The sequence below is a fragment of the Chroicocephalus ridibundus genome, chromosome 4 (assembly GCF_963924245.1).
Source record: "Chroicocephalus ridibundus chromosome 4, bChrRid1.1, whole genome shotgun sequence".
Lineage (NCBI taxonomy): Eukaryota > Metazoa > Chordata > Aves > Charadriiformes > Laridae > Chroicocephalus > Chroicocephalus ridibundus.
The window spans coordinates 4,199,625-4,271,713 of record NC_086287.1 but is presented as its reverse complement, the minus strand read 5'-3'; the positions used below and the strand labels follow the sequence as shown (position 1 = coordinate 4,271,713).

The following is a 72,089-nucleotide window of genomic DNA, read 5'->3' as shown; positions in this document are numbered from 1 at the left end:
AGTCCGAATCCCCCTGCCCCCAAGTCCTGCATCCAGGGTTAGGTTCAGGCTCCCTGATGATATGGCTTGTTCCACCGCTCCCTTGATCTGCCCTTGAGGACTTTTAAAACTCGCCTTTCAAACATAACGAGACAAATTCTGCTTTCAGGTACCTGAATGTTGCTGCCTGCGATCGCCCTCTGTGTATACTCAGTATTTGAAAAGTGAGTCAGTGCAGGTAAAGGCAAGGCTGCGCCAGGCTTGGAGCCTGATGGAGCACTGAAGGTGCAGACTGTTTGCCACGCTCAGCGAAGTCTGTATGTACACTCTGCATTTTTCAATTATACCTCTTAATTTTCCCTATTTAGAAAAGCACCAAAGCACATAATGAGCTCTGTGGGCTTTTGCTCTTGTTTACTGGGGTAGATTTAAGCATATTCTCAAAGTTAAGCACGTGCTTATGTAGTTTGCTGAGCTGGGAATGAAGAGAATTTGCTGTTTTTCTTGGCCCGTCTGAGTGTTTCTTCCATTTTCTCCCCCCTTTCCGTGTGATCTAAAATCCAAATGATTTGTAAACAACAATTAATTTAGCATTGAAACTGTCCTGGGAAATACGGGTATTGTTTTTGATCCTTAATTTACATAAAATGCAATTGATACAGAAGGAATTTTATGAGGCTATTGGGGAATCAAACCCAAATTCTGTCCAGCGCTTTAGCTGTGGTGGCCAGAGCTCAGAGAGCCAGGACCTCAACCAGCTCTGACTGACTGCAGAATTGCTATCATGGGCTGACCCTCGCACCGTTTCTGGGGTTTTATCCTCTAATTTACAATTGCTACTTTGAAAAGTCAAGTAGAGAGCACTGAGTTAATTGAAAGCCTGTGTTCCACTGAAGTGTTGGAAAACAATTAAAGATACAAAAATCATAATAATAGGTAGCTGAAATTTCAACACAAAAACCTCAGACACAAACATTCCCAAATGCCAGGGAAATATATAAGTGAATCCAGACTCACACGTTTTGATTTACCGCTTTCCATGAATTGGCCGAACCAGTTCCCCTGATTCTGGGTGCATCTGAACCTTTCAGTCAACATCTTCAGTTTCACTAAAGTTTTCAATCTGTTGGCAAATCTGAGCTCTCCAGCTTGCACCTATTCTTAATTTTTAATTCAATTATATCAGCATTTCTAGGACTGTCACTTGTAAGAAATCATCCTTTGATTTCTAAAAGGAGAAAAGTCAGCAAAAGACTCTCAGCAAAGCTTTATTTAAGTACTGGTAGCGGGTGGATTTAGAGCTGTTCCGTGTCACTTTTGCACAACACAAGATCCGAGTACAACCGTGGTTTTCAGGCCTGTACGTACCCTCGGGATTGCTGGTGCTCTCTAGAGAACAGAAAAAAAATGGCAGGAAAATGTCTTAGTCAAATGACGCTTTTTAGGATGCTGAGGTGGTTTGCAATCGGCTCGCGTAATAATGTTGATAATGATATTCAGTGTCTTTGCTTAAGCTTTTCTGTATTTATTATGCAAGCCTAAGAGGTCTGTCAAAAACGTAGCTAGAGATTGGACATGGCATCTGCAGCTGTTCAAACTTTTTACTCTCCGGCCACAATAGTTACTAAGGCACATTGAAAACTTTCTGTTGTGAGTGTACTATTAACACTTCAGGGTTGTGAAGCAACACGAAAAACAGTCGCTGTTTCAGGCTTTTTCAGCCATATCGTGGAAAGGGGTGGCTATATTCATCTGGACCACCCATTCCTATCCTGTATTTTCATTTTATGCCGTGTTGTGAAACGAAAGTGCACTGGATGCATGTAATCCAGCTATGAATTTTCAGACTTTCACTCTACTATGGCAAATGCCAGGTAAAGGGGATTTTGTGTGTTTTCCAGTTGAAACTCCCATTGACTTTAAAATTCTCCTTACAGCCCCTTACAGTTTTACTTGACTAAGAAAGAAGCACAAAGCGTAAAGGCAAGGCCATCAAGTTGCTTTGCAGTTCTGGGATAATGATGGAGGGGTCATTCTTGTGCCCTAGAAGGTTGCTGCTGCATGATCTTGAAGGTTTAAATGTGCATCTTTATAATGGTTTATGTCAATATCAAGTTATAACGTGTGTGAAAGTATATTGAAATAGAGACGACTTGTTTGTGTTGGTCCATAATAATCCTTTAGTCCTTCATCAGATTTCATTTGCTGATGTTTTAAGAATGTCTTTCAGTTTGCTTCTGAAAGACCCCTGATTTTTGTTCTATGTTCATACAAATTGTGTATATTTTATGCAACTCTACAACAGTAGAACATACCATACAATTCTCTTTTACCGTAGAATTATAGTTTAGCATCGCAGCTTTTAATACAGTGAAGAGTATAGGTATGCAATAAATGCCCGGGTAGCCACTAGGTATGACCCAAATATCACCCAATAGTGTCAACTCGGAACAGTACAGAATGTGAAACAAAAGGGATTTGACTTCTCCTGTTTATATGAGTGTGTGATGAAGGATGATTTTTTCCTTTTTTTTTTTTTTGTGTCTCCCCCCCCTTTTTTTTTTAAGAAGACAGAGAATGTAAATTTTTTGTCAGAAGTTTTACTCCTGCCTGGCTTCTAGCAGTTCCTTTTGCGCATCTTTCTGTGACACTAGCATCTACCTGAATTTGCCTCTCATTTTCCCCCTTTCCCTGTAGCAGGGGGTGATTAGCTTTGACGTGTCTCCCTGGCTGAGATCGATAGCAAAACTCTGGGTTACTGCATCAGGATCACCTGGCAGGTAGAGAGAAGCAAGAGAGGAGCAGGCTGGCGACCTGACTGCATGTGCCATACCCCATAGCCTGGGGAAGCAGGAAGGAAAACCAGCGAAGCTGCCTTCAAACTGTCTTCTTCCTTGGCACGAAGTGGGGAGAGAAATCTCTGCTGGCGACTCTGGCGAAAGCACAGGAGCAGACATCTGGGAGTGGAGCCACGCCATCTGAAGAGTGCAACAGCAAAGTCCTTGATGATAACCAAGGTATTTTACAACAAGAATGACTTTGAACTGTGAACTATGCTTCAGAATATCTGTGCAGTTGTGAGGGAGTGAGGAATGAAACAGATTTTGTAATTGTAAAAGAAATCTTTTCTGTCATGCTTGTACAGGTTGTTGATGCAGAACTTGGTCCCATTTTATTACTGAGCTTGTGGGACCAAGTATTACAGTTTTTTTCTTCTATCAGTATGTGCCTTTTTCTCTCCAAAACAGCAGCAGAAGAGAAACAACCTTTTTGGCCCAAATCTATCTTATCTTTATCATTATGGAATAGTCTTCTCAATGTCAACGCAATTATTCATGAGTAAGGCAAGTATTCTATGGCCCTTGCAAAAAAAGGAATTGAAAGTACCCATGATTATTCCTTATGACATTGGCGTATCTGCAGCATAACTTCATGTTTCTAATCTAAGCTGAGCAAAGCGCTCTTAGGATGACCACCAGATAATAAGGGAAACAAACCTGGGGAATCTTGTCCTGGCTTTTAAGTTGAATTTCTCTTCATCAGTGTTCATTCCCCTTTTGTTTGTTTTGGATTTTTTTTTGCAAATGGAGCTTGTTCAGGAAGGCAAAGTGTTGATTAGCAGCCAACACTTATTTAATAATGGAACGAAATTAGTTTTGCAGTGAAGGAGAATTCACTTCAGGAAGAAACAGGAGTAACTTGTAAAGATTACATCAACCAAACAGGAAATGGAAAGAGTCCCATATGGTTGAGGTAGTTTTGATTGCAATGCCAAGGGTGTAAATTGCCGAACAGCTTTTGCTGGCTTGAGCTGTTGTTGGCTTTCCCCTTCCTCTGAACTGCTGCTAGGTGTCCACTCCTGCCTGAGCCATTCCCCTTCCGTCTGGATCGAGCCCCTGAGCTGCCACACTGTGCCTTCAGGGCAAACATGGCTGGGGAGAATTGCTAGCAGCTGCTTACGCGGCTTAGTCATTACTGCCACCAAGAACCACTGTCTGAGATAGCTGGAAGAGTATTTGCGATGTGTATTTACAAAAAATTGCTAGACAGACTTCGTCTGCACAAAGCGTTTGTCAAACGATTTTGAGCAGGAAATAAATTCAGGTAAACAGATGCTCTTTTGACCAAGGAAAGTATATGCACAGATTTGTATATTGTCTAATATGGCTAATCATGCTGCCGTAGTATTAAATAAAGGCGGTGCAACTGTGAGATGTAGCAAGATGGGGTTTTTTTGCTTGGACCTATTCTGATGATGGATTATGTCAGTTAAACATTTTAGGAAACAGAAGTCACTTCTCTGTAGGAACTTACCAGCAGTACTCACAGCTAAACCACAGCTAGTCGATGGTTGAACGTATACTGATGCCAGCCTTGAGTGAATGGCCTCTGAACGCAGCATCACGTAAACTGTCTGAATAAAATGAGAGCAGACCGGAAGCAGTTCCTGAGACTTAAGTGAATGACCTTTCTTTGCTGCTGTTGTTTCCAAATGTTTGGCAGGCTCTCCTCTGACCACTATATTTCATTTCCATGCACCCCTGTACTTCCCAGTTCCGGCCAGGAGCAGAAGCAGAAGTAATAAAATACCACAAGAAAAGCTATTCTTGTGATATTTCCGGCGCTACTGGATGCAGCACCAACAGGAAATCTCATGAGAAAGACTGATCCTTCGCAGTTTCCAGGCCCGCTTGGAAACCCAGGTGACTTGGTTGAACTAAACAGCAAATAAGCATCAACCAGCTTTGGTGAATAAAACGCCTTCTCCCAGCATTTCTGGTCCAGTCCTCCCTACTCCCAGGATGCAGAAACCTCGTGGCGGGTGGTGGTCACAGAGAAGACAGTCCCTCATGGTCGGCTCAAAATAGTCGGAACCTGTGTTTCCAGACAGTTATCTAACGTGAAATGAGGAGACCTGCAGATGTAGAGCCCTCTCTCTTCTAAAATGCACCAGTCTTTCTTGAGAGCCCACGGGGCTTCGGGATTGCGGCCTCACCACCTCCACGCGTAAAGCTCTGCCGATGAGCTGCATCTCCGCTTCAGCCTGCGTGAGTGGGCGCCAGTAGGACTCCCAGTCTCCCAAGGGGCTAAGATGGTGGAGAGGAAAAGGAGCTCAGGAAGAAAAGGGGGAAAACTGGCAGTCTTACAGCCAGCTGATGCAGGACCAGCCCACAGAAACCATTGCAACATGCACAATAAAAAAACCACTAGTCTTAGGAGCATTCATATGATTCTCATCTTTCCTTTCCTGCTCTTCCCCCCCGACACCTTGTTGCTTTTGTGTGTTATATACTGTGAGCAGGATGGGGAAGGAGCTGTGCCTATTCGTTCATTTTGCCTAAAATGTTAGGTTCCGGGTGATAATTCAGTCACTTTGGCCACGCGCTGGGAATTTTTAATACTGTTTCGAAGTCCAAGAATTACCATCTAGGGATCAGTTCTCAGCCCACAGAAAGGGGACCTTTCCTTTGGCTTCCCAGGGTAGCGAATCAGGTCCAGAGCGATCTGCAGATCTTAAAACCTCCCTGCAATGTTTTGCAGAAGCTCTGCCGTTCAGCTCGCTGGTGGACACACACGCTGTCAAAGATGATGACTCAGATGTAAACCCTTCCTGAAATGTCGCTCTCAAGAACAAATGCCTTCCCTCTCGGTAACCGATACAATATTTCTGTCTCTCCAGCTGCAATACCAGATTGCATTTGCAGTGTCACTTTGGCAGTTAAAAAACCTTGTCATAGTCATCTGCTTCAACACCAAGCGTCTCGTCCAACTGACTGTGGGCCTCTCTGTTTTCCTCACATGCAGCCAGGATGCAGGTTTCTAGCGATGTTTGATACTCGGGACATTTGGAGATGGAATGTAACCACTTAAAACTGTTTGGTTTGTCACTTTTGGATTTGCTACATAAGGCTCTCTTAATACAAACAGGCCTGTTTATAATATTCATCAGACAGTGGAAGAAATTCCTCTGATGTCTGTATAATGCAGCGAGCAGACTCCTTGATTATTAACATACTGATTGTGTACTCTTATTTCAGATGTGAGCTCAGCACTGGGGGAAGAGAGCTGGGGGAATAAAAAATGCAAGACGCATGACATGCTTGGGATTTGGTCTGTGAAACTGGAAAAAATATTTACACGGTTAGATCGTGTTTTTATGTCATTCTTTCCTTTTATGTAATATTTGGAGAAGCCGCTGAATTTTCAGTTCTTACCCAAATCAAGCCACACCTCTGAGCACTGGAGCAATCCTTGTAGGAGAGGGAATGGGAGCAACATGTCCCCATCCTTTCTTAATCCTTTCATTGATGTACTCATTAGTGTTGGCACAGCGATCATCTGATGCATCTCATCCCTCCCTCGGCACTTCCCTAAGCTCAGCATTTACATACGTGCCTAACTTCCAGCCCAGCAGCCGGGAGGCTCCAATGTTACGCCTGTCTGCTTCCCCGGACCCCGCTCCTGTTTGTGGTTGCTAGATCCAGCAACCTCTCCCACCGCGCGTAGCTAACCAGATCTTCATCGCCAGCCCTCAATAAAAGCTGCAGAGTAAGGAATCCTGCATTGCTTGATTGTGCGTGAAAACAGTCCCCGGAATATAAGTCAGAGCAATCCACGTGCTTAATGTTCTCTGGCCTGCAATAACTTTGGTGGGTCTCAGTTGCTGCATCCTGTCACCGGTTACTTACCCGTTTACAATAATTTAATTATTAATAAGGCCTTCTTGATGCCTTAGTCATAGAAAATACAGCAGATACTTTGTGCGTTACTCAGTGTTTTCATCCCTTGGGTATTATATCTTCTTTTAATTTACTGTTTGTTGTTTTTGTGCAGGAACTTTCACTTTTGGTTAGTTTCAGAGCCCACCCTGGATATCCCTTGGATTGGGCTGAAGTACATTATATATGACATTAACTAGCATTAATGTGGAAATTTAGAATCCAAATAGAACTTGTCCGCTTGCCCAACAATGAGTCATTGTCCTTTTTCTCTTTTTAGCCAACAGCAGATTCAGAAGCTGTGAGACAGTTTCCTGCAGATAAGAGATAAATCGAAGGGAAACCTGGCAAAAAGATGATGGTCAAGCTGCAAGATATCATTTCCTCCAAAGCCTCTACATACTAATTAACCATTCCAAGCATATTTTCAACAGCATTTAGGGATTTCCTCATCAAAATAAACTTCCTCCCATGTTATCTTCATTTTTGACATCCGGCGGTATAGTCTGATATGAGAAGCAGGGTTAAAAATTCCTAATATTGGCGCGCGCGTGTGTGTATATGCACAAGGGCGCGCGCGCGCACACACACTCACACGATTGAAGCTTTGCCAGTATTACTTTGGAATTTTAATGCCTGATCCAAAGTCCTCTGTAGTCAGCAAGAGATTTTCTGTTAACTTCAATAGTAGCAGGATCGAGCCTCTATCCTTCCGCATCCAGATTTTTTCATTTATGCCTTATGACTTGTTTATAACAAACTACAGATGGGCTTGAGTCATAAAGTTCGGAGTATTCGGTTTAGAGGTTTTGCTTTGGGCCCATCCCTTTAATGTACTGCTTATTCCAGACCTGCCTTTTAAAAGGAAAATATTGTCAGAATGAAAGTGTATGTGCAATAAACAAACTTCTCATTTCCTTCCCCTTATTTTTTTTCCTCTTTTGAAGCTGATTTCTTAACTGGACAATTAGTTTTAGGACTGCCATCGAATGCAAACTTGTCATACCTGATTTGCAATCTTTTCTGTTTCAAGTGCTATCAATTATTTTCTAACTAGATGCTCCTGTGGGATCAGCTGTCACTAAGAGCAAATTTGAACACAATGGGTTGCTTCCTATTTCCAAAAGAATCTGAAGATTGTCAAAGCTTGACAGGCAGCTCCAGTTTTAAGATGAAACAGATAAGTTAGGTTTCCCTGTTAGGCGCTTTTGAACACAGGCAGATAAAGGAAGTATTGTTTCTAAAGAGGGGATGCCATTTATAGTGCAAATTCACTCTTATTAAGAACAAACTGCAGTTGCTTTAAACACATGGTCAAATACATTTACGCTTACGAGTCTTTGCAAATATTTCCGCAGAGCCTGCACTTAAAAATGTCTTGCTTTTTTTTTTTTTGTTTTTAAATGAGAGACTAAGTAAACTATTAAAAAAATCAGTAGATGGTATAATGTAGCTGTTGTGTAGATCAAATACGTAAGAAATACGTAAGGTGTTGATTTTATAACCAAATTCACCAACAGTCAGCTGGAAGTTAAATTTATGTAGCCCTGTTTTTGAAGATGCTTCATCTATCGTATGCCTTGGTAATTACTTGTGTATGTTGCAGATGCAGATCAAGTGCACGTTGTTTTAGGTGTATCAAAAGTGAGACGTGTCATGACTTTTAGGTCTAAGGTAGCACTAACTATCTTGTGCCTTGCCACTTATTTTGGGGTGGAAATGTGCCTTTGAAGCATTCCTTTGTGCAAAGAAATGTGGGACTATCATTGAATGTTCACTTAAAAAGACAGAAAAAAAGATTAACCTGAGAGATGACACTAGATCAATGGTCCCAAGGTCTGAAGTGTTCCAGTTGCCTACCAAAGAGACTCGGTGTGTGTACTGGAAACACTCATCACCTACTTCAGGAAAGAGAATAGTCCTTAGTCCTTCCAAACCTTTTCTGTTTGCAGAGTCAGTCTTGGCCAGTTGTTGACTATTGGGTGTGTTAACAAAGATCCCGTCCCCTGTCATTTTTTGGCTGGGTCTGTTGTGTGTCCTCACCCACTATGAAGAGGGCAAAAAAGTTCTTTGCAATGCAAGGCAAAAACCTTAATTATTCAGGTGACTGATCAAACGCCCAGTGACTTCAAGGATTAGTCGCATGCTAATACGTCTGCTTTTGTTATAAGTGTCGTGCTGAATGAAAGACTATACGGTACATAGGAGGTCCTGAGCTTTCAGGTGCATATGTAAAAACCGTCTGAGAGAGATAGTGGTCTTCTTCATCCCTCTAAAGGGATGCAAGGGAAACATGACCACTTGGGTTTGCCAGTTGTAATCAGTGTAATATTTCAAACTTTGATATTTTGAAAATTTTCAATTAACACCAACATCCAAGGAGAGAAAATTTCATTCAGAATCATTACAGTTGGGAAAACACCCAGGAATGGTAAATATCCTTAGACAGAGAAGTATTGTACAACCTGAGTATCGCTGCCACCACATTGATGGATTGTCCCCAGAGCAGATCAAAAGGAGGAATTTTGGCCACGAGGGCAATTCATTCGATCTACCAATGGAGAGAAGCAATGTTATTTCCACTTGCAAAATCATAGGGCTCCATTGCCACACTTTCACAATCGCCAAATTAGAATCAGGTGTTAATTAGCCCTTGTGTTTGGCAAGCTCAGTTTATTGAGAACATTTGCCTTGGTCAGACTTTTGATTATTTTGGCTCTGAAACCTGGTTTACATTGATTTAATCATTAGAATACCCTCTTCTAAGGCTTTCAAATGATGCAATTAAGTGCAAATACCACATCTCCTGCACAGCAACAGGGATCTGAACAGTTATGACAAACCCAGTAGACAGCAGTAAGTGCAATTTTTTACTGTTTAACAGGGACTAATTCTGTAGGACAGCATGTGTCAAATATTAAAATAATACACCTTTTGCTTGCCCATTACCATACTTGTACGTAATAGCCATTGCATGTCTTTGTATCATACTAGGCGTCTTTGCTGAATTTCTAAATGAAGAATACAGTGTTCACTGTATGGGGACGTGGCAGTCCGTATCCAATTTATAACTCCAGCCATTTACAAAAAAATCTGTCTTATGATTGTATCCAGAGAGCAAATAGAGGCGGTGGCACAAATGTAATACAAACGTGTCAGCATCTGTAAGAATTACTCACCTATTCTTAAGACATCTATTCATAAATAAGTTATTTAGGTTATTTCCTTTTAGAAGCTGTTCACCTACCTAACCATGTACATTCTACTTTGCAACAGTTTTGTGGCAGCTCAAGTATTTCAGAGAACTCATTTACACATTTTTGTCATGTGTTGTTGTGCCGTTTGGAATAATTTGCAAACAATTTAAAACTACATATTTTTATTAATTTTTTCTGTTTCTAATGATCGATATGAGGGTAGAAAAGCAAACCAACAATGATGCTGTATCTGCAGTTAACAAAGTTCCCTCCTGCTGGATATGATGGTGGGTAATAACTTAGTGTAGTTGAGTTTTTGCTATGAGTTGGATCGAACAACAAATACTGTAGTAAAATTAATAACATTTTTACTTCTAAAACTAGGCATTCATATAGTGCTCATTTCCACAATTCACTGATGCTTTTGACTTGGACAGGAAGGGCTTTCGTAACCTTCCTCACCTTGAGTCGTACCTTGCTCTAGAAGCACGGCCAGAGCTTCTAAAGACCTTCGGAGAGCACTGTCCCACCGGAGCTGAGGTGTCAGGATCCAATACTCTGTATTTGTTTATAATTTCATTCCCATATGACTAAAGAAAAACACCCTGACAAAAGGAAGTAATCTCTCGGAGGAAGGCTACATCGGGGGTTTTTTCCCCCTATTCCTTGAATAGCTTTACAATGGTGATTTTAATCAGATGAGTCATCTGCCAGGTTTTATGAATCGGTGCTCATGTTGTGGATCCATTAGGGGTTTGTACTTCTCTCCATGACAATGAAGTTGGAGGGAGTAACGAGGAGGCAGCTGCTTAGATCAAGTGGCAGTGTCTGTCCACTCCTAAGCCCGTAGCCAAAATCAACAGTGTGTCTTTACAGTTGATCTAGGGAATGATGTTACAAAAATGGGATGTTTGCGCTAATGACTTAGTCAAATACATCTGGAGCCCTTTTCCCTGAAGAAATGAAACTGATGTAATAACACAACGCAGTCTTCTTATTATGTAAATCATGAGGCAGAAAGCTGAGGACGTTATTTAAAGAGAACTGAGGAAAGCTGAAGATTTGCTCAAGTAATTTCCCGTTTTTACCCCATATGAGATCTTGCAGATGGCAGGAAGGGATAGAAAAAGCAGCAAGGGTCCCAGCTTCCAAATGTGAGACAATTCTCTTCTCACAATAAGATTTTAAGCCACTGAAAACCTGGAGTTTTCTACAACAGAAGCATGTGGACACGTTGTGATAAGAAAATCAAGACGGACTTTGTCTACGCATCCGCTATGTTGAAAATAAAGGAATAATGCAGGTTGCCTCTTGTGATTGGATTTTGGAAGCATGAACTTGATAAAGTGCTTAAGGACACACTCTGGTTTTGATGCCAGGAAATATCACCAGTTTGCAAATAGAAATTTCCTTCTTTTTACACTAACTGAAACTTGGATGCAGTGGAAAAGTGGGAAAGAGTGAACTAGAATGTTTTCAGTAATTTTTGGCTGATCATGCAAAATTCATCTTTACTTCATCTAAAGTTTGTGGTCAAAGGTTTGGCTTATTTTATTCAAGTTATTTGGGGTCATGATATATTTTTGGAAAATTTTTCTCCCACAATTTGATTTTTCTATGCTATTCAAAATGTACCGTCTACATACGAATGTAAAGCTTTATGGGTTGCTGCCTGCAGATGAAGAAAAATGAACCTCCAGCACTCAGCAAAGCCAGGCCAATACCGTGTCACAAAAAACCCACCCTCAATAGCTGTAGACTTCTGGCATAACAGGGTTTTCCTAAATAGATAGAGCAGATCTGTGCAAGAGACAACATTTCGGAGGGCGTCACTCAGACTTGAAGATCTCTGGGGAGTGACGCCTATCACAGAGCTCACCACCCTCTGCTTGACTGTCAGGGCCCATCCTTTTACCTTTCGTGTTCTGCAGAGAGAGAGATGTAGCACGTCTTGGTGCATCACTGCCTGGTGCGCTACTGAAAGAGCTCAAATACTTCAGAGCTGAGTGCACGTAAGGATTTACATAAATGAGAACAGAGAAGAGTTACTTTAAGACTTCGAGGTTAACTATGTGTTCAGATGGTGCAGGCAACCCCTTATACTGCTCTGCAACACTCATTGCCCCACCAAATTTGCGGAGGATGTTCTCTGGCTCATTGTTCGTGGCTTAGGTATTGGCCAAGGCATTGACAACTTTCGCCAGTTTCAAACCAGTGTGACCTTTCGCATGGAAGAACATAATTTTGCACCTTAAAAATATGCGCTTTTTTCCTATTTCTGATTTATTTTCATTCTTTCTTTAATTTTCTTTCTCCTGATTAGCACTGTGAATCTCTTCTTTGGGGACCAGGAACTTCCAATGCATATAAGAAAAGTGTTAACACAAAAGAAAGCTAGGGGTAGAGATCAAGACCATGACTACAACTAATTAAACGTTCCTGTATAGCAGAGAAGCAGGAATTTTCATTCTGCATTTAAAAATCCAAAGACTTCACTTACCTTATCAAAGACAGCAAATCATCACGTGTTCTGACTTTCACTGCCCTCGCCCTAGCGTCGGGCTTAGGGCTCACGGTGACAACCTCTGCCGAATCTCACTGGGGTGGCAGAGGAGGTTATTCATGCTTCTAGAAAAGCACAAGGATCAAATCTGTCTCAAATCCTCTGGTTCTGTGGTTTATAGCAGAGTGTTTCCAAACAAAATTGATGAAAGCGGAAGAGGCATGACAAGGAGATCATGGTGATACCCTCTAGCACAGGGACAGAGCTGGTAGCTGGCGGCAATAATGCCATAAACCCCAGTTAGCTCCAGCAGGATTCATCCTCCGGAGCCTTCAGTTTATATAATTTTGCACCTTTTTCAGTATTTTCCAGCCCTTATTTCTGGTTAAGTGGCATCTGCATCCCCAGTAGCCGTAGGCTGCTGTGTGCATAATGTTCCACTGGCTTAAACACAGTTCAGTGTAAAACACACAACAGTATTTTCACAGGTTTACAGAGATCCATATAAATACACAGTATAGAGGCTCAAGTATCACTGTAGTTGAAGGCTAGGAGATACATATATTTTGCACCTTCTAATCCTGCATACATATGTACATACATACCTACATACATATGTTTTACACCTTCTAATCCTACAACCTTCGTTTAATAGCAAGACATCAATTCTAAGACTATATGAAAATTTTCTTCCTGGCTACGTGAAAATTCACGTGCATAAACAGAATGTTTGTGTACTGAGAGGCACCGTTGCCTGCAGATATATGGTATTTCTTTCATAAACCTTATTGCTACACCATGCTGGTAGGGTATTTTAATCTTTTCATTTCTGATGAGCCTGATCAACAGGGTCAGTGTTTCCACTTACATAGATCTTTACTCCTTAATGTTTGTGTGGACTGGAATTAAAGTGTAGGTCAAGGAGGGCATTGGGGCTTTTTGGTGTAGAGCAGGGGCTCTTCAGATGTTACTTGGTTGGCTATAACGTAGACCAGGTTAGCAACCTTCACGAAATAATCTTCTGCTAGAGACAGCAACGTCCAGCTTCCCAAGGATGCAAAAATCCTTTCTCTGCATTGATGAGATCTGGGTTCAAGCAAGAACTTATTATTTCTGAAATATGGAATGCATTTGCTCTTGGAACACATGTCCTTTTTATGCCCCCTCGTTCATGAGCTGGTTGCAAAGCTACAAATTTGCTATAAAATTCCTTTTAAGGTGCAGTGCTGCTAGAAATTTGTAGAATAATAGAGCTCCTTTCATCCTTTGTATTTAAACATGCAATTTGCTTTAACAGGATCTGATCAAGCATTAAAACCCACTCTGTGTTTTATGTGTTTAACAAAAAACATACTCGCACGAGTAAAATAGACTGCATGCGAGGCTACAATATACCTATTTATGTCTAACATGTAACAAGGTCTCGCAGAACTCCTTTTGTCCTGAGGGGTTTAACAGCTCTGTCCCAACACCACTAGCAGAAGGTCAAGCCCTTTGGAAGGAAAGCTGCAACACAGTGCCCTGATAGTGTAGCGCGTCTGTTCGTTAGGGCGTTGGGTTGGCCGTCCTGAAGTTGGGGTTCAGCTCCTGCAAGAGGGATGCTCCATCACAGTCCTTAACTCAAAATATATCTACGATCCGTTCCAGTCATCACCAACGCAAGAATGCCTGCATTCTGCAACAGGAACTGGTTTGTCAGATAGTTGCTAGCCAAGTGGTCCGTTCGAGGAGTATCACCCTTAGCTGAAAGGCTTAGGTACCACTGGAGTATGAATCGTAACCACGAGGGAAGTTTTAAAGTCCAGAAAGTTTTAAATTCCAGGAGAGGATGCTACCTTGTCAGAAACAGCTGCGGGGAGTCTGTAATGTTGAATGGCTTTAATATTGCTAATGGTGACACTCAGAAGAAAGAAGTTCTCGGTGTTCAAGGTTTTATCTGAAAGGCATGCAATAAAATTGAAGATTGACTCTTTCCTTTTTAAAATTGATTAGCCATAGAATTACTGGTTTTGCCATTTTTTCCAATGAAGAGGAAAACGTAATTTTTCATATAGTCTTGTTTGTTTACTTAGATACACAAAGTTTTGTTTTCTCGAAGGCGTCAAGCAGGCATCAAGCAACAAGAGAATATTTGGGCTTGTAGTTCAAAGGCCTTTTCACAGGTAGCACTTCGCTCGAAAGCTCATTCATTTAGCTTTCCTCAAGATCATTTTTTCCACTGTTTCTTCTGGCTTTGTGTTTGGCTTTTTTTGTCCTTAATTCCTAATTGTTTTCTCTTGCCTTTTTTTTTTTTCCCCTTTTTTTTTCCAAAACCACAAAAACCCAGTAACAACTAAATCTACTCGAGTAACCAGTCTGTACGTATGGACTGGAGGCCCCATGGTTTCAACTGCCAGATCCTGTGAAGTTATTTACAGAGGCCCAGGGGGACATCATATACGTAAGTATTAGTGGAAAACCAAGAAATGAATTGCAAGAGATACTTCAATGACCTTTTCAGACTTTGAACTAAGAACTGATAACTTATTTGATATCTTGTCCTCTGTATTTCTTTAAGAATTTTGTTTTCCTTGCTGTCATTAACGTTCTAGAATGAAAGCAATAAAATAGATCTTTAGTTTGGAAATACAAAGATCCGAAAAACAATTTTTATTTTGAAGATTCTTCTATGCGATGCATTTGTGGTGTCAGAGCTGAAGGTGAAAATTAAAAAATATTTATCAAAACGAAGAACTACATTTTGATAACATTTCAATCCTTTTAAGTATTTGATGTTGTTAACTAAAGGTTTCATGCATTCTTTCAAGGAAAAGCAGAGTTTAGTTATTTTTTGTCTTTGAAATATTTTGTGAGCATGAAGACCCCAACCTTTCCTATCAGTTCAATGGATATAGCCAGGATTGAAACTCATTCAGTCACTGCAATTTTTAAGATAATAGTAAAAAAAAATTCCTCTTGTTTTTTATAGATATATATACTTAATGCTAAGGATTACATCTGTGTAACTAGTTCAAGAGAATATTTTACCAGGCTTGTTATGAAAAATAGCACATACCATATTTGTCATCTTGTTCTTTTTCAAAGCCCAAATCTTTTGGCTGACCAAATGATCCCAAGACCTCTAAAATATTCTGTGATCTTTCTAATTGGATACACTGATGTCTGCTGGGAAACAGATGTGATCGACTGCAGTCATCTGTGAGGCTGAAACAAAATGCAGCATGTTTTTCAGGAAAACTTTATCAGTAACTCTACCTCCTTCCAAGGCATAGATGTAATCCATAAATAAAAGAGTTGCCATTTGATGAGAAGGAGGAAATTCTATCTCAGTCAATGACAGGGAAAGTGAAATGTGGTCACCCGGAGTTCCTGCAATTCAAAGCCAACTCATGCCCACTTTAATTATTATGATGTATGTTCCCGTTCAACTTTAATGGGACTGCTTGCACGGGTAAGGGAGCTCAATTGCAAGGGTCACATTTGCTTCAGTTTTTTCATCTCTGGTTTAGGGTTAGGAAACCTGCAGCAAGGACAAGGATCCTTTGAGAGAGCCATCTGTTCATCTGACTCTGCCTCCCCCAGGAAAGATTAGCGCAAACCCAGGGTGGTCAGTTTGGGTATACCCCTGGGCAGGGACTGAATGGAAGGGGGATAGACTGGCCTCATACTGTCTGAAGAAGCGGTGGGACTCAAAGCCGAAGCACAAGATGGTTTTGGATCCGTGTAAGACTGGATGGCAGAAACCACCCCACACCCCCAGGAAGCCAGTGACGCCAGATAGATCAGTCGAGGAAGTGACTGCAACAATTGTTACGCTTTCATGTATTTTATTACTTGTAATTTTAGCTTTAATTTCACCACAGGTTTTTCAGTCTCGGTGGAATATTAGAAAGCAAAAACGTCACGTAGCAGGGGAAGGTGGACTCAGGAGCACAGATCTACAGAGGCCTGGGAAGTAGATTCATGGTTGAGTAACTCGTTTGTGGGAACTGCAGGATTGGTGAGGATGGAGATTGCAGGTGCTAATTATTTTGATTAGGTACTTTCACGGATTAGGATTTGGTACTTTCAAGGAGTTTAAAGAGTTTTGGTTTTGTTACAAGCTCTTGAGATAGTCTGGGGCTTTGGCAATCCCCGATGGAGCTGCACTTGGGCCTCACCTCTGCTTTATATGTAAATGGTGAAGTTATCCACACGAAAGCTATTGTCTGTGTTGACTTCTCTTTGGAAAACATTGTGTTTCAATCAACTGTTCTTTATCTTTGGGCAGAGTGAGGTCTGCTCGGAGAACTCAAGCCCCACAGCAGCAAAAGGGAGGCCATGCTGGTGACTCCTGCGGGGACTCCTCCTGGGGACGCTGACGTTGGGAACCACCACGCTGCCTCTGTTCCCAGGCAGGATTTCAGCCCATTAGGAGGACTGGCCCAGCTTGAAAACTCAGATGTCCATAAAACCGTTAAGGTAGGCAGCATCTTCAGGCATTATTTACCTGTGAGGATTAAGACATGTCTTGCTTTTATGTGAAAATCAGACTCCTGATGCCAGCACGTGGCTTTGGGAGCTGTGATTATAGCAAAAGTGTGCTTTTGTCGTGGTACTTTTTTAGTACAAAGGTCTTGCAGATATCTAGCATACATAGATACAATGTTATAGTACAAATTTATAATCGATTTTATTCACAGTAGCAGTGTCAATAATCGAACTGAAATCAAAGACCGGTAAGAATTTGAGTTTAGGCTGTCATTCTTAGCCGTCTCAAAGCTCACTCAGAATAAATTAAAAATTATAACAAGAAATTAATGAAATAATATCATATCTTTTCAGAGGACACAGGCTCCCAGTTTCTATGAAAACTGCTCTGCAGCCAGCTGCTTCTGCAGCTGACATTTGCTTATTGAGCCAAATCCATATCTCAGGGCAGACCAGAGGGAATGTGTCTATTCTGGTTCCTGAGAAACAAAGCAGACGAGGGCTATTTCTAGTGGCCTTTCAGGTCCAGTGCGGGTGGCTGAGAACTTTGAATCAAAGTCCTCCCTTTCAAAATTGAACCCAGTGATATGAGTTTTGAACAGGGCTCACAGACTTAAACCCAGCAAAGGAGGAGACTGAGACAGTTTGTGATGAAACAGGCAACTTCTCCGTCTCTTGGAATGAGAATATTATCTTCAAGAAATTGGAAAAGCAATAAATAAGAAACAAACTCAGAAGAATGAATTTAAATATTAGAAGGCACTAAAATCTAGGAAAAATGTCCTGGCTCCTTTTCTTCAAAACATTTTGATAGACTTCTGATAAACTAGGAAACACAAAAAAAGCTGTTAGCTTGGGCCAACAAACAAAAAAATGCTGGCAGATGTGTGGAGCGCTCACTCTTTTTTTTTTTCTTTACAAAGTTATACAATAAAATCCAGCCAGGGTATGTGACTATGTTATGCGGGAGGAGGGAAAGACGGAAGGAGAGGAAGGAGGTTAAAGACTTTCAAACCTGTACGTTTAATTCTAGGTCTTTAAATTTGTATTTCTTACGCAAATTATTTTGAAAAGTGCTTATAAATCTCAGAACTTCCCCCCAAATCATTTAAGGTTGAATTTGTCTTCTTAAAATGATGTGATCCAATGTTCTTTATGCAGTGAAGGGAAGCATCTATAAACCATTTCTTTTTTGAATGGCTTTATTTCTGAATCCTTGCTTACCCTAAATAAGATCTGAAATGGTTCCTCCTGAACTTTAGAGGGTGAAGGAGTAGAGAGTACATTGTGTTTCTAAAAGGCAGTCTAATGATAAACAGTGATATACATTTTTAATGCTTTCCAGTTTTAAAGCATTTTAAAAATATCTGCAGTCTGCAAAGGAAGAGGGGGAAACTGGTAGGTATTTCATTTTTTTATCAAAGACTAGCCATTCATAAATTGCTGAACAATGGAAACTGCATGCAGGGGTAGCGCCTGGACTTAGAGTGAACCATGGCATTTCATAAACTTGTAGGGCTAGGCATAGAGTGCTCCTATTGGGAGTCTGCATCACCGAGTATTTGCTCACTTAAACCCCAGGGTAGAGGAGAAATTTTCATGGAGCTTATAGTGATTTATAATGGGAAGCATAGGCTTTTTCATAGACATTGTTCTCAGTGACAGTGTAAAGAAAGAGAGCACTAAATCTCTTCTCATCATAACTAATGATTAAGTCAGCAGCTTTTTTGGCGAATACAGAATGCCCTTCTACAAAAACAAAGTATTCTATTGTGATGTATTACATTTAAAAAACCCATAAGTATCCCATAAGGCTATTGCAATATTTTTAACTAGATCTTCCCTCTTTGTCACCATATTGAAATAAATGGAATGTGTCAGACTGAGTAATGCTCTTTCAATAAGTTTTTAGGAGCTCACTTAGAAGTTTGGCAAAATATAAAGAAACGAGGAAAACTTTCTCAGGATCCTCTATGGCCTGAATGAAAGATCGGTCCATTAAGGAGAAAAGCTTATGCTGATGCTGACACTAATAAATGGGACAGAGAAGGATATTTCTGCTTAGTTTGGGCTACCTTGCTCCAAGTTTGCTGCCTCAAGTTGCCCTGAGAAATAAATCAGCCAGCTGAAGATGATTCATTGCATTACAAAGTTCCCATCAATATAATGGGGAAATCAGTTTTGTGTGAGCGCTCAAATGGGAACCCACCCTCAACTATTGGGAGTCAAAGGGCCAGCAGTCGCTGAAAAATTAACTCCCCTGCATCCGCCGTTCAGACCTGGGTTTGAACTGTGGCACTGGGAATGCCTCTTCCTACAGAGGGTATTTCTGTTATTCAGCCTGGATGCTGAACTAGCTTTAGCATCACGCATTATTTGCCAGAAAATGCTATGATTTTGTTCGGCTGTTCCTTCTCCAGTGCTTTCATTTCAGATGTGATCTCAGCCCTGTTGAAGTCAGTGATAACACTCCTACAGCCGTCGCCAGGGCCAGGCTTTTACTCTCTATTTTGACCCATGGGGCAAAGTTTTAGAAGGTGGACCTTCAGACTTAGATCTAGCTTGGAGGTTGAAGTGAATACAAATACATTCTCTTTTGTAAATATGTTCCCTAAAATATTTTATACACCGAAACACTTAAAAAAATACCTCCTCAGTGCTGCTCAGATGGAAAAATTTGCAGTAGAATGACAAAGGGAAAAATTGTGTTTAATTGTTATCCCTCAGTAAAGGTCAGGCTTCAGGACTCCATTGTTCTCCATGTGGCAAGTGTTGGTTTTTTATACCTTCCGTCTTTCATTCTTTAGAAAAAAAGTATATTACTGAGAACCCATTTTCAGGAGAGTCTTTTGTGACATGGATCCTAGAGTGTGTTCTTATATTAGATAGTTTAAATATTTCTGAAATGTTTGCAAATCTTGCCTAGTACGTCCTTTCGTACATCTCTGTAATACGGCCTTTCCTGAGTATCACGTCTGGAATCTGAGCCACAATTCACAGAAGTTACAGTTGGGTAAAGTGGGCCCTCCTCAGACTTAAGAATCCTTCAGTTTTCCTTCCCCCTCCCTTTTGCCTCACAAAGGTCCTAGTCAAGAGTGGGATAGAAGGAAATCCCATTAGAGCCTCATAATGCTGCTACTTTCCAGAGGGAGTCACTAGAAAGTAATTTATTTCTCCAGCGTGCAACTGGAGGTACTAATTTGTCAAAGGCACACTCGTGCTATGGCCTTCGTTATCCCAGGAACAAGGGACCGAGGTTGTGGCCTGAGAAGCCTATTCCTCCTGCCAGGCTAGCCCTGTTTCTTCCTTACTTACTCAAACATCACGTGTAAGTCCACAGGACGTACAAGGCTATGCTTATAGCTGGAATTTGTATATACGTGTATGTATGAAAAGCCACAATTCTGCTGCCTTCCCATATTAGCACCAATCAGAAGCTACAGGCGAGAGTAGCGCTATCAGCTGCATTCCTTCATCTCCTGAGCCATGGGCAGCTCTAATTTTCAGACATGCTTTCCTTTTTTTCCCCTCCCTGCTTTTCTCTATTGTTATGTCTTTCCCATCAAGGGAATTCGCCCTCGAGTTCAGATCACACACACTTTGGAGACGCGGTGGAGAATCGGCCCTTTGTGAGCGTGTGAAGGATGCTTTCCTTGACCTGTCAGAGAACATATTTTACTTGATGAGAAAGAACGCTGGGCCAAATTCCTCCCTACTGTAAGCAGGCTGCTAGAAGTGGACTTACGCTAGGGATGAGCATGGCCTACTTTGGCTGGCGGAAGGTCTCCCAAGCAGATGACACTTACTGTTTATAATGTATTGGCTGCTTTTACTGCTCTTTTAAGTGATGGTGGGTGTTTGTACCAAACAATGCAAATAGGAAGTCATTTGTTTGTGAGGGCCTAATCCTGAAGCCCTTATTTGGTGTTTACTGAAGTTAAATTCAGCCTTTACTCAGATAAACTCCAGTTGAATTCACAAGGAGCTTGCCACAGGGAGGACAAGAAGAGGACTGTGGGAGTGGGCTCCTTGTTTTTGGCTGAAGCACAAAGATACTTTACATTAAAAACACATACTGAAGAAAATAGAGGCACACACAATTACTGCCTATATGCATGCGGCACTATACGTGTGCACACGAACACAATTGCACACTAATCTAATCAATACATTCATTTCTTATTAGAACATAATTACACATCCCAGGAGGCTGGAACAGAAAAGTCCCATTAACCCCTCATGCCCTTTTCAGCTTTCCTCTGCCTTTCCATCTAACAGACCTCTGTGTCACTCCACTCATTAGCAGTTACTGTCTATGACATTGTTACATAAATAAGGATGTCGACCTGTCAGAATGGGTCACCCAATTCAAGGGTGATGATAAATATCTGTCCCTCTGAATTAGGCCAAAGACACTAGAGTACAGGACAGCTACTGTTGATTATTGGATAGTTAATGTATAGAGGACAAAAGGTGCTGAGGCCTGGTCACTTTTTGGATCATTAATATGGATTTAGGCCTATTGTTAACCCCCCCCCCCCACACACACACACACACAAAACTAGGTTAGCAAGAACATGCATAACTTTCAATTTGGGATAGAATGTATAGATGGCGGGTAGATTCACGGTGCTGAAGGTGTGGCTTTTCCATGAAATTGATGGTGCTTTTAGATAAGCAAACAAAATATTTTGGGGTCAGGCTGAAAACAGTTTGTGGTCCCCCCAGCTTACAAATGCAATGTAAGTAGAAGGCACAGTGGATGCCTTTAAATAAGCAGAAATGACTGCAGGAAGGGGAATGTGCAGTAAAGCAGTATTCCGTTCAGAAGGAGCTAGAGAGCTGCTGCTGAGGTTTATCACATGGTTTGCACTGAAAACCATCGGTTATTGCCAGGACTCTATTCTGAAACTCTGCTTTATTTTCAAAACACCGTTTTCTACTTAAATAATGAAAGGACTGGAGAGTGTCTGTAACCCCAATTCATTCATTTAGTGATTACGATCTTCTTGCGTTAGTGACAGACTATTCCTTGCAGGTAGCACTTAAGTGTGATGCAAGACACTGCTTTGATTTTAATAGCAGATAATGTAAAAATATCAAGGCAGTTTTGTAGACAGAGGCTCTTGCCATTCCAAATAAGAATGAATTAAGACCCTTTTCCAAAAGACTCAACACTGTAACTCACTGAAAATGCCAAGCGCTGGGCAGGAACATCCCTTAGGATTTGTTTATCTAAAAGTCTAATCGCAGCACCCACAACTTTCCCTGAATTCACTCTCCCACAGGATCAGACTGTCGTATCACTGTCTAGAGTTCATTACAGCAGTTTGCTCTGCATGGAAGATCCAGTCTGGTAGGGAGCTAAATGCCCTGTAAAGAGTTCAGTGTTAATTACAGCGTGTCTTTGCAGAGTCAGGCCCCTCAGTTGGTTTTACTCCGGTTGTCGCTACCTCTGTGCACTGGTATCTCCTGTAGAGCCCTGCCACTGAGCTGCGAGAGACGTGGCTACAGCGCAGTCTTCTAGAGCAAGGCTCTACCAGATGGTGATGCCAACCCATGTGCCAATTCAGTGGTGCAAGGTAGCTGTAATTCGCCCCGGGTTTCCCTCTTCCTAATTTCCTCCACGCTCAGGGAAGCAACTGTTGCAAGGAGTATCCCTGTTTTCCTGGCACACGGGCATACGGGAAAGTTCTGCTCCTTATTGTAGTCAGAAATCTCAGTCTCCCTGGTGGTGCCAGACAGCAATCTTTTGAGCACAGGAGGATCAACAGGTCAACTCTAGTTTGCTGAGACACCACACCAGTCCCGAAAGGCCGATTTGAGTCGAGACTGTGAGTGCTGGCTTACTGGAGTGCATTCACGTCTTTATCCAGGTGCAGCTGTGCAGATCTGGAAAAAGAAAATGCCGGGGATCAGAACTAGGGATACCTACAGCTCCTGAGTTTCCCTTGCTGGGGTAAGACTCAAGGGACTTAAGGAACAAATTCTGGGCCGTGTCTACTGTGGTGGATTTCTGTCCTTAGTGGAGGAGACCCACAAGGGAACGTCTAATGTATCCTGTACATGAATTATGTATCAGCAAAAGATGTCAAAAAGATTTAGAAAAACACCGTTCCCAAGTCTATTTTTTCCCATTCAAACTGCAGTCAGTCACGCGTAGCATTTTATTTAACTGCGCTAGATTCTACTATTTTGTGATTATTATTGGTAAGATTCATGCTCCTCCATGAAATCGATTTTTAGAATTAATTTTCCAGAACAGATTTGTCTGTGCATGAATCTGCAGATGTGTTTCTGCTGGAGCATACAACGCTTTCTCTGCGGACTGAAACCTTTGGGGTCTGAAAGTTGTTAAAAAAAGAAAAAAAAAAAAGTCAACCTTTTTGTATCATCTGAACAACTAAAATTTGAAGATATTTTGATCTGGGTTTTCCTCAATGTATTTTCTCTAATGTACGTTGAAGATGGTGTTATAGGAAAGACGAGGCTTGGAAGTGCGGAGCGTAGTAAGGTCGCTTGCCAATGCCTCTGTTTCTGAAAGGGGTAGACCTGTCGGTGTTCCGACTGGTATCACCAGACATCCTGATATCTTCGCCTATTCCATTATAATGGCAGATTTGACAGTCTGTGGGAAATCCATAAAAAAAAACGTAATTCAAAAAAATACACTAAATGACGTTATTTCTTTGTATTTGGTTATTTCCTAAATATTTCACAGGACCAGCATGGCTGTATTAGCTTGATGCCTGTCAGAAACCAGGGGGAACCACATCAAAATATGGTAAAAAATGAAAATGTATTTCTTTCCTTTTTAAGGCCGATTGTAAAAAACCTTGTGCATGCACACATGCTACATTTATAAAAATAATTCCTAACACCCTCTAAAAAAGTCTAATCATAATATCTCAAATACGTGTCCAATATATACGGGATTATATATGCAGCAGTGGGTTAAGCATATTGCTGGCAAAGAACTCCGGGACACGATGATATAAATTCACAGAAACAGTGCTTGCTAATGCAGTAAATGACGACAGCTGCTGTAACTGCTCACTAAAAGGGAGCTCTATCCAAGAATAATGAATATTTCCCGTTGCATTTCACAAGTGCATGCTTTGCACATGTGAGTTTGGGTCATAACTCTGTCAGCCCTGTGTACCTCTCCGTTTACTGCACGGTAACATTTAGATGAATTAATTAAAGGTCCAAAGTTAATCGTGAACATACTCGGCGTGAGGATTCCAGCCAGGCAGCCCCTGGTAGCCCAGTCCTCGGTGCAGCCATGGGCCAGGTACCGCCCAGTACTGGCCCGGGTATTGGCCAGTGCAGAGCCCCTGCAACGCCTGGCTCGCCCCAGCCTGCGGAAGGCAATGGCACTCCTGCTGTAAACGGCCAGGGCGAGAAAGCCATTCGGCTTCTTATTGCAGCCCGGTAACAATCTGCCCGTTTGTGCTGGTGGTTTTTGTGCTGTGACTACCTTTCCAACAGGAACTGGACTGAGATCACTGGCTTATTCCAGTCTAGCCACTGAAAGGCTGCCTGTTTATTAAAACCATACTCTCTGTGAAATGCATCTTTGTCTATGAAATGGCATGGCCATTACATAAGTTTGTGATTTATGGTCACCAGATAGTGTATTTGCAGTAGGCAAAGCAGTAAGCCTTGAGGGATCAGGATTTGCGAGCCCAAGGCTGTCCATCTTCAGGTGCTTTCGTGCTCTCTTGCTTCATGGAAACATAATAATTGGTGGGACTTAGCTTCTTGAAGAGTGAATGGCACTATTTCTACCATTGGATGAGGCAAACCCAACCCAGCAGCTGTAGCGTATAACACCTCAGAAGCATCTGAAGCACCTGGGCACCTGTCAGGGTGGCGTGGAAAGCTACCTGGGTTATCTCTAGAGCTTGGGTATTGGTAGCAGTCAAGCTGTGGTAGGGTGGAGCACCATGAACATTAATTTACCCAACTGAGAAGTGCTCGAAGCTGTGGTTCCACAAACATTTTTCTCCGTGGCAATTTCGGCTCCAGCAGGTCATGCTGCCACCACCCAGGGCTGTTTGCGGCAGTCCCTACACTGCCCTCTTTGTTCTGCCCGGAGGGGTGGCAGGAGCACGGGAGCAGGCAGCAGCGAGCCAGAGTGGGCATCGCCTGCTGACGCTGACTCTCTGTCCTGGAGAAATGTGTGTGTAACCACAACCCGAGGGGCAGGATGAATAAGCTTATGTGGAAGTCTGTGACTAAATCATTCTGGAAAACAGGCTCTAGGCTCTTTCGAAAATGTTACCCGTTGCTAGTAGGGACTTAAAGAAAAGGCAAAAGGCCATTTAGTCTATTCCTTTAAGTGCACAGCATCATGTCTAAAAGAAATCACCAGCACAGCTGCTGTTAGCTGAAAGATGTGAACTTTCTCAGCAAGTAATTGATGGCCATAAAGATTACACTGCCCTCTCTAAAGTGGTTCCTGGTGTTAATCTAATCAGTGCCAAGTACAGTAGCTGTTGATCTGTGCCAAGAACCTCCCTCTTCTATTACCTGCGTTAAGGCCATTCCCTGGGTGCAAAAGTAACAATTCATAAGTATTGAAGCTGAAGCAAAATACGAAGACGTGAGTGTCTGTTACAGGGAGTTAGGAAAGAGGTCTGTTGTGTCTGTTGTATCGGTCTCTCTGAAAATTCTGGCGGTGCAGTGTTCCTCGTTTGATTGTGTGTTGTCGAAGGGTGTGTGTGATGTCTGAGAGCAGCAAATGAAGCTAAATTGCTGTGAGTAGATTATCCACCAAGAATTACTCAACAGTTCCATACCAATCAAGTTACAAACATTAGTATATATTGGCATGCATGTTACCAGTGTGGTATCAGCTGGTGTTGTTAAGGTGGGATGCCATAAATTGCCTCAATGACTCCGTGTACCATTACATGGTAAGTGTGCAAGACCCCCTCTGCCTCCTACAGGTGCCCACACAGCTCCACATGTTACACCTTGAAAACACTCATTTGCAAGTTTGCCCCTAAGTGGAATGACACAAAAACTTCCCCTCTTGCACTAAATCCTGGAAACTAGGTGCCGAAGAAAGCAATGACCTCCTGACTCCTGCAGTCGGTTTGGCAAAGGCAGGTGGCAAGAGACTGACACTTTTTAGACTTTTTACAGTACTAAATCTGCCATTTATCATGATCCCTATGACAAGACAGTTATTTGTCCACCTGACTAACCTAACTCCAGGACCGCACCAGCAAGCGTGTCCCGAGCGGGTATGGCCGTGCGCTGTGGTGGTTGTCCTGGCTGGCCTCAGACAGGGCCAGCAGCGTCGCTCAGGAGTTACTTCACAAGCTCTCTTTTACCAAAAAAAAGCAAGCCAAACTGTTGACAGAGAGATGCCGAAGCCTTTGTAATGCCTGCAGCCAAGCGTGCCCCATGCTGTGATCTCATCAGATGTCATGTGCTAACTCCGTACTTCAGGGAGGGCTTGTATAGTGTGTCTGGGAGGCACTGTTGGGGAATAAGTGGAATGCTTCTCAATCTGGCTTCAACTCAATATTAGCGGACACTGTAGGTGCCCACTGCAGTAAGTGTCTTGCTATCAAGCTCTTCTGTTGCTGTGGCCATTTTTCCATCATTTTTGCAGAAGTGCATGTGATAATGTAATTAATGACTACACTTCTTATGGCAGCGGACGCGGACAAGTGCTGCGGGGTGGATCTCACATCTACCCGTCGAGGACAGGTGTGCAGGCAGGAAACAGGGACATGGCATTCCCCAGCATCAGGCAGTCCCCAGTTTTGGCTGGGGGTATGGGAATTGCGACCTGAAAGGGGCAAAGGCCATGAGAGAAGAAAGTAGGAACAATGGGCATGTCCTGAAGCTGTGGTGGAGACAGAATGACTGATTCTTACTGTAGAAAATGTGTGTGATAGCAACAAAGCAGATCAGCAATTAGAAAATAAGCAAAAACAGAATCTGAGAAGTTACCCTTTTCCAGGCTGTAGAGCCAAGTTCAGATTCTTCCAGGAACTGATTCCATTTACATCGACGAGAGGAGAAAATACCTGCTCACCCTGAAATATGTGATTTCCATTGCTGAATCACAGTTTTATGCAGTCAAACATATGGCCTGTGTCCCCCTGACCCCACCAGGAACACAGTTGCACAGCTTCTGTCATAGCTGGCTCGCCGTGTTGGGTTGGCGGAGTTTCCAGATTTGGGATAGAAAGTTTCTGCTCCGTGACCCCAGCTTTTTGCAGCCCTTCTGGTCTGTTCGGGAGGGCATCCTTCCCCAGCGCTCGTGGCACACCAGTGAAATTCTCGCTAACCTAAAGAAGAGCAGATTGGCTCTTTACTCTCTTTAGTTTCCACCTTTGCCAGCAGGTGGGATGCACAGACTCGCAGAGTGTGCGCATTCATTGCCTACACGGGCTCGTATCCCATTGTATGGATTTGCCTGAACAGCAGCATTTTAGGTTTAGTTTAACCGTCGGTAACACCTTTAACTCAACTCCTTTATAAAGCGGCGTACAGCTCCATCCATTAGCATCCTTCTGAATTACTGCAGAAATCTTTGAAACAAAAGTAATTTTTTTTAATAAATGAAGAATCATACCCAGTTATTAAAGAAATGGCATGATTTATTCAAACTTTATTAATATTTTGCTCTCCTTTGATTTTGGTGTACTTCTTGTGTAGAGCCAGATATGTACACATACATGCACGCACACACATGCACAGATTTATATATATGTAAATATATATATATACACGTGTGTCTTCCATATATATACATGCATGTGGGCCTGGAACATATATGAAATGTCAGCGTGTTTGTAGAATGTTCTCGAAGATGTTTTGGGGTTCACCAGTGATAAGTCATTATTGATGATTTATTTGGATTACAGCAGTGCCTACAGCACCTGACCAAAACAGGGATGAGATTGTGTTGAGCTGCCTTCAAATGGTTCCTGCTTTGATGCAAGTGTTTTAGGGAGGAGGTGAAGAGAAAGATGGATGCAAGAACTGCAAAGCAGACTAGTGGTTTAGCTGGAAATAAATTTTAATGTCCTGACTAATACCTTTCAATTGTCACTGGCTTCATGTGTCGCAGTGTGATGAGTCAGGTATCAGCAACAGAATTTGTCTGAATGAATATTCTCACAGATTGCTCTGGTGCTCAGTCCTGCAGGGCTCCAAGCACTTGATGGCAGCCTTCAGAAACTCCTCCTGCTCTACTGGATTTCAGCCTCCTGACACTAAATTTACTCTGCTCGTGCTGTGATCGGATCTGGCTGGGACCCTGCTTTGCCCTCAGCACTCAGTCCGAGGTCCCTCTGACGTTCCAAAGATGTGAGTTGCGTTTTATTCCCAGTATTCCTCATTTTCACATGCTTGTTCCCATCCAGGTTCCGGAAGAAGCTTCAAGAGGAAGTGCCAGAATCTTATTAGGGAAAGATTGTTGTGCTTTTACTCCCCGAGGAGGTCTGGCGAGATTATAAAGACAGCAGCATGCTCCTGCAGAAGGCTGAGAGGTGGAGGAAGCAGGCAAGATGGAAAAGTTACTAGGAAGAAGGAAAAGTGTAAAAGAGGTACAGTGCATGGGAACGTAAGGAGAAAGGAAATGAGCGATGAGGGAGAATGTGAATCTTCTCTGGTTCACAGTGTTACGATACCGCTGTCTGCGTTTGTCACATCACTTAACAGTGACCTGCAAATGATTATTTTTATTGCATTTATGCTTTTCATCGCTTCTTGATGATTTACAGTCAAGGCTTAAAAGAGTTCACAGCTTGATTTTTTTTTCAATATACTCGTTGTTGTTGCGCTGTGTCTCAAGTTGTTTTGCGTACACGAAATTCTTGCCAGCGCAACTAAATTAATTTAGATTGATTTTGATACATTAATGAACAATACTTCTCCTACAGACACCCAAACCCTCGTCAGCATCTGGGGGACACACTCCAGTTGGCGCGGTCCCTTTCAGTAGCTCTAGTTTCTGTCCATAAGAAATGCTCAAACTGGCAAAACTTTTGCTGGCAGACAGGCTTTCAAAATGTCAGGCAGACAGAGATGAGGGAAGCGGGAGAGAGTGGAATTTTACAGGCAATGCTTGCATGTGCTAAATAAAAAACGGAGCGAGGATTTATTTCCCTACCTCAACTCCCTTTGCAGTTCACCTTTAAAGGAAAATATTTTTTTAATGCACGTGTATTAAATGTGCTCATGTTCCGCTATGATTGTTGTTTAATGAATAGGATATTCATTACAGTTAAGCATATTGAGCTCACAGAAACAGCTGGAAAAATACTCTAAGCGTTCGTTATACACAAGTGAAGAAACACGCGTGTACGTGTGTGTGTGTGTCTGTGCGCGTGTACATGGAACACCACGCAGCGTGTTAGCTGAGAGAGGGCCCTCGCAAGGACGGGGTGACATACAGGCATGGTGGATTCAAAGTAACAGAGTAAGAGGTGAAAATAAATCCAAAGATCAAACAGAAACAGAAGAGAAGAGAAAACAGGCAACGAACTGAGAGGAAGTTGTGCTCAAAACTGGCTGTATTCCATATTAGTTATTCAGATTTCCAGATTAAGACAGACCAATTTTATTATTTCTTTTTTTGCTCTTTCATTGAAAACAGATACACCCCGATTCAGGGAGATGTTTAAACATGTGCTTAACTTTAAGCACATAAGTAACCCTAGTGAAGTTGTTTTACTGAGTATTCAGAAAAGCCACCATTAATAAAGACATTCACTGTAGTTAAAAAGAGCAACAAGTTCTAGGTTAGTGGAGAGGGGGAAATAGCTATTATATTTACATAAATTTAATTATATATGTGAAGCAGAGGAAGCTTGTAGCAATACATATGAGTGAGGAGCTTAAAATTGCAGAATAATAAGAACAGAATCACACACAGATAAGGGAAACATAAGGAGAGCAGGCAGACCTGTATCCACCACGCTCAATTTTTTAATAAATTAGAAAGAAAGCCTGAACAATACTAACTTCTTTCACTGTCTTAAGATAGTAGAAAAATAAGGTAAGGTAGAAGGGGTAGAACTGGCTTTATTTCAGAAAAAAATCCATATCATGTAACGAGTATAGGGATCATTAAATGTTTTCCTTTCCAACAGTAATTCTAGTGAGTTCCAACAGGAGCTTATTAAACACGAACTATTGAAATCAGGGTTAAGATCAAAATATCCATATAACCGTACCCAGGAATGTTAAAGGAGCTGAGTGGTTTTCGGGAGTGCCAGTGCATGCAATAGATACCAGCTGGGTATAAGCTTCCAGAAACACTAAGCAGCAAATACCATCTGTGAAAAGGAAGCTGTCAAACAGGGATGTAAAAGGTGAATTACATGGAGAAGATTAAGATGGGTTCTATATTGATGCGAATGTTGAAATCAGAGTATAGATTTTCTGAAATACCTGCTCTAGCATGTGTTATGAGTCCATTTAGGAAACCCTATAGAATACATTATATTGGCATAGAACTATAGGATACATGTACACTCATTTATGTCTACATTTCTGTTCTCAAAACCTGACGATGCAAAGTGGCTTCATGTGCAAGATGCTGAACTTCATGTGTCCTAACATGTATTTTTAAACGTGTCCATTAAACATGTATTTCCTTATGCCCCGCGTTGCGAAGCCGCAGTGACGGGCTGTAGCTTGGGCTGAAGTCCCCTTGGTAAATGCTGTCCTGGAGGAGCCCAATGCAGTCTCCAGTGTGAATCTATAAAATTCAACATCCCGTCTTTGATCTAAACGAATACAAGCCCACTAATGAGAAACAACGTGGCCATCTGTATCATGGCGGAATAGATGCTGGGTGCTCGTCTCTTTTGCTCCCTGCTTTGATGCAACACTAATGTATCTGTTATTTTATTAAATAATCATGTACCACAAATACTAGTTGCTGATGGCCCATGGAGAACTAATCAGCAAGCAGTATTTTTTACATGTATACACCATATTACTTTATTACCTCAATACCTTCTAATTTTTCAGTAACTGTCCTTGTTCTGGCATCAGCACGATGAGAGGAGGTTTTGTTACAGAACTTTCAGATCCTGGTAGCAGGGTTCTCGCTGGACATAATTAGCAAAACCTCCTTGAGTCCCCAAGATCACCACTTGTAATCAATAATCAAAAAGCTGTTGAGTCCAGAGGATGCCATGCTTGAGTTTATGAATAATATCAAAGCTAAGACTGATTCTGGACTGGTCTTTACGTGCCAGTGCAAGCAGCTACCAAGAGAAAACCGTTTAATAGCTGTTTTGGTTTTTTCTCGACTGCACCATCACTTATTCATGCTAACAGTCATGACATGTAGAGCTCTGATATTCCTTCGCTTGCAAACTTCAGTGATGCTGAAGGCATTAACACTTGGTCAGGCCTTCAGGAGCTAAAATATTTTTCTCCTTTGTGTTAAAAGGGAGATGAGTGAGCCAAAAGCTGAAGGTGTCGTTATTCTTTGGTCCTTCATAAAACCTGATAAGCTAAACAGGGAATAATGAATGTTTCTCAACTCCTTGCTCAACTATAAGCTGCTGAAATAAAAGAGTATTATACGGAGACATCAGAAAAATGTGCATCAGACTGTATAGGTAGAGAGCTATGTAACATAGAAATTATTGATTTAATTGCATGAATTAAGGTTTCTAAATAGGCTTCTGTTATCTTCTGGAGAAAGGAGAAAGAAAAGCAGAAATACTATTACAAGGAGATAAATTTAAAGGTGCAGCAGCAGGGAAAATAAATGTCATTAACTTAGTGGCGTCTTCATTGCTTATATGAATTTGGGTTCAGAAGAGAATGTTTATAAAATTAGAGCTTTTCCTTTGTAGCTGCACTGTCAGACTGGCCATAGGTTGCCAGATAAATTAAATGGCTCTCAACAAAGCTTTCGGTGGGTGTAGACAGCTCACAGCAAGCCGATCCTTCATTTTTTTCAGAACCTACTGCCTGTCAAAAACTCATAGGAGTTAAAAACCACCACAACTAACCCAAAGATTCAGTGCAAGAATTACAGTTGGCTGTTCGAGCCTCTAATTGCCTGGTGTCCTTGGCAAGAACAAACACAGAGCCATATCATTTGATATCTTGAACCATAACCTGCAATAATCCATACTCTTTAATCCTTCATATAGCTGTCGCTATGTCATCACAATTTATTTTAAAATGGTATTCTTTAGTACTAATCTCATTCCTAATCATTCATATTAATGTTAGCATTAGGGTGAATTAGGGCATTATTTGCTTAATATGTGCCATATGTGACACTTAAGTACTTGTAAGTAATTACATATCAGAGAAGACAGCGTTGAATGTGAATGACACATACAGTATGAAAAATGGAAGAGACCAATATTAAACTTTTAATAGAAATAACTTCAGCAAAACTTTCCCACAGGCAACAGAACTCTGATATTTTTAGCTGGTTGAGGCCAATGTATGTTAAGAATAGCATTCGCTGCAGTGGGAAAATACACAATTTCTATTACGGGGCAGTCAGAATAACAACATACTGATGATACACTGGTATAAAATATGTAATTATCTAGCAAGCAAAAGAATAAATCACATAAACTGTTTACAGTAGGAATTGTGACAGGACAATGACACATTGTTGTCTTCTTTGTGTAGCAAGGATAAAGTTTGGCTTATAAAATTGCAAAATCTAATTCATGGTGTTTATGTGATGCTTCCTGCAAGAAGACTCTGATAAGATTTTTTATTTCTAATAAATCAGGTTAGATATTAGCTTGGTTAAAATGGCAGATAGAACTGGATAAAATTAGAAAGATGCTAGACTGGATAACATCTTATGTTTCTTCACCGTACTGTTAGTCTAAAATTATACAGAATAGTCCTCCTTTCCCATGCAGCTGCAGCTAACTGCAATTTTGCTTCTAGAACCATTACTGTGTTGTAATTCATAGGCTGCAAAATCCGTAACCGTACCAGAAGTGAAGTTGGACTCCTTGAGAGCTGTGCTTGGAGTGATTACTCTTATTACAGAACGACTAGTCCATCATATTAATAATTACTAATAATGCAGAGAACAAAGGCATTGTCTCCCCCCCTAACTATCATCATATATAAAAATAGTTTTAACTGACAAACCCCGTCTGTTCTGTGCGCTATTATTGTATCGCTATAAGTTGTAAAAATGGGGTGAAATCAATATTTTTTATCTGTCCTCCTTGGTAGCAAAGAAAGACCTAAGCTTCAGGATTAGCGGGCAGATATGAGGAGGATTTCTTTCTTTGTGATACAAATCTGTATTAATTGATTTTTCTTGATGTGGATTAATTGCAGCTCTTTATTAGGAATAATATCACAAATAAACTATAGACAAGTATAGATTGCTAAGCCTAGATTTCAACTGAATGAGGCTAATCAATACCTAAGTCTGTAATTTAAAGCAATTCATTAAGGCCTCAGGAAAAGCTAAATAATATACGTGAGAAATGTCTCATCTGGAGCCTTCAAGGAGTTTCTCCCTAAACAGAATAAATACATTTATAATATATAATTATTGCAGATTAAGCTTGCTCAAATGCTTTTCATTTGCCAGCTATTACACTCAGGGTGCGGAGGCGCACCTCTGCAGCTCGGGCTGTGGAGCAGCATCCTGATGGCGCAGAGCCCCTCTCCGTGTTTATCATCAGGCTTTCAATTCCGGAGAGGAGGACAGCTGTCATACGCCTGGCAATACCTCAAGTTTCTGTTCACCTTTTTGGGAATGAAAGTGTTCATATTCTCATTTTAAGGAAGCATAACGTCTTGTATCCTCACTCGGGTTTCTGATGGTCTACAGTAGACAAGAGAAGTACTTCAGTTTAGGCCAAGGCGTTTGAGCAGAAATGATAGCCACCAAGCACAGCCTGCAAACCACAGCTGTGTCAACACGTAGCGGGGAGCGTTTCCCATGGGGATGCCACTCTCTGGTCCCAGCCTGAAGGATGGGCCAGCCGGGGTCCCTCTGTGGCCAGCTGGCCATGGCTCTGCTGGGGGCTTGCTCACTGCCGTCCCGTGCCAGTTCTTGGCCATCGCCCCTGTACCTGCGTGCTGTGCTTTGGAGGTGCCCCGCACACGGCTGGGACGCTCAGAGTCATTGTGCCTAAAAAGTAGACCCACATAGGATTAATTTTCATCAATATTGTAGATACAATTTGTCTCTTATAGGTCATTAAGAACTTCCCTTGGCTATTTCATGTGTTGCGTGATTTCAGATAGACAGTAATTACACAGTGGATTGCATACAAATTGAGATTGAAGTCACCCAACAGTTGCAAAAAAGAAACCCAGGAGAGTTTAGTGCTCTTGGGATTAGCTTTATTTGCTTATGCTTATCACATAACAGCAACACAAGACGTATAGCAATGTCTGTATTACCATTGCTTTAGACAACATTTTGGGTATGTGTAGCACCTTTAACACTGTTTGGTCTCTGGTTGGACGGGTGCATCATTCTTGCTCTCAGTTCAGTCAACTGTACAATTCAGGTTCTGATCTTAAGCATCCACGTAAAGTTAAATACATGAGCAACCATTATTAAAATTGCTACTAATAACTAGCCTTCAGTAAATTATTTTAGTGACTTTTAGTAAGCGCGTATTGTGCAAGGTGAATTTCAGGCTTCTGTGGCTTAAGAGCTTTCAGAATATAAACTGTATCATAAAAGAAGGGAAGTGGATGTAGCGCTTGATTAACATGTTTGCTGTAATACTTAAGACAGATCCTAGGTGTAGAAGGACTAAATGCAAAACCTAGGAATAAAAACCCTAAATCAGTGCAACAACAATGAACAAAAAAGATAAATTACAAAATAATGTTGTAATAAGTGTATTTTGAAAATACTCTTACATATTGGCGTATGGTCTTCCTGGATATGGGTGTAGATAAGATGGAAACAAACTTCAAGCATATAGTAGTAGGTCTGACTAGTTCAAATTTTAGCACTTACCAAATTCATTAAGTTCTTTGAGGTTGCAAAGGAGATACATTTGCCTTAGTAGTTTCACGAGTGCTGCACTTAACAAGAAGTTTCCTTTCTGTTCCTTAAAAAACCTGGGTTTGGAGATAGAAATCCCAAATTCTTAGTACAAGTCCCGGATTTCAGCAGGGCCAAATGCAAACCATTTCTGCCATGAAAACCATGAACCCAACTTTCTCTACAGTGGAATAAGCCACGCAAGGTATTCTGTCAAGTCTCCAATGTGCATATGCCATTAACCAGTGCTGTTACTGCTCTAAGCCTTCTCCTTTTTTCACTTTGCCTAGGCCAGCATCTGTCCTCTTGATACCACCTTGACCTCCAGTGCTGGCGCCTGTATTTTCCTCCAGTGGAGATAACAGAGTTTGACTCTCACTGTGAAGATACCGGAGGCTATTAACTCACGTGCAGTGAAGATACGCTAACCAGGTATTTCATTTGGTTAAATGACTTGACTTTGACTTCTGGTTCCCATATACACTAGTTTGTCCTTGTCCTTGTATTAAGTATTGTTTTGACAGATGAATTATCTAATTCAAAGTAGCTAGGACCTGAACTAGCTAACTACCTCTTGCAGGAAAAAAGAGTTAGCACAATTTGGGACTAATTTTCTGCCCACTATGGTTCCTTTACGCTACTGTATGGGAAATATTTATACAAAGTATATTTAATTGCTATAGAAATAATGCCCTAAATAATTACGTCATGAAAGATGTCAGAGGACAGAAATTTCTTGCTTTTTCTCATTCGTTTATATTTCTTAGACCTTTTCTCAATTCCATATTACTTCTGTGGCAGCACCATAAACCAAAGCCTAAATCTGAAGATGTGTGGAAATAGTAGGGCACAAATGCGTCCAGGATAGACTGCTCTTGCATTCGATAGCTAACAAAGAGAATAAACATCATAATAGGTCAGTATGCCCTCTATCTGGCTTAGATTATCTGGAGGCCATCTGAATAAACTCTCAGCTGAAACAGGAAGCCCTGGGACTAGATCTTTCACCTTCCTTTGATTGTCATTTTCCAATTGTTTTCATTTTTCAGTGACGCCAGCCCACTTGTTCATTGATGTTCCATTTTGGCCTTGACTGTGCCAGATCCACCCAGAGAAGTACGAAGCCAAGAACAAATTGGGCCTAAATTAAGAGTTGGCTTTCCTTGAGGCGTCCTTATACGTAAGGTCCTGAAGTAAGACGCAAACAATGCCGAAATTTTGTAAAAGTGGTGTTAAGACAGGGTGCTTCAAGCTCATCAGGCTTCTTGAATAGGTGGAAATAGCGCGTGTGCACACGCACGTACTCAAAATCAAGGATGCTAACAAGAGAAATAATACTATAAAAACAAACTAAAATGGGTCCGTATTTTTTTTTCCAAACTAGAATCATAGGTGACTAGATAGGGAGAGATTTTGCTCATTTTCTAGTCTCTGATGTTAGCCTCGTAGTGCAAAGGAGCCATAGTACCACAAAAGGTGGCACGGTGTGGCAATATAGCAAGTTCTCCTCTCCTCTCCTCTCCTCTCCTCTCCTCTCCTCTCCTCTCCTCTCCTCTCCTCTCCTCTCCTCTCCTCTCCTCTCCTCTCCTCTCCTCACTTATGATTTATAAGTACTTATGGTTTATGGGATATATTGCCCAGTTATAGATGTGTATCATCAACCAAAGACCTAACATGCTACAAGTCCATCGCGGTGATTTCCCATCTCTTCTGGTTTGATTTGCTTCACTGCCAGCCACAAGACTAAGCACTACAGTCTTGGGGAGAGTGGTTTGCTCATGTGTGACAAAGGAGAGATCTGGGTCTTCTATGCACAATTGCTCATATTTATGAAGTCCTTGTCATCTGACCAAAAGTCATTATTCTTTGGGAATAAGCAAGGGAGTTGGGATGAGTGTTAAGAAGGCTGGACTTAGATATGGCCTGCCCATTTTTGGCTTGGGACTGGTTGGCAAGGAAAGCACACCAATGTCCATGCACCTATTTTTCTCGTGCAAAAGATTTCAATTGCACAGGGGTTGTCGGTTTGGCACACATCATTAACATTAAAGTTTAGAGGGGAAAGGCTGTTCTGGAGCAGCCAAAGAGAGAAAGTCGCCCGTGTATTTGCATTTTAGTGCTATTAGTGGTGCCGCATTCAGAGCCGCTCTCTGGTCTGAGGACGGATTTGCAGGGTAACTGCATTTTTGTAGGTTTCCTTTGAAACAGAGACAAAACAGAAAAAGAAGCACCAAACCACAACTTTAAAAATAGGATGCTTTAAGATGCCTCGTGGAAGTCACAGGCTGTCCTTATATCGTTCAATTTTTTGAATTCTTCAGGAGTGAGAACAGAGTCGGTTGTCAACAGAGTGCTGTTCACAGAAACTAGGCAGGAAAATGAAAGAAGGCTCGCTATTGTTCGGCGATGTGGTGTAGGCTGCAAGAATGCGTTGGGAATGCAGCGCCTGCATGTCAGGCAGAGAGAGGGGTCTTTGTGTGAAAACACTGAAGCAGAATGTCAATCATATAAATAACTATTATCTCATATTTTTTTTTATCTTGATCATTGCTATCACCCTTCTTCAATTGGAGTCCATAAGGATGGTTATCAATTTCCTGCAACATACTGGTGTCTAGTGGAAGCTGTCCGGATCCCGCGTCCAGGGGAGCCGACCTGCCGTGACATGGGGATCAGTGTTGGAAGTGTCATACCGCTCGTGCGTCCTCTGCTTCGTACCACTTTCTGACATAGTCTCGATCATAATTTATGAATAGGTAACACGCAGCCACCCTGCTCTGGTGTCACTTAGAAGCAGCATTGTTTTTCCTAAAATACAGATGTCTCCATCATTCCCCAGAAGAATGTGCGTGATTTGAAATATTCATAATTGAACAAGGAAAACCTAGGCTAATAGAAAGGAAAGCTACACACTTATGCAAATGTAAAAAACATGCTTTCTCTCACAATGGTTAACATTGTGTCTGGGTGCAATGATGTAAGAGCACTGTTATGAAATTCCTTAAAATCCTGAACAAAATAGAGGCAACGTGCCTGAAAAGGGTGCATTTGTGATTAAAACGGTTTTATTCTTTAAGCAAATTAACGCTTGAAACAGAAGCTTGCAGAGCTGGGAATGATATACCTGTTATGACCTGAATTAAATCAACGTCCTCTGAAGTCTCTCTTCTCCTGGGTTGGTGTTACTTGGTGATGCTTGAGGCAGATCCGCCTTTGGGGTGACACATCACTGTTTTGCTTGCCTGCAATGGCGGGAGATCGCATACGGAAAAAATCCACCCCACGGAGGGAGGTTGAGCCAGTGTTTTGTTAGCCTACACCACGTGCCGTGCAGCAATCGCAAGGGATCTGTTTCAGCGGGGTCACGCAGGGCCAGGAGGAGCTGCTTTGAACACCCACGCAGATGTGGCACTGGGAGGTGAGAGCTGCCGGGTGAATAAGCACGAGGTGACCAGTCCTGCACCACCAAATCCAGGGAGAATTTTGCCAAGAATTTACCTTTAATCGCAGGGTTGCTGGGCACTGGCCACATTATTATTCCTGCGTACCAAGGCCCAGCTGGGATGGCCTTATCTCACAACCACTTTTTCCTGACGTGGTGGCTAATCTAGGGAGCAAGGAGTAGAGCGGGAAAGCTAATAATAAATACCTCTTAGATCACGCTTCCTTAGGCTCCTAGCATACTCCATTCCATTTTATCCTGTGTATTGACAAGCAAGAGAATTTGACCAGAGGACATGGGTTTTCCTCTTCCTCGGGTATAACTTTTGGAAACTCTTTAAGCCAGTGTTGCTGGTGTTCCCACCAAGAGAAGCTGTCCCAGGCGCCACCACCCCACCCCTAACCATTTGCCAGCAGAGGCATGAACGGAGTCAGGGAGATGACCCATATTAAAACCACCTGATCTTCTACCAAATTAGTTTTAACGCTGTGCAGGGTTTTTTTGGGCCAGATGACAATCTAGCTGCCCAAACAGTGACATTAACAAGAGAGAAGGCAGCATGGACAGGAGGAGGCAATGAGCAGCGAGGAGCTAGGAGAGAGCAGGGCAGCTTGGGCTTCCGTTTCAAGTCAGAACTCAACTAGGAGGCTCGGTACCTGCTCCAGCATGTGGTGGTTTAGATTTCAACTGTTTCACATCTGTCTCCTCTGTTACACCCTTTATTTTCCACACTGTACCTCATGCTTGAGAAGGCCTTCTTGAAGAGAGCCTTAAGAGCGTGGATTTCAGGGTAAACCGTGTTACTTCACCAGCCTATGCCATGGTTTGTTCCGTATAGTGAATAAACTATAGGCCATATCGGCTTACGAGGACAGGCTGAAAGAGCTGGGGTTATTCAGCCTGCAGAAGAGAAGGCGCTGTAGCCTCTTCCAGTATCTGAAGGGAGCCTACAAGAAAGCTGGAGAAGGACTTTTTACAAGGGCATGTAGTGATAGGACAAGGGGTAATGGCTTCAGTCTGGAAGAGGGGAGGCTTAGATGAGATCTGAGGAAGAAATTCCTTACTGTGAGGGCGGTGAGCCCCTGGCCCAGGGTGCCCAGAGAAGCTGTGGCTGCCCCATCCCTGGAGGGGTTCAAGGCCAGGTTGGACGGGGCTTGGAGCAGCCTGGGCTGGTGGGAGGTGTCCCTGCCCAGGGCAGGGGGTGGCACCGGATGGGCTTCAAGGTCCCTTCCAACCCAAACCATTCTGTGATTCGACGTCAAACTCTCAGTTCGTTTAAATCATTGTAGTTCTCGTCAGTTCGACAGGGCTGCGCTGATTTGCACCAGCTGAAGATTTATTTCACTACCTCAGATTTCTTCTTCGTTTTTATAGCAACTGTAGCTGTATAGCACTTAATAACAGCACATTATTATGTTAGAATTTTCCATGATTCATTTCAGGAATTCAAAGTACACATAACCATTGGTACTTACTGCTTAAATGCTTTGCAGAAAATCATCTTGATTGTAGGAGCAAACCTTATTTGTGTGCAAAAATACTGTTTATTTGGCCCAAACTGGCAATTGCCAAAGTGACCAGAACACAGAAATATACAGGATGGATTACCATTGTGAATGGCCAATAACTGAAGAAAGCCATGTATTGTTTCACAAAATTTTAAGATGTTTTTCAGACAAACCCGTGAAAAATACTCATTTTCATTCTAGAGGGTAAAAGCCTTCTGGGAAAGATTTTACATCTGTTCTATTTTGGTTACGAAAATCATAATTTATTTTTTTCCTATTAAAGCACAATTCAGAATATATTTTAAGATGAAATCCTCCAAAATGTTACTGAAAAAAATGTTGTTACAGTTCCTTGGGGAAGCGGGACGGGTCGTTTCCTTTGCATTTGTCTTGTGAGGGCGTAAAAAGGAAAATTTTTTCTAATAGCAGTAGTTTAGTCAAAAGCTGTTTGAAAAGCTGATTTGACTGAGATAGTGGCCAATTCTTGATTTAGATTTTTTAGCTTTTATTAGCACTGTACAAACCAAACACTCCACTTGGGGTTCCAAACTACAACTACCAAAAATCTCTGATGACTAATACTTCCTGGCTGGACTTCATGCTGCCTTGGAAAGAACAAGACTACTTTTTGTCTAAGCCTGCACTAATATTGTATAAAAGGATGTGAAAAAGGTTGTTGTAGGTCCATCCACAAACATCCCTCTTTTGCATATGCTTGTGGTGTTTTTGCTACTGGCTTTGGGGAGAGTTAATCTAACGTTTAATTAAATCATTTAGCTTTATTTGAAGCATCCTTTTTTTTTTTTTTTTTTTTTTTTCCTAGCTGACAGTATTTTTCGTGCAGGGATTTGCTGCAGTCCCAAAAGAAGAATGAATAGTGTTTCCTCTTTTGACCACAGAGTGATCTGCTCATGCATGCTGTCAGTGGACATCGCTACTGACCGGCGTCCAGGGAGAAAAAACATCCGTTGTCCACTCTGTCCCAGCCGCAAGGCCACGTGGCGGCAGAGTGTCCGGCTGGTGGGCAGAACATGTGACGGTGAGTTGGGATTCCTGGATTCTTTCCTTGCCCTGATACTGAGCCTCTGGATGAATTAGGTAGCCATTAGTTAAAATGAAGGTGATAATACCCACATCTCCCAAACATTATGAAGGTCATTTCTGTGTATTTAGGAGGCCCTTTCACCCTCAAATGAAACTGTCGAATGACCACAAATCAAAAATAACAGCTCAAAGTAGATACAGGTCTGAGCACACCTCTGATTTTCTGTGGGAATCTGGGCCCACCAACCCATAGACTCAGAAGCACCGTATAAACTCCTCAAGAAAATCTACATGAAAATCCTCTTTTTGCTCAGAAGAAGATACTCTGTCTTCCCATTCCTGCTCCCTCCCTTCCATCAAATAAGGACCTTTCATCTGGCTGCTTAATCCCTGCTAGCACCCACCCTCATACCTTGTTCCTCCCTCGCTCTTCATTAAGCCTTTACAAAATGTATTTCCAGTCGACACCGACTGGAAATTTAATACTCCCAAGTGCGCTGCCAGCAAAGCTCCCAGTCCTTTCCTCCGCTGGCCTCAGCTGCTGTTACAGTCCAGCTCCCCCAGTTACTTTTCCACACTGGGGAAAAGCTGGAACTGGCGGGAGGCTCCAGCAAGACTGGGAACACCCAGGGCTGAGGAGAAGGCTGGGAGCGGAGGCTGGAGGGAGTGGGCCGGGTCAGCGTTTGCCCCGTCTCTACGTTGGTCTCAGTCGCCTGTGACTAAACTCTCTCCCTCCTCCCTGCCACAGCACCCTCCCACGGATGCTCTCAAATACAGAATTATTACCCACTGCCCTGTTGGGAATTGCACTTTGTAAGAAACTCACCCACCAAAAGAGCTCAGTTTCCAGTTGGGCACCTTATAATGACCAGATTTTCAGATGTCTTCAGCATTTTACGTTTATTTGCCAGATACTCTCTTGGAAAGTTTGGCTACAGTAGCCAGAAAGGCAAAACCTTATGAAAGGAATAAATAACTGTAGAAAGAACTCATTCAAAAAACCAACATCCTGCCCACAGGTCCGATTCCTACGTGCGCTCCAGATCCCGTGAAACAGTTACAGATGCTTCATGAAACTTTTTCTTTACATTCATATCAATTTTACATGGCTATTTTTCTTTATTGTAGTCTGTCCTTTGTTTGCTAATGGTACATTAAAAAATAGTATCTGCATTCGAAGAGATCATCTTTGATCTTTGCACTGTTTTCATCTAGCAGTTTTGTGGTTGTCTTCATTCTCACACTTAGGATAATCGGCAGTTTCTGCAGGCTTCTTTCTTGATTCTCCCTCAATTTTCATTCTCTTCTCGGGTTGGACTTTTGTTTAGACAGGTTATTCTCAAAGCAGAAATTTAACGGAGTCATATTAGCCTAACACACGTTCAATTTCTACTTCCTCAGGGTGCTCAGGGTGTATCGCTCGGGCAGGGGCTGCACCACGGCTCGCCAGGAGGAACACGCCTGCGGAGGCTCGTGGCCTCTGGGAATCGAGCGAGTGATTCAGCCTCGCGGGACCTGACAGTGCTGCCTCTAAACCACAGATCCCCCAGGTCAGGGAAACCTTCGGACACACGTCCCGGGGCTACCTTAATCCTTTGGCACCCCAGAACACCATGAGGATGCTCATGGGGGGGGTTATGCTACATCTTAGCTACAGCTGCGTAGCGTGTACGCATTTCTTGACACAAAGAGGTTGCTATAAAATGACTGCTCGGTTCTAAAATGTTGCTGGCAAATTGTCGTGAACATGGGAAAGAAACAAGAGTGTTGAGAGCTCTGAGTATCATTGAAATATTTAAATATTATGTACAGTGACGCCTGTAATTCACCATTTGCTGTGGTAAACACAGCAGAAATGACTGTAGCATAATGTTATTCCATATTCTAAGCCAGATTCTTGAGGTTTGTTTTATTTATATCACATGTGGCTGGGAGAAATAATTCTAGGAGGGCTCATACCATATATTTTCTTTTCAAGTTGCCAAAATATCTTAGAGAAATCAATGGTTGAGGATTCTTCTGTGTGGCTAAAGATTTCTTTTTAACCTCTCGGTGTGCCAAAATCAGGAACAATTATTAATCTGTCCTGAAGCTGCCGATACAACCTGCTAGGAACAGATGGTGTGAATGAAAAGCCAGAAGTGGCCATTTTTAATATTCAATAGATTAAAAAAAAAATGAGTTCTTTAATCTTATCTAACCTCTTGTGACCGAGGGTCTAAGGTATTGACTTAAAGACAATATCAATAGCCTTGATTTGAACCTGAATCAAACAGGGAGCAGGATCTTCCGAGACGCTTTGTACCTCTAAATGGTGCTGCGTGTCCCTGGGCTCTGTCGGCCCTGCTGGGAGATGAGCACTAAGGGCTGCTCCTCAGCAGGGTCCACGGATGAGCCCCGTCAGAGCACCCGGTGCTGCAGGTACCGGTGTGGCTGCACTCCGGGGCTTCTTGTATAGGTCTGAACTTGTACGGCAGTTAAGAACCAGCTCCTGTCAATGCCTAGGGATGGAAAAGTATTACATTACTAGATATTATCTCAGTCTTGCTGTATTTATACATCTCAATTACAAAATCAGGAAGTATTGCCAGCCATCGTTTGGATACAGCTGGCATAAACACACAAACACACACGCACACACACGGAGAACAAACCCGAAAAATCCCAAACTGCAAGCCTGCTTTATTTTCCAATTAGTTAAGGATCATGGAAATCTGACTCTTGCAGCCTCGTGTGGTGTCTGGTGTCTAGTTCAGGTAACATGCGGATGGCTGGGTGCAAGTTTAACTGGTTGGCCTTCCCCAAAAAAACCTAATCCCAGGTACCCAGCGGGGTGATGCTACGCTGCTGGTGAGACTGGGTTTTGCCCTGTGTGCCACTGCTGGAGGGGGCGGGCTGTCAGCGGCAGAACACAGAACTTCGCACCTTTCCATGAGAGGGGGATCCCAACCGTCGATTCGGACTCACCTGCCCTATGGGAAAGGCTGCATCTGAATTTCTCTGCTCGTTATTTTCCTAACATCTCTGCAGCCCAGATTCATTTGTGAGGAACAAGGCTGGGGGGGGACACAAATCCAGAGCAGCAGCTCGTATACAAAAAGGCAGTCCTATTAACGTGGTGCAGGTGAGAAATAGCTTGATTTTTTTTGGCAGGAATAATTTCCCAGGTCAGGTATCCCGTCACTAGCCAAGCGACTGCAGCAGATGTGGCCAGATGACAGACTTTGCGTGCGTGACTCTGGGACAGACAAAACCTCTTTCTGCAAACCAAGGGCTGCAATTTGAGAAGCCATTACTTTCTCTATTTTTAATGCCTTTATTGACACTTGTCTGCACAGACCCCGTATCCTGGCAGGCCAGCAGCTCCCCACCCGCAAATCCCTGTTCTGGTCCAGGCCTCCCTCCTGCAGTTGTTCTGCGCTCCTCGAGCGTGGCCCCTCTGCCCCTTTTCCGCCTACGTGTCCGCACACAGAAACCACTGACCACGGTCAGGCAGTCCCCTGACAATACAGCATGTGGGAAAGCTCTTCCAGGGCGAACGGCAGCCTTTCAAGAGCTCAGGCCGGAGAGTAAAGGCCGATGCGCCATGGGAGAGCACTGAAAGGACATTTGAGTATTCTGATGAAGGGAAAATGAGCTCTACTCTGTGGTTTTTTCTCTGGAGGCTACAAGAGTGAGATTTCTGAATTGGAGGAGTGGAAGAAAAAGAAAAAACATGAAAAAATAGCCAGCTAGAAAGATGGAACTTTAATTTAGCACATTATGGTAATGATGCTAGGTACTGCTATGAAATGGAAGATGCTGGGAGATGCTGGGAAAGATCCACTTAAATATCAGTTAATCTTGGACAGCAAAATTTAGTGTGCCCAACACGGTGAAAGCAACACCTAATGAATGAACAAATAAACACTGACTTAAGTTGTGGCCATAGACCTGTTGGAGCAAGTCCAGAGGAGGCCCCGGAGATGCTGGGAGGGCTGGAGCCCCTCTGCTGGGAGGACAGGCTGAGAGAGCTGGGGGGGTTCAGCCTGGAGAAGGCTCCGTGGAGACCTTCCAGCCCCTTCCAGTCCCTCAAGGGGCTGCAGGAAAGCTGGGGAGGGACTCTGGAGCAGGGAGGGGAGCCATGGGACGAGGGGGAAGGGTTTTAAACTGAAAGAGGGGAGATTTGGATGAGATATTAGGAAGAAATTGTTTGCTGTGAGGGTGGTGAGCCCCTGGCCCAGGTTGCCCAGCGAAGCTGTGGCTGCCCCATCCCTGGGGGGGTTCAAGGGCAGGTTGGACGGGGCTTGGAGCAGCCTGGGCTGGTGGGAGGTGTCCCTGCCCAGGGCAGGGGGTGGCACTGGATGATCTTTAAGGTCCCTTCTAACCACAACCACTCTGTGATTCTATATGATAAGTGTTATATCAGCCCAAGCTGTTGCTGAAAGCAGTGGCCCCGGCACACCCTGCCCCGGGGCGCCCGTTCCTGCTGCTCCCTCGGCCAGTCCTGTGGGGAGCCTGATGGGGCACCGATCCAGCGATGAACACGGGTCACTCTGCTGCCCGTGTCATTTTCAGAGCAGTGGTCTGCTCTCACCACACGGTAATTAACACGAGAATGAGCAACTAGACGTGCAGAGGGAGCGTGTGGGGAAGCAGGGAGGGGTGACAGGGCTATGCATTTTCTTGGCACTGTGAATTTCTGCTGGAACGGAGCATCTGTGTAACCGTGGCCTGGGAGGTCTCATCTAACGGTCTGAGCAGAAATCAGCAAAGTATTCCTCATTTCCACTTATGGATGAGAGATGGATTCCCTGCTTAACTTCGGATAGGTCTTGCACCTAGAACATGGTCACTGGCCTGAAAATGGGGACGTGAAGTGAGTATTTCGGTTTGTAACTTTTTTTTTTTTTTTCTTTCTGGTAACTCCATTTATGACAGAAAAATATTAAAATGTTTGCCTGTGAATGCAGCTTTCTACCAGGCTCTGAGATGCGCTCCTAAATGTTCTGCACTGCAGACTACGTGAATAGTTCTAGACGGACAGTGTATATTTTGCCATGAAGGACATGCGGAGTTGAAGGATGCAGAACACTGAGAATTCTTCCACTGTATGACAATTACAGAAACATCTGTCCTCAGTAACCCTCTGTTGATCATCTGTAAAAATCAACTGTTTGAGTCCCAAATAATTCCCGTTTTTAACAGACGGTCTGAACTTCAGGTGAGTTTTCCTTACAAACCACTTTCCTTGCATAGACCTGAAATGTACGTACAGCCCCTGCTTTTGTATCAATGCGTTACGAATTCTCACGGTGTCTTGCAGCATTCAGCTCCGCGTGGTCCGACTCCTTATCTGAGCTTGGAGTTTTGGAATGTTTCATATTTCGTGGTCTGAATTTTAAGATTTGGGTTTATCGCGGATTTCTAACCTGCAGCGAGAAGACCAGACTCCTGCATGAAAGTGGTGTGGAATGGAAAACACGTTGTACTGTCAAAGTCTCTTTCATGAAGATGTTTCATTTTGAAGTAGCATAACAAAGTCAGAAGAAAACGCTCCTCGCGAGCGCACACAGTAACATCTACAGAATTTCTTACTCTCGGGACATACTTTTTCTCATGGTTGTGTGGCAGGACTCTCTGTCTCCCTGGCTTCTAGTAGAATTTCTGCTCTATCACTGACGAAAGAAGTCTGAATATCAGAAACGTACCTCTGAATGCGCCCACAAAACATAGATTTCCTTAACATGAAGATTTTCTATATTCATGCAGAAAATAGCTCCGGTGCTTCTGTGAATGATATAGTCTCCAAAGGACAACCAGCTCTTGTCATCACAAGGCAATTCAGAAAACCAAACAAGGGTCAAATACTTGATACAAGAGTGCTCAGATCTTTGTAGAAGTGGAACTAGCGTTATCTTTTTTTTTTACTCTGTGTGTGTCTGTATTGAAGTTCTCATTCATATTTCTTTTATGTGTGGTGGAAAACTGTTAAGCTTCATAATATCACTGCAAACATCCCAGGTCTCTGCTCTGTCTGCTAGACTTCGTTGCCTCACTTACATTTTTTTTTTCTTGGTTTGGTTTCAGAGAAGAGAGCTTTCCATTTAATATTAGCATTCCGAAGACGTCCGGAACTGAATAAGCCCTTAGAGCTCAAGGGGAACATCTCCAGTACTATCCACGGAGAAAACGGGAATCTCACACAGTTCCAGGTGCTGCCCCACCTTTCCCGTGCCCAGTTCCGCTGCAAACGGGAGCTGTCGGTGCCGGTAAATACCTCTCACTGCGACGCAGCCTGGAACCCAACACCGGGAATGAGCTCACGCCATCCTTGGCGCAAGGAATTCTGATACGAGCTTAGCAGGGATGAAAGGTACTCGAAGCAATGGGTGATGACTTATGAGCACCATGGGAGGAAGTCAGCCCGCCACGAGGAAATTTTTCTGCTGTCTAGATGTACTAAGGAAACACTGCAAAAACAGAGAAAAAGCCAGAGAACTGGAAACTATATCTTGGTGTTTTCTTAAATCATGTTTGAGTCCACCATTTTTTGGTTGTATTACTTTAAAAACCAAACAAACAAGCAAACCCAAAGCATTTCCTTTTCTTTTGGTCTATATATTGAATCATGCACGGCGTGCATTATACAGAATAGCCTGGCCCCAGTTTGGAGTAAAAGGTAAAAGGAGAGGAAGGTCAGCATTTCACAGCACTGAATCCTAAGTAATGCCAGACTGCCTGACATCACGTAAACTGAGGGAAAGTCTGCAATAACTTAACTTCTTTTTTTGAATGAGTGCCTGGTGCTGGAAGGTATCTCGAGCCATTGACAAGGAAGGCATCTCAGGACACTTAGCATTATCCAGGCAATATTCAACGTCTTCCAAGATTCAGTGCCTCGGCAGGCAGGAGCAGAGATGTAGATTTTTTAGCATCCAAAAAAAGAAAGGTGAAGGGTTCATCCCAGTTCTAGGTGGTATTTTAAAGCTAGCGTGGTTAAGGCATGCCCAGCGCTGCTGCCAGCAGCTTGCAAACCATTTACTTTTGATTTTTCCTGTCTGAAGGCCCAGGTCAGAGTTGGAGTTGGCATTTAGCATGAGTGTAGAGGGAGCTTCAAGCTTACCCCTCATCTGTTTCATCATCGGACCATTCTCTGTAGTCCTCTTCATTCAGGTGAGTGATGGCTGACATCAGCTGGAGATCTGTTCTTCCAAGTCTGGGATTTAACCTTTGTGTAACAAAATCACAGAGAATTAAGCCATTTGTGGAAATAACTGTAGTCAAAGACCATGAAAGAAACCCATGAGCACATATAAAATAAAAGTATCCATGATACGATCCTCTGTGTGTGTGTATATATATATATATCTACACACACACATATATATGTATATAAATCTATGTAGAGATTTCAGCAGCCCACTTACCAGACTTCTAAAACTGATGATGAGATGACAGAGAGGTGAGAAATACGAAACTTTCGAGTCAGAGACATTTTTCTGTTTATGGTTCACGTGATTTTATTTTAAAAAGGATTTCTATGAAAATGGAGAAAGTTGGGTCACTCCTGATTCACCTCCCCAAAAATATACATATATGCATGTACATATATAGCAGTGGGGTGTGTATATATAGATATAAAAATATATATAAAGAAGGAACATTAGGAACATAATTATATTTATGACCAATGAACCTAATGACCATTAGTACTAAATCCCATAATGTCTTGGAAAATTCAGGTAGAGCTAATCCTAAATAACAATAAATCTGATTTTTGTTGGAACTTTAAAACAGCTTCATTATTTTCTCTACTACGTTGATTGGAAAATTACAGCGTGTTTTCATTGGTCTGCCAATGGGTTTAGCTGCCATTTAAGTGATGCGCTTTATATTCCAGTAATTTGAACTTTTCTGGTAGAATACCACCCAGGAAAACAGAGCGTGATGTTCTGGCATTATTTTATTATATCTGTATTGAAGAAAAGGAATGATTTCAATTCCAAGCACCCAGCTGGTAGAAATTATTTTAGCTGCAGGAGTTAAAACTAAAGATAGCGTTAAACCTGCATTTCTAAGACGGAAATCTTCTGCACGCACAAACCCCCGTTTGCATGTGGAATAGGAGTCGATTTTGCCAGTGTGAGCCTGCAAAAATACCGGGTCAGTTGTTAAAATGGTGCATACACACAACTGGAAATTCTGTTTGAGCTATCAATGTGTACAGACGTGTGAATCTGAACCCACAGCAGCAAACAACTTCAAATCATGAGACGGAGGCAAGGAAGCAAACTACAATAATAAAATATCTCTTGGTTAATAGTTCTTAAATTCCCAAAGGTCTGAGGCAGTTTTGGATCTATTGCACACCTTTCTGTGGTAATAAAGCACTTTAATGGGAATTCATATATGTGGAACCATCTTCCCGTTTCCCCATTCATTTTTATACAATGTTAATAGACTAAAATTGTACAGACATATAGAATGTTTATTGTAGAATCTAGACTAAGCATGCCCCGACACTAGAATACCAACTGTTTTTTTTTTTTATTTTGCAGCTTATGAGAAAACGTTCATGGGCAACGCCTGGCCCATTGCAGATCAAGCGCAGCCACGACACGGCTACGGACGCTGCCGACGCTACGGTCAGTGGATGTACTGTCGCGCCAAGAAAACAGACAATTGTTTCTTGCTGCTGCAGAACATTGAGGAAATACGCTTGGCAATGGAGAGAATTCCGTTGGTTCTGCTGTAGTAAAAGGCTGGTGTAGACTCAGAGTTTCCATTAGATAGCAAAGCGTTGCACTGTAGTTGAAACGCTTCGTTTTTAATGACTAGCGCAACAGTTCAGTGGCTGGGTAGTAAGCCCTATCACGCGGGCACTCATCTGGAAAAATCCACTGTATTCGTACGAGGAGACCCTCCACCACGAAGCCGCTATCTGCCCTGAGGCAGGTTCCTTAGTTTTCCCTGTATGTAAAGTGAGAATAATGATATTTACTGTCCTTTGTGGGATGCTTGTTTATTTATTACAGCAATATGTATTACTCTTAAGTATTAAGGAGCCTATTTCCAACTGACAAAAAAATTACTTCTTTAGTTTTTATCAGTGAAATATGGTCAGTCATCCAACAATTTGCTTCTTTGGCATACCCTCCACTTGCCGTAATGAGGAATAAACCAAGAGTATATCTCAAGAAATATATGGTTAGAAACAATGCTTTTATGTTTTCCATATTTTGTTATTTTTGCCTCAAATCACAGTTCAGTTCAGCGTGATCTGACATGGCTGAAAGACTGAAACCCCCACTCCTCCGAAGCAGTGTTTATTATAGAAACCCACAAACTTAACCTAACCTAGAGCAGCTTTTCCAGCAGTGATATAATTACAGTAGTTATTGTTGCAATAAACCAGATGTTCCTGAACTGGAATGAAAGCGCTTCCCCCCGCGTTACATTTGTTACGTTGCCTCTTTTCAAGTTTCACATCAGCTGTTCAGAAAGCTCTTTCTCGGTTGAGTGTCACTTACAGATTCTTGCTGCATGAGTCTTGTAGCGTGAAAGAATGAAATACTGGCAGGCTTCGAATTTCCATTGCTTCCCTTAAAACCTCAAACATGACAGTTATCAATGTCACTACTTCTCGCCCTGGTTTAAAGGCATTTTTTGTCCTTTAAGACACTTTTACTTGGCTAAAGAAACACTTTGAAAAAAATGCTTTCAGAATGAATGAGGACATTGTTCTGTACAAAAAGAAATGTTCCACCCCTACAAAATCGATGCAGTTTGCTGCAGACTTCAGTGGAGCCGTCGTTTTACCCCACCATTTTGGGTAACTTCTTTGTTAGGCAATACCGGTAGCTTTGGAGAACAGCACCTTTTTGAACCGCTGTCTCACCTGTGGTTGCAACTGTGAACCATGAACGACGGGTTAACCTGCACCATGAATATCTACCATTTTTGAAATACTACACGTCTTATATTTTTAACGGTGCGTTAGTCAACACATTTCTAATATTTCCCAGCCCAATCAAGTCCTAACTGTAAGAACACCTTGCCAATAAAGAAACGGACTGTGTTTAAACTACTACGACCTTAGACATGAGAGTTGTTGTCTATATTTTACGTGTGCAAGAAGACCTGTCTAGGAACAACGAATATGAAAAGTCAAGGAGAAGTCAACAGATTGCTTTATTACACTTACTGTGCCATATAATAGCACAATGAAGAAACATAAACTAGGCTTCGGGTTTTGTTTACTTATAGGTGAGTTCTCATGAAAATACGGGAACAGTAAGAATGAATTATCAACTACCTGAACACGTGACGGCAATCCTGGAAGAAACCTTTGTGATGTTCAGTTATAGCTGCTGCTCATTTTTCTGTTCGCTAATGGTAAACTCTCAGTCAGCCCAGCCCCGCGGTAACTCTCATGTAACAAGGGAGACGAACCAGGGACGAATTCACCCCGTGAAGTGGTCTGCTAAATTTACACTTTGTAAAATGTAAATGTTTCTTAGAGAAGGAATTTACATGACTCTGAAACACGGCCCAGTTTTTCACTGATGTGGTAGGGGATGCAGACATTGTTGGCCTGATTTTACAGAAATCTTTGAAAATGGGCCATAAAATAGCTGAGGAAACCCAAGAGGCACCCACACGTTTGGAAGCAGATTATAAGACAGCTCTGCTGCTCAGCCACAATCAGCTCCCTGCTTTCGAAAGGCACGGTATCGATTTCACATTTTTTGCTTTCCTAATGAGAATGTGTCAGAGCTGAAATAAATAAATAACTAGGCCCCATGTCCAGGGAGCCTTGAGGTCTTCCCCATCACGGCGGCCGGGAGGCCCCTGCGCTTCCTCCCCAGCCGTGACATGCCCGGTGAATATTTCCACCACCCACACTTTATTCATTCTTAACTCTCCTCACCCACTCATCATTACAGCTGTGCAAAGCATCCATTACAAACCCTGAAGCCATCTGAAACCTACCTTTTTAACTTCGTTATGTGCTTCTCACACAGCTGGGACTGGTTGGACTTTTGGTAAATTAGCTTTTGAGACAATCGACCCCCAGTTTCATGCAAATTTGGACCCGGGTTAAGGTGAATGATTTATGGGTTGCATATTTTGAAAATCGCCGAGAGAGTTTCGTATCACTGCACCATGCTTCGCTGTGTAGATCTCTGTCATATTCATGGAAATCACAAACGACGTATGTAGTACACTGCAAAAGGGAATAATACCAGCAGTCAGATCCCAAATGTGCTCCGTGCGTTGTGAACAGTTCCTGGCCTGAAGGACCTGGGGAAAAAAAAAATTTAAAAAGAGCTCTTTTTAACTCTTTAACACATTATTGCTTCAAAGTGTAACTAACTCATAAATTTTTTATTACATTCCTTCGTTTAGCACACATGCATGCCACTAGCGTTTCGATTAGACAGGAACTCGTGCAAGGAGTTGCCGTAACGATGCTCTCAGACAGGAAGTAGAGGGAAACCCAGACTCCAAAATTCAGATCCAAAGGTAGATTTTCTCTAGTCAAAAGGAGAGGTTTATTTCATTGGTGATCAAATTTTGAATTTGCAAAATTCGGATTTGGATCCTCACTGAGATTTTGGCCAGCCCGGTTAGCAAAATTAAGCAGCATATTTGCTACATGGAGACTAGACTACACCAGCCCTACTGAGGGCCACCTTGCTCGTCAGTTTTGAGAACCGCGAGGCAATTTGCTCTAAAAACACTGACCGAAATTATAGATAAACAAGTTTTTTAAAAAGAACGATTCAAAGGACGGGATTCAATATAAGAATGCCTGACATTCTTAGTCAGACAGTATTGAAGAAACTAATTTTGCACTTTAATTTTTAAAGGAAGCCCAGACTGTTTAAGGCAGAAGTACCAAACACGTCACTGAACATCTTAACTCCTAACAAAAGAACTTCCGTAGTTTCAGCTTGTGGAATGACAACTTCTTATCTCCAAAACAATCTTTTTCTTTTTTATTGTGAATGAGTCCACACAGAAGATTGTAAACACCTCATCAGATCCCAACTGTGGAGTACCGCTTCCTGCTGATACCAAAATATTAATGTGAGTGAAAGCCAGAGGGACGGGTTTTAGCGTGGTGAACGTTGCTTTGTCATCAGGTGACTTCAGTTATTTTTTTTGAAATCCTGTTTATCACAGTGCTTTCACGATAGGCAAGGAAAAGGCATGAAAAGTCGCTATAAATCCCAAAAATGGCTTGAGGTGGAGCTGTCTTTGACTTCAGAAAAGTATCAAGGCGTGGGATTCAGCTGAGCAAGGTTGATAGGGACAGTGAAAGCAACAGTATCCGAACCAGTCACTGTGGCGTAGGCACTGTGGGGTCTCAGTCCCCATTCTCCTGAACGTCTAAGACAGGTAAGATGAATCACAGCCTACGGGTGTCTGTTTCTTCCCATCAGCGACGAGGAGAATGTGAGTGACCAGCTGATGTGTAGGTAAATGTCTCTCCACCTCCACATTCGGTGAGGTGAGCTCCATTCCTGGTGCCTGCTGAGCGCCCTCCGCAATGCGAAATTTGGTGGAGGAGAAAGGGGGGCGGAACAAATATGAAGCACCACGGAGGTCAGTGCTCTATCCTGTGCCGCTAAAAGCAGAATTCTGCCCTTGGTCAAGAGTCATTAAATAAAAATCGCATGTAAAAGATCCTCATGGAACATTAACACTAAATGACAGGACTCTCAGATATACTCTGTGATGAAATGAGTCACAGAAATAAAATAGAAGCAGATTGCAGTATCAGAACCCCAAAGTGTATTTATAACAGCCTTTAATCACCACCTTCACCATGTCCATTTGTTACTCATCGAAACATCACGTTTGCCTTTTGCTTAGGGCCTGGTTTTGTGAAGCACTGAGCGTCCTCACCTCACATCAACATCAACACATTGGAGACTTATACCCGGGGAGAGATAAAATATGGCACGTAATGTTTCGTATCGCGTATGTGTGGATAGCTGTGAATCGAGGAAAAAAAATTGCTTTTGAATAAATGACGTGAGACCAGAAAAGTGATAACATAATGCATGATTTGAGAGCAAAACCCCAGGCCCTTGAAATTCATTTCAATAACAGTAAAGAGCAGTGCCACTTACAGCGCTGAGGAGTCAGTCGGCTTTTCCACTGGACAGTCGTGATTCTTGGGGTTGGTATCGCTGTCATTTCACGTCATGCTGGGCTGTGACTTAGTGTGGAAAAACAAATAAATTGCTGAAATGATGGGATTTCTCTCTCCCTCTTTCTCTGCATCACGAAAAATAAAATAGAACTTACATTTTATGAACCGTTTGCCAAAACTCACATCATGAACACCTTCCTTTTAAATGAATGGATAATAAAAAGGAAGACAAAGGAGAGATGCAAGTTCAATATTTAAAAGATTTCCTTTCTGCAAATTCTTTTGTTAAAAAATGAGAAATACATTACGAGGTTCATTTAACAGTACTACGAACAAAAACACGCAGGCAATTAGTAACAAACGCTCAAGCAAATCTATCTGTTCCAAAAAGAGGTGTCATAAAAAATGTTAGAACTGAAATTTACTGCCGCTGAAGTCAGCAATAGCATTTCCATTGCCTCCAGCCGGAGGAGGACTTGGTTCCTAGGAAGTTCACTTCAAAGATGATTATCTTTATATCAGCAAGTCTAGGAGCGAGGGCTCCGTGGCCTTCTACATGAATGCTAAAGGGAATACCGTGCTATAAATCCCTGTTTCAGCAATGATAAGGGCTCTGGCCCCAGTTGAAATATACAGAAATAAAGTACAGTTATACGAGTTTAAAAATCCTACCAAAATCTCTGAGTAACCACATCTGCAGTCCTACCACAGGTAAATCTCCCAAGGCTCTTGTTACAACTGTGGCTTAAATAAGCAGTCCGGGGCCTGTTTCAGCGTTTGTTATCAGATTGTTCAAATATTTCACTTGCGTTTATTAACTAAAGAAGGTCTCGGGCTCTTTATTCTGGCTGTATGCAGAATTTACCGAATTCCCTGTTCATCATCTGCAAGTAGAGGCTGAATTATCTGGGAATTTTCAAATAATTTTGTTCAGAGTATGACTTTCAATTAATATAAAAATAGACTTGTAAGGACTTCCTTAAGTTGATGCTGCTTTGGCCTAATACATGACCAGTCTTTCAAAATTCTCTAATGGTTAAAGGTAGTGGCAAGGTATTTCAAGAACATAGGTGAGCCAATTTCTTCTTGATGCCGCTTCCTCTCTTTATTCACAATTTTTTGTTACTTGGGATGACTACAATTGCGTACAGCTTTGAATGGGACTTGAATATACAGTTGCCCACTTTTGCACTGCTACTGAATCACATATCCCGACTCACGTAAAAGAAGGATTCCTTGTTTGTGTTCCCAAGGTCTTTCCAGCAAACCTTGGGACTGAAATCCCTCTCTCCGGGCTCCTCCTGAGGCTGTGCACCACGGCTCCCGCAGACTGCCCACCTCTCCTCCCAGCCTGCTTCCGAGCTCCGACTCTGCCGCTCTGTCTCTTTTCCACGTGCATCCCTGCCCAAAACAAACTCAACAAGGCTCCCCACCCAGATCTTTTAAATTCCTGGGCAACCTTACGGTTGTATTTGTTTTGGGCCCGAACATGTGCTGAACTGTCTCCCGTAGCTCAGAAGAGAAGGGTGGTGGTTAAAAACCTACCATTTTCAACAAGGCTTAACCCAACCTATAACAAAACCCTCAGCAAAGATGTAACCACTTCACAACCCCACGTGTGTGCGTGTGCGTGTGCGGTATGTGGAAAGGAATTTGCCGAAGAAATGGCCATCTTTCCCTGAATTTCCAGCTGGAGAGGAGCCACAATCAGGACCAGGACTCAGGCAGTTCCATTCCTTTGAGAGCTGCATTAAAAATGTTTAATTCTTAGCATTTTGCTTCTGTCGGGAGTAGAGCCCTTAGGTTTCTACTTCTTCAGACATCGGGGACTAGACAGATGCACAGGCAGTCCCAGCATTTTTATTCTGAGCTGACTTGATCTGAGCACCAGGCTGGGAGCCAGGGTGGCCACACTGGGTGTGACGTTTGGGCACCCAACAGTTCTTCTGGGCTGGGACCAGCCTCCACCAGACCAGCTCGGCGGGTGCAGAAGAGCCTCGCGCGGGCTGCCCTTGTCCAAGCCCACACGCCGATCTGCGTTAGCCGCCTTTGCCTTCATGAGCCCACGGGGTTCAACCACCCACAGTTGAATCTTCTGTGGTGGGGTCTCCACTGATGCTTTGTTGCAAAAACCGCAGTAACGCATACAGCATTGCTCGTTGAACTTGTGCGCGTCACATCTGTCCATCCCAAATAACGCTACTGTTGGTGGTCTGAGTAAGACAGCGTTTTATACCCCGAGAAGGCTCATCCGCAGGATGTTCCGTTGTCACTTGGCGGCATGAGGAGTTCTCCGAAGCAGTGTAGTGGCCACTGGCAGGGAAAGGGAATGGGTAGGAGGCGTTCCATAACTCGGCATCTTCTTACAGACAGAGTTTATGTTAAGGTGGGTTATCACACATAACCAACCTTAATCCCTTTTAAATGAAGGTTCTGTTTATAGCATATCAAGGTCAGGATTATAAATCCCAAAACAAATCACCAGGTATAATTAAAAGGAATAATGCCAATGATATTTTCCAGTCGTTTTCAGTACTTGAAACGTGGTCTCTGTACTCCTTGGACTTCTCACAGGTAAGTACAGATGGTATCTTTGTGAGCTAATAGTAACTTGTTTATTGTAGTTCCTTTGTTTTTACCACTAGCTTGAAATACATACCAGTATTAAACATTGTATATGGCATAACAAACTAGTTAATTCTTTCAGTTTTTCAGCGGTATGTTCAACAGAGCTTTAGAAGTATTTCCAAATAAATTTCCAACCTTTATTTACCCTTTGTAGATAAATTCACTTTGCTTTTTTTCCATGCTCTTTTTGTGGTCAATTCCTAGCAGTCATCGCCAGTTCACCAATGAGAATTTCACAAGAATAGAGGGTTTTCTCTACATGTCACAGAATATTTCGAAAACCAGAATGCCTTTAATCTTTATCACATAACTTTGCAACACAAAGCCGATTCTGAGAGATAAAGTACTTCCACCAAGTAAAGACAACAAAAGAAAATGTGGTACAAAAGTAGCACATGACCTAATCTTCCTCTTAAAGAGGTAACCTCTTCGGATTAAACTGAATACTTGAATTAACTTTCTAAATATTTTTTTTTAAAATAACTAAGTTAAATGACAAATCCAAAAGTTTAATGACAAGAAAAACAAAAAAGAAGTTGTGGTTTTAGTGTGGTTAACTAGAATATATGTATTCTATGAGTACAGCCAATTACCGTAGTTAGTACAGCCAGCGGTGCTTAACTAGCAGAAATTCTGCATAGTTAAAGTGTTGGCTTTGTGACAGAACATGCATAAAGCACAGTAAATAGTAAGACTATGTACAGAAATATTTAATTCTTTCAGTTACAGGGGTTTATCAAGCCCAGTATATAACTTTGAGCTGGAAAAAATGGTAAAGATACTTTGCAGGTAGCGAACATTTTCCTGACAGATCCCAAGTCATATTAATTGAGATACTTTATTTTTTTTCTATTTTCCACTGAAGGTGTGGGGAAAAAATAACAGAGAGTTGGTTTTTTCCTCATTATTTGGTGGTCCTTCCTTGAAACTTTCCAAACCAAAGCCATTTCTCACATCTGGTTGGAACACAGATCTTTAAGACATCCAAGTAATTCAAATCAGATGTAAAAATCTAAGCTACGCTATATGAAATTCAAGAACAATATAGTTACAAGGTTAGAAAAGTCTGCAATATGGCACCTCTTTTAATCAATAACAGCCTCAGTTTCGGTTTTTCTGTAAATACGAGACTATAATTAAGAATGATCTACTGCATTAATTATTTCAATACCCAGTGTAGCAAGTTACTGGATTAGTGACACTTTACGTCCATAATATTATTAGCGATTTCTTATCCCTGTGCCCTAGATGAAGTCCACAGCAATAGGGTCTGTATTAGATTGTAGTTCCAATGGAAAATATTGAAGATCACTAATATCAATAAGTACTTCCTTATCGCAACCATTTGGGGCTGCTCGTATTGACTTCCGTTACATTCCAGCAGTTCTGCTTATACCCAAACGGTAGTCGTTAATTTCCATTAACTAAGTCACAACTATACGTAATTTAAATTATTTCCAATAAACGTTCCATTAATGCCCGTTATCTGCATTTCATTTCCATTGATTCCAAGAAGCTACCGTTGAGCTTAATTGCCACCATAAGAAAACCAGTTTACCATGGGCGTCATTGGGTCTCCAGTAATGCCACTGGACAGCTACGGGGCCTGATTTCTCTTCCTGCCAGGCAGGAGGGAGCAGCGCTACACAGCGATCGCCATGCAAATCAATGGCTAAAAATGCAAACAGCTGCAGCTGGAGTTGACCAGAGAACAGCGCCTACCCCATCGACAGATACACGCGCTTCTAGGATACCATTTCAGTCGGACGGAAAATATTTTAGAGGTTTCCTTTGACTTAGCATGTGAAAATAAAAGGAAGCTACAATGGACTGTCGAAAGTAACACAGTATTCTGGCTTGTTCCACTTGAGTTAAAAAATGGCATCTGATAAAGAGAAGTTCCAGACGAAGAGAAAAATCAGTGCAACTTGTTTAATCCCGTTCTTTTCCTTATTATAATTTTGTCTGTACAAATACTCTGACTGACCAAGAAAAAAACCCCAAACCCTCATCTGTAGGACTCTTTCAGATATTTTTGGATACTACAGGTTCTTAGCAACACTTTAAACTCATTAAGATTAGATCACTGTTTTAACATACAAGTTGGTTACATTTAGACTCTCAGAAACTGCCAAGTCATGAAAACAAAACATCTGCATGGAAGTGATGATCTTGACTAATGTTCCTTTTGAAGAGAAAAGCAAAAGAATCAGCGTGCTGAAAATTAAATGTTACTACATTTTCAGAATGACAGTTTCAATTTTGCATTGCAAAATTTTTCTTTCCTATTTTACATACTATTTCATGTTGAGTTCTAAATGAAATATTTTGCTTTTATTCAATCAAATCGCTTGATTGACCAACAATTATTTTATTCACAATCATGCTTTGTAACAGCTTTCTGGATTGTTTTATTGCTTTCATTAGGAGTGGAAATAAAACAACCGTAAGACATTCCCTGAGAAGGAAAAATCTGGATCTCACTGGGCTTTGGTTAGAGCATTTTTTCATTAGCTTCACTTTCTGGATGTGTTCAACGTCTTATCCAAAAAGGCCCTCCAAGCAAGTCCTGTACAAAAGTTGCCACACATCCCACACTGTAGTACGGTCAAACCTCATGTCCATTATGAAATGACAGCGGGATACGGCTTTTCCTAGAGTTTTATTACAGCCTGCTGTTCTCTAACAGTTCTGCATTCACACAGCAAATACAACACATGTTCATTATCTACATTTGGGGCTGGAGAGGCATAAATTGCCATTGGACCTAAGACTCCCAAAATTTGCAGACAGTCCAGTATCTATTATTCCATCAGCATTGGCCGATGCATTCCACAGAAGGCTCGGCTCTGCCCTGGCTTAGAGGTGTCACTGCAGCCAACTCTCAAGGTGACAAAGTCTTGGGTAATAGTTACAAACTTTGCATCTGAAAGAAAAGCGGCACCTCTGAGAAGCAAACCCAGATGCTGAGGGTTATGGGCTACAGGTTGAGGGGCAGAGCTGAGCCTCTCAGGCAGCCCTGACACACAAACCTGCATAACAAGGAGCTGACCCACACACCCTGTAGAGGACTGATGCTGTCAAGAGCTGATGTAAAGAACTGAACAAAGGAAACCATTTGCAGTGCACAAAAAGAAGGACTTTTATTGGTCTTAGAGGTATCTCCTGAAACCTTATCTATTAACTAGTCACACAGACATCAGTGGTGATAGATATTATCTGCACTTCCTTTTGATTGCTTCCCTTTCATGCCAACATTACCTCCGCCTGCTCAGGCCTGAGCCTCTCCTGCTAGCCCTCACTCAAGATCCAGCCTCAGGAAGGCTCCTGGAAAGCACCCTCCAGCAATTCAGCACAGAAAAGACAGGGGCAGGGCAGCTCCTGGGACAGGTTTACCCGTATTCTCACATCATCCAGGTATTCCTGAGCACAGTGAGTAGGAGGTCTCACAGCTGACAGCAGCGTAAAGGACTCAGTCCTTTATGGGTGTTCACCATTTCACCCTGGAACCCCTCAGAAAGAAACAGAGGCACTTCTTAGCAGTGGTGTTTATCCCAAGTACAGATTGAAAATGTGCCATTCATATTCCATTCAAATCCTATGTAATAATCTGAGAACACATAAAGCAGGTAAAGCTTAATTTGTTTCTAGTTCTTCTACAGCCTTCTTATTTCCTTTTTTTTTTTTTTTTTGGTGAAACAGAGGTAGTCTCACCCCATAGCCATGTTTCAACCCAAGCTTCTCAATGGAAACCTCTCTTCTTATTCTTGAATCCCAGCCTCCTTCTCTTGTAGGACTAAGATTCACAAAGTCCCACACCTTTCACATGCAATAGAGATGAGATTTCAGTCTCTTTTTTTCCTCTGACGGTACAACTGCGTCTAACCTTATCCACGAAAGCATGGGGAGGAGCATATTACGGACAAGCAGAACGAAATGAAAGCAAAAATACGACAGATATTAAAGGAAAGTCAGCTTGATGTCACAGTCACCTCTTGGTCCAGGTGGTGAAACTCATCCCATGCTCTGACACGGCATGAAAGCATTTGTCATAAGATCCACTTCTTTATGTACGGTCCCAAGGTTAGAAAACTGCACGCTCTTCAAGTGTGCCGCTTACCAGCTGTGGTAGCCACACAGAGAGCTGTTGCTGTGAAAACACAGAATTGTATTCACCTTCAGATTTTTTTTTTGCCTAATTCAAACAAAAGCAAAGCTCTACGAGGCTGGAAGTAAGTCATATAAGGAGTAGTCTCCAAAGACAACTGCACCGTTCATGCATCCTCAGAATAATGCTGGTGAATAGCTACATGTAGACATCCACAGTGAGTGTGAATAGCTGTTCCTGACTCTAAGTTCATGATGATATATCATGCATAGCATCTCCTACTAGTACTTCCATGTCTCGAGCCCATTTTCCTAAATGATTTAATTTTGAAATCACAGACCATGACCAATGTTTAGTTATGCGGCACCAGATAAAGACATAAATGTTTTTCTCTTAATTCCCTTTTCAGAGTTTCTCAACTCCTCTGAATATCCAGATTGCCCCTATGAGTAATTTTGGTCTGCAACCTCCAGAGGTTTTAACCTCAACAATTTGACCCTCAGTTATAAGATCTGCAGTTTTTCAGGCTCTGCAACCCGGAAGCAAAGACTGAGGATTACCTAAATTAGTTAAGACTGGCTGATGAACAGTTGCTATTTCTTGCAATGCCACAGCTGATGTTATTTTCCTTTCACACTCAAATTACCCTGGAAGCCCTGCCCTGTGGAGCAGGTGCTCTCAGGAGATAAGCAGCAGTGTGAAAAGTTTGGGAACTTACCCCATTGTACAATAAACTTGACATCTAATCTACTACTTAGGTCTGTAACACACCCAGTAGAGTTAAACTAATCGACCACTGCGGTCCGTGCATCCCTCCCAACGCTTTTCAGTGGTATTCCAGACAGCCACAATTACTGTAACTAAAGATGCTCCGTTTACATGTTTTTCAGTTTTGCACATACAGACGTTCACTCACCCCGGACAATAAACTCAGATGACAGCAGTGTGGAGGATTCCCTTTCCAGCTGGATTCCTCCAGCACGGGATCTCCTGGTGTGCAGCTCCTGAAAGGATTTGGTCATTCGCGTGGTATCTCGCCACTGAGCTTTATCAAGCTTCGGGTGCCTTTGAGTATGTGCAGGACTTCAAAACTTGGATACTTTAAAGCTGGGAAAAAAAAAAGGTTGTATGATATTTAAATACCTTTGGAGCTAGACATTAGTTGAGCAAGGGTTTTCAGGACTTTAGTTTTAGTTTAAAGAAATAGTACTTGAACTTGACTTCTGTACTAATTTAGATTCCTAAATCTACTTTCTAACCTCGCCCTTAGTGACTAAGGCATCTGAATGAGCGGCAGAGATTAAAATAACCACCTTTGATAATTCTCTAAATTCCTAAATTAAAAGCACTCCTCTGAGATACATAAATGGTTTGCCTGTTTCACATAGACCAGAAAATCAGGACCAAAGTCCAAGAAAAAAATGACATATCAAAACATCAGCTGAAACAGAAGGTTCCAGCTGTTTCAAATGCCACTAAACCACAATGATTATTGCTAACATAAATAAAGCAAAATCTTAATCCAGCTTTATCAAGGAGTTACTAACCATATTTCTGTGTTCTTCCAGTAGTTTTATGAGAGAGCGCATGTTTCATAAGCAAGGAGAAGGATGGTATATTAGCAATTACTTTCTCTTGTACTGTAAAACACCCCAAACACCTCCAAATGCATCTAACAAACAACTGAACTTGGTTCATTCATATAGAGCAGAAAAAAAGAGATGTCAAACCAACATCTAAATTATGTCCTTGCTAAGTGGCTTGACTTGTGTTTTTTTTTTAATTGAACAATGTCACTTCCTTGTGACCACTACAAATGATAACAGTTGCGAGAACTTTACAGTTGCTAAACCAAAGGAATGGCTGGAATTCTTTGGAAAAATTTTACAGCTTCAATACTCAGTTCAGGCTGACATTTTGTACTTTAAAAGCTATCTTTAAGCAACTAAATAGGTGGCAAAGCACTCCAGAATCTGGCAAGACAAAATAAAAAAAAAAAATCAAAGCCTGGAAATGCCAACCCACTGCACTTTTGCTACACTCCATGATTGTGGTGAAGGGTTTGGGTTGTTTCATTTGCAGACTCGTGGCTCCCTTCGTTCCAGTAACAAAAATGCCAACAGCATTTCTAAATTAAACCCAGCATCTTGTCCCTTCTATTTAGGGCAGCTTTTTCTCTGCCCCACCACATCTCCAAGCACAATGCCAGCTCTCTCATACCATCTGTGTAAACTTCCCTCCGCTGTTTCCAAAAGTGCCTTTTTTCCACTGCTGGGATCCTCCACTCAAGGAGAAAATTTTCAAGATGTGTTCAGTGAGTAATTTTTTTGCTCGCCAAGTTAAACTGATCACACAAAGTTCCACACCCCCCCCCTTTTTTTCTTGTTTCCCCATCACTATGTTAATGTTCAAAATATTCTCTGAGAATCCTAATTCTAGCTCTTCAGAATACGGCAGGGGGAAGAACACTGAAGTTTGGTGCTGATTTAAGTGTTACTGCAATTCCTTAGCATTCCAAAAGACTCATTACAAATGACTAAAGGAAAATATTTTTAAGGACACCAAAGAAATGCCTGCAGCAGGACATGGCACAGGGAAATCCGAGCTATCTGGAAATGTGTTCACTCTCACTGGAGCAGCAGAGCCACACAGCTGGACTGTTCAGGTCCTGTACTGTGCTGCCTGTACAGATGGGTAATGACGTTCTGCTTTTGGGATCCAGTGAAGTATCCCTCCCTGGCAGTTAATGAACGGTGTTTTGAATCACAGTAATTTTCACCAGGACTTGTGCTTCTACACCTTTTAGATTCTAATCTCTTGCCTCCAGTTGTTTATCCCGGCATTTTTTGCTAGACTCTGTAGAGTCTAGCAAGATACATGATACAGACTCTGTATCGCTCCAGTAGCTACCAGGAACTCCTTGGAACTGGCATGGGAATAAGTTAACAGGGTGCAAAGATTTGAAAAAACACAAGTGATTTTTTTCTGGACCTGCAGAGGGATTTAGGATTATGTGTTTCTACTTGAGAAGTGAGAATGACACAGCACTGGCACAGATTGCCCAGAGAGGTTGTGGAGTCTCCATCCTTGGAGATACTGTCAAGCTGTCTGTACATATCCTGGGCAACCTGTTCTAGGTGATGCTGCTGGAGCAGGGAGGTTGGACAAAATGACCTCCAGAGGTTCCTTTCAGCCTCATCCTTTCTGCGAAACTCTAAAAAATACCAAATTTGGACTATTTATTAAAAAAAAAGGCCAAATAGGTTCATGGGATGGGATAAAAGGCATCAGCTGGGTTCTCTGGAAGGAAAGGACATGCCACTGGTAGTTCCAGATCTAAAAATCAAGTGCCTATATGCTCACGTAGTGATAGATGAGGTACACAGGTACCAGAGCGATGAGCACGACAGGACCGAACTAAAGTGAAGAAAAAAGGAGAGGTTCCAGTAGCTCTGTCACCACTTGTCCAATATAAAATTGGGCTCCCATGCTAATTCTTCTTTCCCCTAATATAAAATACCTGGTAGATTCACTGTTAAAGTGCACAAAAATTTTGGAGTTGTTCAGCCTGGAGAAGAGAAGGCTCCAGGGAGACCTTATAGCAGCCTTCTGGGAAGGGGCTGTTTGCAAGGGCATGCAGCGATAGGACGAGGGGCAATGGCATTAAACTAGAGCAGGGCGGGTTTAGATTAGACATTAGGAAGAAGTTCTTTACACTGAGGGTGGTGAGACGCTGGCCCAGGTTGCCCAGGGAGGTGGTGGAGGCCCCATCCCTGGAGACATTCAAGGCCAGGCTGGACAAGGCTGTGAGCAACCTGATCTAAAAATGTCCCTGCTACTGCAGGGGGGCTGGACTAGATGGCCTTTAGAGGTCCCTTCCAACCCAACACATTCTATGAAAGGCTGGGTGAACAGTTGGAACACACTATCTCTAGTTCTCCTTGGTAAAATACAATCTCTTGGCCGTAGTTAATAAGTGTATTTCACTGTTTTCCTATTGCAACCAGCTTACATGTTTATGTTTGGATGATAAGGGAGCTTATAGAGAAAAATATCTCCTATAATTGTTCTGCAAACTACATTGTTCTTTAATACAAACACAACAATGAAGTTGTGTTCATAAACTTACTGTTACTAATATAAATAATTACAAAACCATAAAAAAATAAATGCACGTAATAACCAAAAGTATAAATGCACCACTACTAAATACCACTTCATAACTGTGGCTCTGAATTATTACTGCCTCACCAACACAGCCGCAATATCCCACTTTATAAAATCCTCCACTCTACAAATTAAATGAATTGGATAATTAAGAAAGCCTCTGTTTAGTCCACAAAGTGAAACCACCATCACTATAGCATGAGAATGAACCCACATTTTAAAAAAAATTGTAACATTTCCATTCCCTGGTGTACATGACCCATACCTCCTTGCTCTCTATCCACGTGAAGCGCGTTGAGAATGAAGACGCTGGGCAGCCGCTTTGCTCAGCGTAACAGCCCCAGGTGCTCTGCCAACAACTGTGGGTCTCCATCAGAAAATCTTCAGGGCTGGGACTTTGGCTTCCTACCTATCTGCAAGACACCTCACCGCTAACAATAAGTAGAAAATTACAGATTAACTGTAGAAGTCTTGGTGATAAAAAAAAACCCAACCAATGCACACTGGCGTGCAGGTCTTGCAGTAGGACCTGGCTGGTGGGGCTTGTTACGGAGAGGGGCCAAGATGACAGCGGCTGTACATAACAGCTCTTTACTACAGCATCTCCTGCCGCCGCAGGGAGAGGAGCGGGCCTCGATGGAGCGTCAGTTCTGCTTGTCCCTGCAGGTCTGGCAGAGGGGGAGATAACCAGAATTACAGGCCTGACCCCACCAAAAGCACCCATACCCCACCCCCCTCTCTGCTAGCCTGGAGAAAGGATGCAAAGAGCAGGAACACAATTAAAACACAAAAAAAACACAGGGTGTGTGATACAGTTTACAGCGCGGCCTGCGCTTGCTCCCTGGTTTTGCAGGGAGTTGCATGCGAGTGTTTGTACGTCTGTGAGGTTTAAGCAGCGCTCACGCATCCCTGCGGCTGGGCAAACACAGCCCACGTGTGTCAGCTCTCCTAGAAGAAAACAGGGGCGAGGGAAGGGGAGAGGACGCTCCTTTTCCTTGTCACTCTTCCAAGCCTTCCATCATCTTTCTGTTGTCAGCTTCCCTTCTCTTCTGGCCAGATTGTCCCAGATTTTAGTTCGTGAACATGCCCTGCCAGGCAGCAGTGGGCTGGGTGGCTGAGGGTTGCCATTAGCTGCCCTTCCCTCTCAGCAGCATCGTTGCTCCCACCGCTGTAGCTGACGGTAGATCCTTGCCTCTGTGTTTTCTGACCTTGGTGCCAAGAGGGTATCTATTATAACTCCCAAAACATGTTGCCTGATTACCTTCACATTGCATTAGCTCTATAAATAGGACAAAAATACACCTATATAGGTGATGTCAGAGAATTACGCGTGTATGTTTTATTCTGAACGGCATCTCCAGAACAGCTGCTGATACTTTGCCAGTTGCATTTTACTTACAACATTTCGGCATTTGCCAACAGGATTTTTGGTGCTGTATGCGGATGGCCAGGTGTTGTTATCATTCCACCCACGTGCCTGAGTCCAGTAACAATCCTGCTCCTGGCAAAATTCAATCTTTTCTCATCTCTCGACCCATGTTCATCTTCGTATTGTTTTTTAATTAATCTACGGTTAGTTGAAGCTCCTGCCATAGATCAATGATTTCCTTTCAATTCTTGTTAAAGATTTTTCATTTTCATAAATTTGCAGCGCGTTGCTCAGAAGCTGCTAACAGCACACTTTTCTCTCATTATCAAATCACCAAGGAATGGACTCAATGAAGCAAAAAAAAAAAAAACACCCCATAAACCCGCCACTGAGGACCTTCAGGCTTAAGGGCCTTTCTATCTGCTCCAGACACACTGCAAATGAAAACATGGTCTTTTGCCACCTTGAAAGCTACAGGCCAGATCCTCTCTTGGTGTAAAGTGCCGCAGCTCTGTTTTGGGATGCAAGCAAGATGTCCTGATTTACTCCAGCTAAGCATTTGACACTGTATGCTGCCTCCCCTCTAGCCGAGGGAACAGCTGTCTGTGAAACTGCCCCTCAAAGAGGAATCACTGCAGTTTTCTGTGACTCTGTATTTCCAAATGCAAGTTTTCCATACCTTTTTATTTTGGCAAGCAGTATCTTGAGGGCTGCACTGAGTTCTTCAGGGGACGCTCGCATTGAGGATGTCTCTTTGTGCCTCCATACGCCACTGTGCTCAGCGTATCTCAGCACCGTTATTTAATAAAGTTCTAATTGTCGTGGGGTTCAATTTACAAGCCATTGGCAAATGGAAACCAGTCTTAAAAATCCCAAGCCTTTCTAATCCTGTTTCAAAAAAAGAAGATGAACAAATTACACAAAAGAGAGTGATGAACATATGTACTACTCTTAAGTGGCATGAGAGGGAAATAACTATTCGGTCAATGAAGGCAAATGCAAGCTATAACACATTTTAAGGTAGTTTATCAGGGTGGTCGGGCACACGGCAAGATCTGTGAACTGCACACACTAGACCTAGGCCCAGTTACAGCAGCTTTTACGGCTTAAGCCCATACTCACTATGCATGTGTATTACATTAAACTTTTCCCTTCTTTTCTGTAGTTTCCCTTCTGTGCATTTTGGTCTAAATTTTCAGAAAATTGCATGCACGGTTCCTACGATTATGCATGTAATCAATTAGTTATTTATGTATACAACTACTGTGACCAGGTATGCAAATCGCCAAGCAGCTTTTGCCATTTTTCAATAATTTAGCCCTTTGTCATTTATACATCCACTTTTGTTCAAAACAGTAAGTTCATGGAAATTTAACTCATTTGAAACATATGTGTAGATCCATATGAACTGCCCAAAAGCGTCACAAAGAGAAAGGATAACCTTGTTGTTAAGGCAGGAGAGCGCGAAATCTGGTTTCCATTCTGAGTTCTGCCACACATTTCCTGTGTAACCTTGGGCAAGTCATGAACTGTAACCTATCTCAGCGCAGCTGACCTACATGTAAAGCAGACAGAGCCATCCTTACTTTGCGACATTATTGAGACGTTTCGTTTGTTAGTGCACATGAAAAACATCGAAACAAGTCAGTGGACAGTGCTAGAGAAGTATAAGCTGTTAGTAACGGCATTATATGTAGTCACAGTAACAAACATGATAGATTATCTGTACTCAATCGTAAAACAGTAATAAAGGGGCAAACATGGCCATTGAGAACGGAGCAAAGAAAAAGGCAAACAAATTCAAGCAAGGAGATGAATGAGAACCAAACAGCAATGGTGAGCATGAGCAGGCGTGTGAGTAATTAACCTGCATAATGCAACTTTTACTGTCCTGCTAGGTCTTGGCCGTTTACAAATGGCCACGGTGTCAGAGACATTTCACTGGCACTGACCACCTCACCGTCTGTCTGATCAGCATGAATTATTCGTCGTTAATCAGGATAATTCTGACAGTGATATTCATGCCAGGTGTCGGCCAAATGCTGGTGGAGAACATTGTGCTATTGAACCAGTTAATATAGCTGTGGTCAGTTACAGGAAAACATGCCCTCTTTGTTTCCTTGGACACCAGAACAGAACTGTAAAGTCAATTGTGTTGCTGTGGTTTCTTTCTTCTTTTTGGATAAAATGCAGTTAGACTTGCACATCGCTTCACTAAATGTTTGGGGTATGGCCTTGTGGGAGCCATATAAATCATGACACATTCTGAGAGAACACATCTCCTTTTAAAAATTACCTAATTTTGTAGCTGACCTATATATGGCACTCACACTGACATCATTAGGAGTCTAGAGTAGACTGATTGCAGTATCTGGCCCAAATTTATGACTTAATACAGCAAAATGTTCAGTATCCTCAGATCCAACTGGGATAAAATGTTACGTCTTGGGCCCCACGTAGCAAATCTCTATTTTGATTAACAAAATCTTTACCCGTGAGAAATGAAGCAAAGCTTTTGAAAATATATTAAAGATCGTATCTCTTTACCTCTGCAAAACAATTTGATGACTCTTTATTTCACGCGTGATATTCCTTGGGAGGATTTGGGAATCAGAATTAAAAATGAACATAGAACGAAGAAAGAAAATTCTGGCACAGTAAGTTTTCTGAGCTTCAGACAAATGTCTGAAAATATGCCTTGATCCACACCTCTAAAGGCGACTGTCGTCCCCTGGGTCTGTATTCACACTGCAGCTGAGGAAGCAAGCCTACCAACAGTACATCTGAATTTGCTACAGAGAGCTTTGTACTTCCAGTGTAAGATGTTCAGATGCCCGCAGACTGAAAACGCTGGGAGCCGCTGCAGCACATCAGCCTCCCGCGTTCCCTGGAATTCAATCCCTGTTTGAACCGGAGCATATCTTTTGGAAAAAGATATCATCTTGATTTAAAATGTTCCAGTGAGGGAAAATACACTAAAAACTTTGGGAAATTATTTCAATGGCTAATTAAACTCAATTAAAAAAGCTATGATGATCAGAAGGGAGCTTTGCAGGGGTCCTTATCGCCTACAGAGAAGGAGCCCAGATTTACTATTTTATATGTGAATTGCACCTGTGTGATGTCGTCTTTTTTTTTTTAATCAACGACTGCAATACAAAAACACACTGACTGTAAAAATCTGGCCAGCAGAATGATTAAAGAGTAACTATTCCCTTCCGGGGCTTGTGAAGTGTTTATTAATCCTATTAGACATAACCTGAAAAATTGAGATAACGGGCATGTGCCACAGTAGTAATTCCACCACCACTTAGCTGGTCTTCATTACTCTGAGCTACAGTCAATGAAAAAACACAGGCACTTCTACAACATGATTCATTTCTTCTTAGGCATACACCTACCTTACATTTAGACGGATGAATCACATTTGTAGTATGTGTGGCAGTTAAGAAAATTTGGGCCGTGGCCCTAGCTCTGAGCAACCAAGAAAAGGCCAGACGAAACAGTTCTACCTGATGGAAAATCATCTGCAAGACAACAGGGCGGAGGGAGTCAGTCTTCAGCTCAGAGCCATGGTGTTCCCCTGCCATCACTGGTCCTGCAGTTTCATAGAGAAATGCCCTACAGCTGTGTCACCACGAGTAAGTGCTGACTCCTGAAAGGTGCAGATTTGTCCAGCAAAACTGTTGGAGGCAAGATCCCAACATCCATCTTCCAGCGCTTTAGAGATTTTACTCCGGGCCAGATGCAGTCTAGTCCCGCTGGCTGCATGTAAGATAGGTTCACTCCTGGAGCTGGAACAAACCTCATAGTTTGGATGACTCTAAAAGGAATCAAGTCCCTTTGCTCTGTGATGTGAACCAGAGCACAACAAGGGGAACAACAGGGAGAGTCACTCCAGAAACTAACTCCAGGTCTCTGCTGCAGTGTTAGTGTAAAGCCATCCCAAGTGCTTTTCTTCCTTTGTGACAATAAGGTATGCGGATCTGTGCTCAGCACTCGAAGGCAAGATCTCTATGAGTGGTCATTACCTTCTCCATCCTAGTCCATAAACTGCTAGAGACATTCAGTTATATGTTCCCAGAGGCAAAGCAAGCAGTCTGATGCTTTTTCTGTCTTGGGATATGTGGTTGCTGACTCCTGTCAAATACAGCTGGTACGTTCAGAATGACAATGCTCGCTGGCTTTGGATAAAAGAGCCTAGGGAGCTAGTCTAACACCCAGTGCCTCCTAGGGAGGTATCTGCCTGGGTTTCAAACTATGGTTTAGATACTGCATTCTGAGCAAGCGTTTAGTTGATTATGTTTCGCCCTAACCTGAATCCCTGATGAAGCTTACAGATCAGACTGGCTTGGTCGAAACCAGATGTTCAGCAAAGCTAGTCACTGCAGTCCTTTCTCTTTTTCCATACAAATTCTCTGCTTTGGCACAGCAGAAATACCTACCTTCCCTCTCTGCTTGGGCTTTTGTTACTGTACAGGCTTTAAAAGCATTTGTCACTTTACAGTTCAATCTTGAGTAGAATTTCTTCCAGCACTAATGGAGATAATTCTGGGAATAAAGTTCCTAAAATCGCTAGTTCCATAAAGGAGAGGTCCATTTTTCATTTTTTCTGTAAGTGTTGTGTTCATCTACCGGCTCTATAGGGTTAATAATAATAATGCAGAGTTACACAGGTGGAAACTTAAAACAAGAGGTCAGATGAGAAACACAGCTTTCATCAATGTCTGGGGTCTTCACTGGAATGCAAAGAGATCATGTCATTTGTAGAAGACTCTGTAATTGTAGGAGGAATATTGTCTACCCCCTTCTCCACTCTCCAAAGAAATTACCTAATAGTTTCCAATTGAGATGGCTTTTAAAAGAATTTGGTTTTGATTCAGTCATCATCTCAGAATAAGGAAAAGTACTTTACTCTTAAATTGTAATTTTCATTAGTTGTCTAATGCCAGCTGAAATTCACATTGTTCCTCAACTAACTTTTGCTCCTTAAATTTTCTCTCCCTTTGATATACTTCTAATAAAATAAATAGGTGAAAATAATCATCTGCCCTACTTCCAGCACAAGATCCAAAAAGTTCCTTAAGAAGCTGGATTTAATTTCTAGACAGGGCAGCCGAGGCAGAGGGAGTTCTAGGGCTTTGCCTGGGATCACACAGCAAGCCAGCAATTGACCTAGGAATAAAATCCAGGTGGCTGTTTAATTTCCACATGCAGACCTCTAACCAACACAACCATCCCAATTCCTTCTCTCCACCTCTCTACAGCTATATCTGATTTCTAGCAGTGTTGGGAAAGTATTACTTTTGTGCAAGATTCCAACGCAAAGCACGTTGGTTTACCTGAACCTATTGAATTTTAAAATGCTGTATTCATTTGCTTTTACTGATGAGAAAATGTTTATTCCACCTGTCAGTTTCTATCACAGAAATGATACTCTGATAAAGCTCAGTGTTCATGATCTCTGCTGTCAAAAGATTGGGTCATCGAAAAGATGAAAAATGTAATTTAAAATCGAAAGCACCGCTCAGCTCTTTATATGACAAACACAAGGGAGGAAGATTTTCTTCCCGAGTCCCCTGATGAGGCTTTTTAAATGTTAGTTGTTAGCTAAAGAGTGGCCTGTTGGTGTATACATGCAAAAGCAGTATTCAGAGTACTTGTCTGACCTAAGTAGGAAGGGGCTGTTCCGTTTAACGAGGGCAAGGCCCAGCGACAAAGAAGTGGTAATGGAGATGCCATTGATGACAGGGATGCATGCAGAAGCCACAGAGATTCCTCCTTTTGTCTCCAGACCCATCACAAGG

At 42.3% G+C, this 72,089-nt stretch overlaps 1 long non-coding RNA gene across 3 annotated transcripts; it reads left to right on the top strand.

Annotated features, from left to right (window-relative positions):
* Nucleotides 1-28,277: 28,277 nt before the first annotated feature.
* On the top strand, nucleotides 28,278-50,331 carry LOC134515172 (uncharacterized). Of its 3 annotated transcripts, XR_010070899.1 has the most exons (8): nucleotides 28,278-28,444; nucleotides 35,160-35,301; nucleotides 37,451-37,625; nucleotides 40,643-40,858; nucleotides 42,265-42,413; nucleotides 46,933-47,218; nucleotides 47,910-48,018; nucleotides 49,404-50,331. It is a non-coding gene; the product is annotated as an uncharacterized LOC134515172 (long non-coding RNA). The 3 variants fall into 3 exon arrangements; XR_010070898.1 differs by having other exon boundaries at nucleotides 46,933-48,018; XR_010070900.1 differs by having other exon boundaries at nucleotides 28,278-28,495; nucleotides 46,933-48,018.
* The last annotated feature ends 21,758 nt before the right edge of the window (nucleotides 50,332-72,089 follow it).